Source organism: Pagrus pagrus (genome assembly GCF_965226575.1).
Source record: "Pagrus pagrus genome assembly, chromosome: 17".
Lineage (NCBI taxonomy): Eukaryota > Metazoa > Chordata > Actinopteri > Spariformes > Sparidae > Pagrus > Pagrus pagrus.
In genome coordinates, this window is record NC_140201.1 from 22,321,007 (window position 1) to 22,393,095 (window position 72,089).

The following is a 72,089-nucleotide window of genomic DNA, read 5'->3' on the forward strand; positions in this document are numbered from 1 at the left end:
TTTATGGACTAAAGTCAGGGATCAACCACAACACTACCATCCCCAGGAAGCACAGTTGTGTCTAAAAAAAGCAGGAGCTCCCTGAAGACTCTTATAATTTCAGCTGACATCATGCCAAGTTTGCAATTAATCATATTAACACATACTAATTGCCATCAGGGCAACCTGGGGACTTTGGAGCCCCTGAGGGTCTGGGCCATCAGGGGCAGTTACTTTCTCTGCCTGATTGATAATCTAGCTTGGTCAGCAATAAATAGCTGCAGAGAAGGAATCTATCCTCACAAGCAGGTGAACAGATCTCTGCGGATTTTTATCTGCAGATTTATAGCTGAGACATCTGAAAATACACTGACAAAATCTGTGTTTAGGCAAGTCTCATGCTGCCCTGTCAGTGACAGATATGATCTCAGTTAGGTCTGAGAGTGTGGATGATAGTTGAAAAGAAAAAATAAAGAATAAGGACAGTAAACACAGTGTGCAGATGTCCATCATGAAAGTGTTCTTGTGTGGTGTTGGCATAAAATACGCCTCAGTGTTTAATGAATATGATTAGCCTTACATGCAACTCTCAGTCAAAAGAGATTAAGTTGGGCAAGTGTTCAGTCAGAACGATGAAATCAGCCCTGCGAACGCTCACTGCTGTGATGCTTGAATTAAACAGACACCTCCACACATCGCAAGTTCCCTTGATTGTTCGCTTGATTGTTTCTTAATAAAACAGGCAGGAGGAGGAACGAGCGGCCTGTCTAATAATTTTCATGTCTTTTTTTCCCTCTCTGCTTGTCATCACCTTGACTACAAGAGAAAAAAAAAAATTAAACATTAGTGTGATGACTTCCTGACTGCTATTTAATTAAACACAACCGCGGTTTATCCGCAGACTTGCATTTTAAATGGCAATAGTAAAAGTTCCAGTGCTTTGTAATTCTCAGACAAGACTATCAGCTCTGCCTCACACTGCTTTAATTAGAAATTTAACTCCTTGCATGCCACAGATAGGCCACCTGTATACAGGCATTGAGCTTCCTCTAACTAAATGAACACCCCGTGCCTAGAATAGCTGACAACAGAGCAGCAGAAGACAATATTGTCACATTCATCAGTTAAGTTTATCATGTATTGTGTGAGACGTGCTCATTGTGAAAACATTTTTTTTAATGTAACAATGATGATGTTTACAAATGATTAAAAAAATGAGGGCGAGAGAGGTGATGAGAGGAACAGCTGAACATATGAATTATGAATGTCATGCTGATAAATGTTCACAAAACAAGTTGAAGCCTCCTTATCTTTGTAAATTCCCCTAAAAGACTCATGAAGGCTTTTATTTTGTTTTTTCTTACCCTGTTCTAACAGTGAGCATCAAGTACCTCACATCATTTGATTCAGGAGAACCTTCATTTTCAGTCTGGCTCCTTTGGAGTCCCAATTGCTCAGCTGAGAATGGATTAACTTTTAGTTGTTTTTTTTGGTTGTTGTTTTTGTTACTGAACTCAGACAGAACTTCAAGAAGAGGCACTTTGATGTTCTAGACTTCATATGAATTTTTGACAACATCATCATCTTTCCTAAGCAAGCTACCACCATATTTTATAATATTATACCCTGTGTTTTTCAAAAACAGGCTCAATCCTATAATGAATTTTCTATGAAGGCCCATTCCTGTCAGTCAAAGAAAGAAAAAATGATTTAAAATATTCCCATGGTAAATCCAAATTATGAGATAAACATTCAAAATTGAGAAAAAAGCTAATTATATAAAATATAAAAAATCTACATTTTGAGTTAATTTCTTAAATCGTATAATTTACAGTGAACTTACAATATTTTTTTCATCAAGTTTAGTTGTCATCTTATTTCTTCTTTAACTGGCAGAAGTGGGCTTCCGTATTTTACTATAGACGTGTCCTAAGAATTTCAGAAAAAGAACAACACACTGAAGAACACACGGAAGCAAAAGTGACTGTTTTCAGAGAAATATATCATCCATTGAACATGGACAAGTTGCTTGGCTGTGACCCCAGAGCCCCTGGATTATCCAAACAAGACGTGTGTGATACTGAAAAGGTGAGAAACACCGCTTTACCTATGTTTTTAGAGCATAATGATAGGATTAGCAGTTAAAAAGTTATTAAATTAAATCTTAGATCAATATCTGTTTTAGCTGCCAGCGGCTAACAAACAGTATTAATCAGGTTTTTCCCTTCTGTGGTCGATGCTCATGTAACCATGGCAGCTCCTGCGTAAGCAGCAGAGTGAGAGAATCACCTGAAGTCTCCTCTGGCAAATGAATCTCAAGTTCAGGCATCCACTCCTCAGAGTAAACTGCATGATTGGTTGACATTAGACATTTGAATACCCCGTAAAATGCCATAAATCTTACATGTGCACCCATGCTCATCAGTGCAAAGCCACAGATGATTAAAGATTCAGGTATTCACAAAAAATGAAAATGCCAGCCATGGAATCATTTAATGATTAACTGTCTTTTTAAAAATCCCTGCAGTAGAGGTGGGAGTGATCGGAGGCTGCAGTGCAGTCATAAAACTCTAGGTGCTGCTTAAACTGGGCCTATTTAGCCATGACAGAGTGTGCTGTGAGCCTGTAACACAGCTTTAATGATGTGTGTTGATGCGGGAGGCATTTCATTAAAATGGGCCCATGTTGTTGTGTGCACCAAGGACCACTAGAGGGCACTGAAAGCAATGGCTGCCATCAATTCAACACATGTTTTACATCTATCTATCTATCTATCTATCTATCTAAAGAAGCAGCTCATCTTGGTAAATTTAAAGGTCATTTTGTCATATAATATAAAGTATAGCCTGTTATAACACTAAATGAGCTTGTGATGTTATATACTTATTCACAATATGGAAAGAAGAGAAAGAATTGGCTGGGATTAACAAAAATTGCACCCCAGACTTACAAATTCCAACAGACAAAGCCACCAGAGAGGCAAAATCTTACAAATCACTCAGTCACAGTTGTTGTGCATATGAGAAAAGACAATTTGAAAGTTGAAACACTGGGTGTCATCAGCTGTCATCGGGGATGAGCCTGTCATCCGCCGCTGCAATCGTCTCCTTGTGCTGACTGACACTTATTTGCAAAGCCATTCACTCAAGGAGAGGGAAGAAGGAGAAAGCCACAGTTGTAACGTAAAACGTATTTATGGATGGAAATTAGAGGTGGCACATTTTCATAAATTACTCTTATAAAGATTTGAATGTGAAAAGGTCAAATATAAAGAATAACAATCCCTGATATATGTCCAATGAGCCTTCATTTTGTGGTAGTTGCAGTATTATAGGGGCAATATGTAAGATTTTTTGTTGAAAACATTCAAAAAACAACTAAAAGTATCAATAGAACATAAATAAATAACATTTTTGGCATTATGATGTCTATGTATGGTGTTTCAGGGATATATGTAGAAGTTAGCATGCTAACCAGCTAGCCCCGACCCATCCTGGTCCAAAGCTCCTGTGTAAACACTAAGAGTCTCACTGGTCTCTGAGCTCCCATTCCCAACCTCTAACTGAGCTAACTAGCAGCTTTCAAAATTTGCTTTTTAAGACACGGAATGATTATTGAAATATTATCATGATATTATAGGAACACTACAGTCAGTCAGCAGTGTGTCTCTATGATCCTCTTGGTCTTCCACAACTATGTGTTGCTTCTTGTCACTTCTGGTCATGAAGGTGACACTATAGAGTCTATAGAGGATGTGTGTATGCTACAATAGAGTTTATAACGTATTATTTATATGATAAAGTTTAGAGAAGGTTATAGATCCGAGATGAAACTGACAGGAGCTTGGGACAGTCCAGCTGCTTCTTTCACAGTAGTTAGGCTACTTATATTTCTGAGCCATGATTCTAACTTGTACAGATCTCAGTCAGACAAAGATCAATAGGTCTGGCAGTCAGACCACACCAACATATTCAACTAAGCAACCCCTCTGCCCCCACGCTCCCTCTGATACTAAGGATGGAGAGGAGGGGGAAAACAAAGGGAATGCATTTTGATTATTTGCTAACAAGGGGGATGTCACCTCGCAAACATAAATGCAATCATTCCATTTCTGCTCCCATTTTTTCACGAGTTGAAGTAAAATAAATGAATAAATGAATAATACACTCTCAGCTGTTGGACACACATTTGTTAAAATCTGTGTGAGTGAGCTTCTCTTTTTTGAAGATAATCCATCCACCTGACAGGTGTGACATATCAACATGCTGATTATACAGCAGGATCAGTGTGCAGGTGTGCTTATAAAAGGCCACTCTTAAGTGTGCAGCTCTATCTTGAAACCACATTTCGAGGGCACTGAACAATGGACATCACATGACTTACAGCATATGCATTTTGTGTTCACAGAACAAGGGAAAGGCGGGCATGATTAAGAAAACCAGCATTTGGTTTGTGGAGTGTTCGTCCACTCCTCCTCAGCGGCTGATATTTCTGGATATTGGCAGGAAGTGAAACATGCTGTTGCACACGTCGATCCAGAGCATCCCAACATGCTCAGTGGCTGAATTGTGTGGTGAGTATGCAGGCAGGGGGATGTTTTCAGATTCTCGTAACACGGGGCTGTGTATTGTCATGCTGCACGATGAGGTGGCGCTGGTGGATGACTGGTGTGACAATAGGCCTCAGGATCTCATCACGATATCTGTGTGCATTCAGATTGCCATATGAATAATGAGAGGCACCTGTGCTTGTTGTCCATTATGCCTGCCCATACCATACACTCTCTGACAGTCTCTGTGCAGAGATCCTCTGGTTTTACAAATCAACGGTTGCATCAGCTGTCTAGGCGGCCGCGATCAGACATTCATGCAGGCGAAGAAGCCGAGTGCAGAGGTCCTGTGCTGACGTGGTTACATGCGCATTGTATGAGGCCTGGACCTGGAGGTCTGGATGTACTGTTATGGGAGACAGCTTATGGTTGTGAAAAGAACATCAGATAAATGGGCAACAGCTCTGGAGGACATTCCTGCTGTCAGCACGACAGCTGCCCCCCTCTCAAAACATGCGACATCTGTGGCATTGTGTTGTGAGATAAAGCTGCACATTTTAGAGTGAGCGGTCCAAAGCACACCTGTGCACTAATGGTGCTGTTTAGTCAGCATCTTGATACGCCACACCTGTCAGGTGGATGGATTATCTTGGCCAAGGAGAGGGGCTCAACAGCTTGAGAAAAATGAGTCTTCTACGTGTATAAAAAAAGTATTAAAACTTTTATTTCAACTTGAGAAAATGGGAGCAAAAACAAAAGGGTATATTTTTGTTCAGTATTAACCATGAAATCCATTCAGTTTCTATTTCTGTCAGTTAGCAAGTCAGTTAGCAAGTCATCAGAAAAAAGATATCCCAAAATGCATAAATAAAAACAAAACCGACAAACTTAAGCTCATAGTTTACTGACAAAACTTATCTTGAATTTGAATTAAAAGTTTTTTTGTCACACTGGTTTCGCAACGATGCACCAGTTGTATCATCAAAATTCAGGCAAACAAAAGGTCCCTCTCTCATTCTGTATCAGACATGTTGCATCTATCAGTGCAGAGTTTCAAAGATAAAGCCTTTTAATTGAGACATGGTGTATTACAGTCTGTCTGTAGGAAAAAAACATGTCCCTGATCATTCACATGGGTCATTCACACATTAGCGGTCAAAAGTTCAGTATATTACTGCCAATATTTCAGACCCACCTGTAATCTGAGGTCAGAGAGGAGGTGTTTCAGTGGAAATGGAAAACCAAATATCTAAAAAAAACGTCTACGAGAGCCTTGAGGCATTAATGCATATAAGGAAGCCTTGTACCAATAATGACAGTGGAACGATGTACTTTTATTTCTGCTTATAGCTTTTTCTTTTCAATTTGTATGCCAATTTGAAAGTGAGTTTTCATGACCCCATGATGAGAAATTCACATTTTTGATTTGAGCTTCTCAGTTTGCATAATGTAGAAAATGGCATTTTTTCTTCTAAACGACAAAAGTAGCAGGAATTAGCTGTTCAGAGTGACACCAGCTTAATGAAGTTGTAGTTTTAGCACTACAACTGTTGTGTCATTACTATGAATGAACAGTTTAATCTGTAGCTGTAGTATTGTTGTATCCAGGCTGCGATGTTCATGTGTATGTTTCTACATGGGCAGCAATAAGAGAGAGTCAACCCTGCCTCTTAGAAGTCTGTCTACAGACATGCTAGCAGCTCTATAGGGCTGCGGTGATTTTTGCTAATGCTAACATGCTCACAATAACAATGTCAGCGTGCTGATATTCAACAGGTACGTTTCCCATGTTTATCATTTTAGTTAAGCATGCTAAACTTTCGTTAATTAGCATGAGACAGTAAGTATGGTTGTGGCTGATATATTTGGTCATAAATATTACAAAGAACATTCAGAGGTGCAGTGTTCAAACTATGGGTGGCTCGATACGATACTCAGGATCGGTATCGGTCCGATGTTGGTCTAAATTTCAGGATCGACCATCGAAAAAAACAACTATAGCCCGTCCGATCCGATACCTAAGCCCAAATGCTCAACTTCACTTTCCGTGACATGCCGCAAGACACTATCGCCTCAGCAACAGCAGTTGCGCGACGTGCGGCGTGCTGTTGCGCGGCGTGCCGTAAACAGAGATGCAGCCGCTGCAGCATGTGTACACAGAACATCAGAGCACCGGACTTCTGTGAGCCGAGGTGCTTTCACCAGATGTGAAAATGACCCAGTGTTTCATTTTTCAGCTCGTACAGTTCACGTTTACACACGTTTGCTTACTCTGGTCCAAACAGTAGATTACAGAGTATCTTTGGTAGATCCGTGATTGTCATGTTTCCATGACAACTGACCGGAAAAAGATGCGTGGTCAGGTTTACGTGACTCCAGATTGTAAAAATCTCTGAGGAAAAAATCAATGGTCAGGGTCAGGCCCCTGACACAAAAAAACAAGCTTGGGCACCGGTGGGCCGCTGGTGGGCCACCCTACCACCGGGCTTAACAAGTATTCTGGGGGAAACCCTGGATTTTATTTCTTCCTTTAGGGGAGCAGAATATTTGTTGCACAGTTTGAACATGGTGTTTGTAGATGTCCATATTAAGCCAAGTACGTTGATACAAATTATATGTATTATTAACATGAACAGGAGAAAAGACGGTATCGGATTGATATCGGTATCGGCAGACACTCCAAGTTGCAATATCGGTATCGGTATCGGACATGAAAAAGTTGTATCGAGCCATCCCTAGTTCAAACTGACCACCTGTCAAATTCGCACTCAAAACAAATAGGGGTTAGGCATTATTACCAGAGTAACTGCATACTGCTGCTGTTAGCTAGTTAGCTCAGTTAGCCCTGCAGCTAGAGGTTTGGACTTGGAGCTCGGGGTTTGTGTTTAAATTGCTACCACAGGAGCTTTAAAATGGGCGGGGCAAGCTGGTTAGCATGCTGACTTTAGTATATACTGTGTCTCAGCAACACAATGTAGCCACCACAAAGTCAAACTGCTTTTTCTACACATTGTTATTGAATTTTTTAAGGTTTTGAACATATACCATGCCATTCTTACATATTGCCCCTTTTTAAAAAAACGCCACAGACAACCAGTGTTCATAATGTCTATCAAAACTACTTGTAACCAATCCAAAGTTATGAACCATTTACCAATGTATAAGAACAGCTTTGTTGCATTTCTATTTTGTAGCATTGTGCTGGTGTGACATCAGATAACATCCCCTCAACCACTTTGGTTCAGAAAATGTTAGAAATTGCTCAGGAACTCTTGCCACAATTTATCAGTTTATGACAGCAGACCAGGAGAACCTGAAGCCATCACTTTATCAGTTTATCTGAAAACCAGAGGCGTTGCTACACAGAATGATAAAGACGGACTCAGCAGGCAAACACACCACTCAGCGGGGATGATGGAGACTTTGTTTGGAGCCAAACTCTGAAGGATACATGTGATGAAAGGTGAAAAATTAGTTCACAGATCATCAGTTAAGTAACGTTTAATTAACAGTTACTTAATACAGTAACTGATATGTGATTAAGTACGATGGATTACAGTTACATTAAGGTTTATTTATCTTTATCTAACCGTGCATGTATTTCTGTTTATCTGCTATCAGAGAGGCTGAGCAAATCTAAAGTACAGTTTATATGACTTTAATGTTGTGACAACAGAAATTCATGCTCCATCCTGAGTTATCTTCCTGCATTAAATCATCACGAGTCCAGCAAAAGTTAAGCAGTAGATGCATGAAGTGTGATTTGTGCCCTCAATATAAAGCGTCACCCCAGAAAACCTGCAGCAGTGTTGTGCAACACAGTCTGTGAGAAATTCTAATAGAAATCGTGAGCAGCTTTGTGAGATGAGAGGGTACAAAGGCAATCACAGGGCAATTATTGCCACAAATGGACTTCACTGGGATTTGAGAGTAATTAGCAAGGACTTCCCTTCACCAGACCCATGCTGTCTAATTCCTCCATCCACAGAGAGCAAAACTGGCGGAGCAACCTCATTTTAAAAGCAATCTCCCAGTCCCATCATAAGACTGGGATTTTCATTAGCATCTTGTTACTGCTCAACAGCAGTGCAATTACCTCTTAATTGGAGCTCATTTTGCACTTATTTATGGAATAATAATCAAGACTGCATCCTGCTGAGCTGAGAATTAGGTGGAAATGGCTACATGTTTGAATCCATAGAGATGACTGAGCCTGTAAGAGAAATCCTTTCAGACGTATGCTGTCGCGACTTTTGAATAAAGAACACTTACAATTAAATCACAACAGGAAAAACAAGACTAGGGCTCGATCCTGTTTACAGTTTTTACCCCTACATCTTGTTTTTGAGTGCCCCCTTGCCCCTCAGAACAGTTACAATTGGTTAAAATCTCCCTCAAGACCCTCATATGTCATCAGTAGTTGTCGATGGTCGTTTATGTAAATAAATTTGACCGGCCATTTCCAATATACCGTCTTCAACTGTGGTGATTTCTCTTGCGTCTCTGTGGCAATCGTGGCACTATCACAACGCCATTTTCAATTGTTTCTGGTGGAGAGAGAAAAGCATGGACGCTCGAAATTCGTTCTCAACTTCACGCTCATCAGATAAAACAGCTACGCTAGCAGCTCTGTAAGGCAGTTAGCAGTTCTTTGAGTTAATGCTAACATCAGTATGGTAACATGCTCTCAATTGATTAGTGTATTTGGCATTGCCACCATTTTGTGTCATTTGATGGCATGCTACAATCAGCTTATTAGCACTAAACAAAATACAGGCTGATGAAAACATCAAAAGTTATTAGAATCCATCCTATGAGAGGCATTTTCACATGGTAGGTGAAAAGAGAGGCTGGCGGCACTAGATAAAAAGGTCAGATGATCAACAAAGTTGGTCAGCTTCATCCTCTGGGGACTATGAATGTCTGTGCAAAATGTCATGACAGTCAAGCTTGTGGTTCTTGAGGTATTTCAGTCTGAAGGACCAAGTGAAGACAGAGGTGGCCTGAAAAACACTTACAGTACATTCAATGAACAGAATCTGTCATGAATCTCATTTGAATCGTACTACACACCATAAAGACACTGTTAGCCCTGTATGCTGAAGGACTGAGACACATGATGTCACCAGCTCAACCAATCCAATCCCTCTACATCTCTTCTCTTCTCTCATTGTGTGTGATATCATATTTCTACATGGAAAGATTAATCATACCCGATTGTCAGAGTAAAGTGCCTTAGTGAGGGATTTCCCGACCTTCCATACATGAAACAAAACTATAAAAATAATAAGGCAGTCATAGCGGTGCACTCGGCAAGCCAGAAAAAATGACCAGGCCTTCGTTGGGCTCTGTTCTAATTGCGTCCCATAGATCAGGTGGACAGAGCCGGAGCCAGAACTAATTGAGCGCGGCTCCTTCTCCTGCTGGACTTGGGCGATTCCCCCTCCATGACTGATGGATGTGTCTCAGAGGAAGAGCCTGGCCCCTCTGCTCCTATCAAACTGATGACTAACATCTGTTGGATCACACTCTCAACTCGATGAAAAATATGAACGTGTATTAATATATATATTAATATATATATTTTTAAAAATGTTCTGCTGGGGGGCAGAGCGGTAATGACTTCATCTAATCATTTCAGTGAAGAAATCTCAGCCTTACGTGCCTGGGATGAATGTTTACCTGCAGCAGTCAAGCCAAAAGAAAAAAAACAGATAGCTCTGCAGTTTCATCCACTAAGTCTTAATTAACTCAGCTACAATCCCAAATGCTTTGCCCAAAGATTGCTAATTCATATGTATCTGCTGTAACAGAATGATCTAAATAGCGCCATCTGGAGAAGTAAGTGAAGATGTCACTGTTTTACAGCAGGATTAAGAGTCTAAAGCCATGCTAGCAGCTCTGTGAGGCTGCCCTAATTATTGATCCTGCCACTGCAGCTTTAAAGGAGACATACTATTCTCAGATTCATAATTTTATTTTGGGTTACTACTACACTAGCTTTACATGCTTCAATGCCAAAAAAACACATCAGTCCTCTCATGCTGTCCAGTCCTGCAGCTCTGTATTACCCCTCTGTCTGAGATGCTCTTTTTTAGCTCTGGTCCCCTTTAGGACTCCCATTCTAATACCCCGTCTGCTCTGATTGGTCAGCTCGCACACGCCTGAACGAGCACTGCTCACTGCTTTAATTTTTCGTTCAGATTGAATTAGATAATTGAATGGATGAACGGATGATACACAGACCAAAACTATGGAATGATGTATTACATACATACAGACTGAACGTCTTTTTTCCTTTCTTTCTTTCTTTCTTTCTTTCTTTCTTTCTTTCTTTCTAAGGCCAGTTGGATACTCATTTTAGGTGACAACAATTCAACTACTCTAGATATGGAGGTAGATGAGTTGGACTGGAAAGTCTTGGCTTTGTATTCAGTATATATGCTTCACCAGCATCATCACATCACATCAGTGTTGTACACAATGGATCATTTTCTACTGGCCAAAGTTTTTTATGTATCACAAATTCGTTTTTACTTTGAGGCCAGCATATCAACATTCCTCATCTCCCTCTCTTTTCTTTTTCTCTATCCTTTGTTTTCTGTGCATTAGATCAGCAGATGGTCAAGATGAATAACTGTCAGGTTCATCATTAGATCAACCTGAGCAAAACACCAGCAACAACATAAAATTATTCATATTTTACAACTGTGTATTTCTATATTGCACAAATATGTGGCCAGTACATTCCTCTCTGATCTGAACTCAAATTTTTGGAGATGGTGAAAGTCGGATCATCATAACTTCTGTGCGTAATTATGCTGATGTCATATTTTCATTCATTTGTACCATATCAGTGAAGTTACAACACCCCTTTGTCGCATAGTAACCCTTGTTTCCACCGTTATGTTGATAAATGTGAAGTTGAATTCAAAGACAAAATAAAACACAGGTGTTTCCTGTCTGCTACTATCACAACTAAGCAAATAATTACAGCCATGCTTCTGCTCTATCACACAGAGTGAATCATCTGATGCACAGTGTACAGTACATACAGTACATAACTGTGCATAGATTAGATTAGATTAGATTAGGTTCAACTCTATTGTCATTGTGCACAGTACAGGTACAGAGACAGCGAAATGCAGAAAAGCATCTAACCAGAAGTGCAAAAAGCAGTAAAGTGCAAAGTATGTACCGTACAAATAGTGCAGCAGACAAATATGATTTACTTTTATTTGTGACATTTATTGTCAGAAAATAACTTTTGATACTTAAGTAAATCTAATATCAGATACTTTAAGACTACAACTTAAGTACTATTTGTGTGGATGAATTTCCCTTTTACCAAACAGTTTAACACAATATCTTTATTTTTTACTCAAGTACAGCTTTTGGGTACTTTTTACAACACTGACTTCAAAATTAAAGAAGTCTGTGTACTTCTAAAAGAGCTGGTGGCACGTGAACACACTGTCATACAGGCAGCTGTGGTAAGCCCTTAATCTAACCCAGTACAGATTCAAATTCCGATATCATTTTTAAGATTTTTCGATGGGATCCATTTTGTTGTTGATACTAGTGAATCTTTTCCTAATTATATTAGTTGTAAATCATATCTTGTCCAGTATGAGACCAAAAGGGCCAATCTGTGCATGTACCTGTAAGGTAAATGTAATGTACACATCACACAGTGATTGTTGGTCACCGGATCAGCAGAGACTCCACTGACAGCGATGCAGACTGAGAGACAGAGAAGCGCAGCTGTTTTGCCAGGATCTTGATCAGATGCAGAGTGAGTTTAATGAACTACTGGATACATATTTAAAGATCCTATTTGTAAGAAAAGTTGATTTTTGAGTCTCATTCCCAACTCGTCATATACCAACGCATTGCGATGGTGGCCGACCCGTCCTACATTCCCAAAGAGATAGATGGATAAACCATCCATCCGCCCCCACCACCTCTGCAAACACACCAGACCACACCCTTCCAAACCTGTTCCACATACGTGCTCATCCTACTCGCAGAAGACTTGAAGCCTATCACTGCACATTGTGGATTGACGCTGATCAGGTGAGACGAAATATAATCATAATTAATACGTTTTAACTGATGATACTTTTGATTCATTTGACAAGTGACAGTATCATTTTTGTGAATTTTACGTATATTTGGCTCATAAATGAATGGAATTAATTAATTAATTAATTGTTCATGTTTTCTTATGAACACTATCTTAACAGCTTCTTTATAACAATAATGACAATAGAATACAATAATAGAAAAGAATAGAAACAATACATTATTATTATTATTATTATTATTATTATTATTATTATTATTACTATATCAGAAGACAAATATGTTTTTCCTCATGAAAGTAATACTGCCTGCTGTGATGTTCATTCACAGACTAGCAGCTGTATTTGCATGGTATAAAGATGACTTTATGTAGTGAACTCTCCAGCACCAGACTACCTCACAGCAGCACTGGCAGGAAAATGCCTGACAGCTAGTCCCAAACCATCCCAAATCTCACAAATACTTCAGTGATAATAAAAAAATGCAACTTCAGAGATAATGAAAAAATGTCTCTTCAGGGGTAATGCAAAAATGCACATTCAAGGCTAATTAGATATTGCCTATTCAAGGGTAATGTAAAAATGTCTCTTCAGGGATAATTAGATAGTGCTGCTTCAGAATCTCTCTCATCCTGCACAACAGGTGATCTGACTCTATCAAAAATCTGATTCATGACTTAAGACTTGCATGTTTATTTAGACAGACACTCTTCACAGATTGGAACTGATTCCCAGTGTGGAGCATCACAGAGCCGAGATGAAATTACGAGTGAAGGTGCTCATTGCACTGCTTTGTGTCACTGGCATTGGTGTGATTCTGAACGTACATGTTTTAAGAGAGCTTGCAGAATACACACCGCCTGAGGACACCAGCCCCTGCACTAAACGTTTATCAGAAGATGATCGGAGGTTGATGCACTGCTTCAACAACTCTGTTGAACTTTTTTTGTCAGCAAATTACAGTCTCCCAGAGGATGCTTTCAACTGGTGGAAGGTGAGCTGTCACCTTACAAGGAAACAGTCTCAGCCTTTCATAAGGCCATCGAACTTTTTTCTGTTTCACAATTTGATGTCATTATACAACTCATAACTGGTTTAACAGCAATGTACTTTTGGTTTGTGTGTCAGCGTTTACAGGTTGAGCAGCGCAGCTTCCGTGCCTACAATGAAATAGTGGACAGGCTGTTTGAGATCATCCCACCCAGTCCAGTTCTGACCGAGCCCAGTCCTGACTGCTGCAGGACCTGTGCTGTGGTGGGGAATTCTGTTAACTTGAACGGATCGCATTATGGACCTGACATAGATTCTCATGACATTGTCATCAGGTAAATAAGCTGGCTAAGGAAAGCTGTTTTAAAGGAACAGTTCACCCAAAACTGAAAATGTAGTCATCATCTCCTCACCCCCATGCTGATGGAAAGTTGAGTGTAGTTTTGCAGTCCACGAACACTTCTGGAGCTTCACAACAAAACAGTGGTGCAGCATTCTCCTTAAGAACTGAGGTAGACAGGGACTTGTTTTAAAATGTAGTGGAAACTGACTGGATTCATTTTTGGGTGAACTTCCTTTAATCCTTTAATTGCTGGTTTGAAACAGTGGAACCAACATACAAAATGTTTCCTCAATGTAAGAAAAAAATAAATAAAAATCAAGCAATCCTATGAACAGTATCCCTCTGTACTGTTCAGAATTAACCATGGTCATACCAAAGGCTACGAAGCAGATGTTGGGACCAGAACAACTCATCATGTCATGTATCCAGAAAGTGCTGTGGACTTGGATATCACCACCCACCTCGTGCTGGTACCTTTTAAGATACTGGATCTTGAGTGGCTCATGAAGGCCTTGACCACGGAATTCCATGGAAAGTGAGTCATATTTTTTATGGACTACATAGAGTAAATGTGATCATAAAGTGTTGGATACAGACAGACAGAGACAGAGAGAATATTTGGTAAGAACGAAATTGAGAAAGAATCCAAAACTGGTCAATAATATGAAGTGTTTTTGTGAGTCATTTATTTTATTCCTGCATTCCTAAAATTAAATACAAAGAACAGCTAAGACAGATGAGGATCACAGTAGTTTTGCAGGTATTTCATTACAAACCAATGTAAAGGGAAAAAATAATCATTTTGACCTGATTATGGTGTTAAGGGATCAACAAAATTGTAACATTTTCTTCCTGAAGGGGGACAGTGGCTCATGAGGCAGAGCAGATCAACTCAGCAATGATAACATGTCAAAGTTAGCTAAAACTAAATATGTAGTTTTGTTAGTTAAACCTTACCAAGTAGTTTTGTTCGCTTAACGGAAATATGTACTTTTATAAACTTAACCAAATATTTTTGTCAGCTAAACCTAAATAGCTTTGTTAGCTAAAAATAACTTGAATTTTGTTGGTTAAACCTCATTATGTAGTTTTGTTAGTTAAGCCTTACCAAGTAGTTTTGTCATCTGAACCAGAAAGTTTTGTTAGCTAAACGGAAATATGTAGTTTTTTCTTTTTTTTTCTTTTTTTTTTTTTTTAGCTAAATCTAACCAAGTTGCTTTGTTAGCTAAACCAAAATATGTAGTTTTGTTAGCTAAACTGAAATATGTACTTTTATAAACTTAACCAAATATTTTTGTTAGCTAGACCTAAATAGTTTTGTTAGCTAAAACTGAGCAATTTTGTTGGTTAAACCTTATTGTGTAGTTTTGTTAGTTAAGTCTAACCAAGTAGTGTTGTTATCTGAACCAGAAAGTTGTGTCAGCTAAACTGGAATATGTAGTTTGTTTTTTTTGTTTTTTTAGCTAAATCTAACCAAGTTGCTTTGTTGGCTAAACCTAATCTGGTAGTTTTGTAAGTTAAACTGAAATATGTAGTTTTTTTGGCTAAACAGCGTAAACCTAACTTTACTGCGATAACCTAGGAATATTATGCAAGCATCCTGGGAAGGGCATTCAAATCAAGAATCACAGTTTTCTTTTGGGGTGCCTGTTATATCATTTTACTGACAAAAGTATTTCATTGCATGTTAAGTTTGACATTTCATTGTATTTTCAATAGGTCATATGCGCCAATAAAATCAAATATCACAGCTAACAAGGAGTTGGTGAGTTTTTTTGAATGCATTCAACAATGAACTGTATTGGCTAAAAATGTGACACTTAACAAAAATAAGTTTAAAGGCCAATCCTGATTTATAACAGGTGATGGTGGTGAATCCAGCTTTTATGAGGTGTGTTCATGACAGTTGGCTGATAAAGAAGGGCCAGTATCCCTCTACCGGCTTCATGGTTTTGATTCTTGCCCTACGTATTTGTGATGAGGTAAGTTCATTTTAAAATTGGGAATTTTCCTCATGAAAGCCACCATTGTTACTGTGACAGATTAATGACTGACAAGTAGATGCAAATATCAGATGGCTTATGGAAATAGCAAGCAAATGTATGTGATTCAGGGAGACGTTAAGCAGGCTTTCACTAGGTTTTCAGTTCCTAAAAAGTCCTCCAATGTCACTGATGAAATATGTTTGTCAGCCTTTCAAAATGATCACTGCAGGACAGCATTAAGTCACCTTTATAGTGGAAGCATGAAAACTGCAGCAGTGCCTCTCTGAACAAACATGGCAACTCCCTGGGAACAAACAGAGAGTTTGAACATTTTTTCTTTGTTTAGGAAGTTGTCACGTTTGGTGTAGATTCATAGTCTGTAACAGTAATGTCATAGCCTAGCATCTCGAGGGGAAAAGGGGCTAGAAAAAATGTTGTCAATTTCCCTTGATTTAAGTTACAATGATGGCTCTGGAACAACATTCATACTGATATAGGAACAACACCAACACTGCAACCAATGCACCCACGGGAACCACTGGATAAGGTCAAGTTAGCAGAGTTGGTATGAGTTGTTGGAGCTTTCTTAAGTTAATGTTCAGGAGTTACTCTTTGTTATCAATAAACATAAACACCAAAGTTGACCCTACAGGGGTGTATTAGCCTGTGTGGCAGAAATGTACTGAGCCCTCTGACAGGTGACGCCATTCTCTTACCCTGCCCTAACTTTAAAACTGCCTTTGAATCAGACTCTAACCCCAGCAAAGAGCAGTGTGAGGCTTGATATACCTGCTAACCTAAAGTTGATTGAATGGTATAACTGGCTTGATAGTTCAATCTGAACATTATGGCCCAGTCAGTGCTCATTTCTTGTGATCGTTTCCAAAATTAACATCCTGACATTAGTAATGAACATCTTTCTGTCTGAAGTGATGCAGTTGATTATCATATGTTTGTATTTGTTTTCCCAGGTCCATGTGTTCGGTTATGGAGCAGACAATGATGGAAACTGGAGTCATTACTGGGAAAAAATCAAAAACAAAAAGTATAAAACTGGAATACACCCTGGAACTCATGAGTATGGTATCATCCGGAAGCTAGCAGAGCAACAAAAACTCAAGTTTTATGAAGGGTGCTGATGTTTCTCTCAATATATAAATTATAAAACATCCTGATAGGAGATGCAAAGTAAGATTCAATAGCCCCTTTAAAAAAGCTTCAGTTTAAAAGAAAAAACATTTGTTTCAGGTGCAGGCAGATCTGTTTTTGCATAGTATAGTTTAGGAAAATCCAATAGGCTTGGAAAACAGGCAGCCACCTTTGCAAGAGCTGTAAATTATTTGAATATATCACTGGCTGGTAGTCTATTTTGACTATTAACTTTATAGATTCAGGATAAAAATTTGTTTTGGTCTTCTTTTATCGAGCACATACATTGCTCACATGCAGTAAAAAAGGTCTGACAAATTTGTTTATGCTTTATTGATGAGATAATATGTTTTGTATGACAACACAGGATGTGACATAAACCTCAATTTCATAATATGAGCCAGTATATATTCATGATAATAAACAGTATATATTCAGAATATCAGTAAGTTTGTGTGTGTGTGTGTGTGTGTGTGTGTGTGTGTGTGTGTGTGTGTGTGTGTGTGTGTATGTGTACTATAAGTGTGCTATAGTTGAGTTTTTCTACAACTTCATCCACAAATTGGTCCCATGAAAACTGCCTAGGAGGATAAGTTAAAAATGAAAATTCTGTCCGATCCAATCACCCCCATGATCCAAAACAACTGAAGTGTGTATATGGGGAGTTGTTTTAAAACGGCTCCATACATCTTGTCCCGTGTAATCCAAATTGATGTGTAAAGAACTTATTTACACCCTTTTTAAAGCAGAAATCTTCACTGTAGCTGCTGAGCTAAAAGTGCTAAAGCATCTGAGGGGAGTGCACGAGCTCAGCCATTTTTTCCAACGCAGTTTGGGATCTCAGAGCTTCTGGAGATAAGGTCGGTCCAGCTGTATGGAGCCATTTCACATTTTTTTCATTGCCATTTACATACTTCAGAATGCTGCAACGTTGTTTTGCTGTGAAGCTCCAGAAATGTTTGTAGACTATGAAACTTCACCCCACTTCCCATCACTGCATGGGGCTGAATAGATAATGACTGAATTTTCAGCTTTGGGTGAACTTATCCTTTAAAGCCCCAATCCTTCATTTTTGACGATATAAACGTATCATATTTAGTTTAATAGCTTGGCTGCGATGTCACATTCAGTAGTCATCTCTTCATTGGTCTGTTTTAAGGAAGTTTTTCTGCACCTGTCATCAGACTAATATGAGCAACAAGCCGGAGGACCACAGACCACCTTTACTACATATTTCGTTCAGCTGTGGTTTGGCATCATGAGTTTTAGGTCATACATACCTCGATACATTTTAAAATATAGGGGTGCAGAAAGAAACTTCCACAAAGGATACACTTGTGCATCCTGGCTCAAAGTTCCTCTGTAAGGCCTCCTTTGTCCTCCCTCCTCTCCCCTCAAAGAGCATTTCAGGAATTGAGACATCCTTCAGTATGGTGTGCTGACATCGATTTCCAGGTCACAGGCAGGAGGCCGGAGGAGCGAGGAGATAAGGAGGCACAAAACAGAGAAATGAGAGGAGCCGCTTGACTAAACACACTCTGACATTGACTGAACAGCTCTCTCTGGTGGACGATATGTAGCCTCCAGTATGTGAATGTAAGTGGGTTACAGATTTTGCTTCAGAAAAGAGTCATTTAGTTCCCACCACTAAATGAAAATGCCAAAAGACAATACTTATGAATACATTTTTGTTAAATCCTTACTACAAGATGAAAACATATTTTTAAAACTTTTGCAAAGCATTTGTCTCTAGCGTTCAATATTAACATCCTGAGGTGTTGAGCTAAACACAAAAACCTGTGTGGGTGTGACTTGATTAGATGTGATGTGACCTGTCCCACAACACCAACACAACTGTCAGCATCTTGAATTGTTGGCTCCTGATTGTGCATGGAAGTGGCGACCTGCCCTGTTCAAAACAAAATGTGATGAAGGTGCCCTGTGGAGGGGAACACAGACGTTCAGAAAAGAGAAAAATCTGAGCCGCAATCCTTTTTTTTTAAAGGATTTTAGGCTTTAAATCCTTTATTTAGATGGTTATTTCATGCTGAAATTCTTAAAAACATTTACCATGCATGTGAAAAATGAGCCAGCCATGGTTAGCAGCACAAACCTGGTATTTTTTAACCATTTTGCCAGAAGAGTGACTTGTCATACACAGATGTGGCTGATAAATGTAAATATGACTTTTTGTATTGTGTATACTGGCAGCCTAACTCTCAGAGGAATGCAGTTATTGTTGCTATTGATGCTTTAATGCCTTTTGTGCAATAACAAGTCTGTAGTGAGAATACTTTGTAATTAAAGTAATGCTGGAATATGTAACACTGCCTGCTTCACCAAGCTGTTAAATTGATGCTATTTGTCATTTGGACGCAGCCTGACCTCAGACACTGCTTACAGCTTTATTCTGACAGGAAATGATATTGCAGAGTAGTTGGCACCTGATGCAAGGTGTGTTATTTTGCTGTTGAGTCCTTAATTATCTCTGGCCCTTCTCTAATAATTCCCTGTTAACTTTTTTGATTATTTGATGATTCATTAGAAAATGATAGCAGCTACCTACAGTGGACAATCCAAGAGGTTATGGTGGAAATGTTTGATTATTTCAACCATGTTTTTTGTGAGCGTGCATGCAAGAGGTGCTGCTTGATCCAAGCAAATTGTGTTTATTGGATTTCTGTGACAATGTTTGGATGAACAGATTTAGACTGGATGGGTTTTTATCCACCTGTTATATATTAAAAAAAGTTATCACAAACACTTTGGACGCTTCATTGATTTCTATTTGCTGTATTTAAAGCATTCTTTAAAAATATATTTGTTCATTTATGTAAGCTGCCAGGGTTAAAAGCTGAAAGTATAAGGACGGAGTGCTGGTCCGATAATGACAATCGCAGCAGGAAGTGAAAAGATGATTACTTTTCTTAATTCTCCTTCTCGAGATGTGCTGTAAGACTCCTTACAGCTTCTAAATCAATAGGAAAATGGACATAAAACTCAGGATTATGTGGATCATTGTTCTGTTCGTCTTTGTGACCTTGTCTATGAACAAATGAAAAAATGCTGTGCGGTAGAAAATGTTTTGAACAAGCCACACAGAACCACTCAACATACTGGAATAAATGAAATGAATGAGATTTGACTTAACTTGCACTCAGCAGAGAAAATGTTCAGTGAAAGGACCGGAGCGAGAGAAGGAATCTAAAAAATGGGAAAACATTTTTGCTGAAGAATTCGGTTTTAGTAAAATGTTTCAGGAGGAGGCAAACGTCTCCGGTTAGAAAAATTACAAATCAGTAATCCCTAGTGAAAAAGGGAAAAATAAGGGAAATACATAAACTGGGTTGAAAAAGCTGATTCCAGTAAAGATGAATAGGAAATAATGAATCTTCATGTGAGCCCGACCAGTTTATGTCATGACGGTAAATAACAGGTGAAATACTAAACGTAGCTTATTCAGGTTAAAGCAGCTACACTGTTATAAATAAAGGTGAAAAACTAAATGAGATATACAACATGCACCCAGAATCCCCCTCTGTGCTGACATGCCAAATAACACACTATGCCGGCCTCCCTCTTCGTGCTGAAGTAGTTTATCCAGCTAGCCCAAACAATCGAGTATGCCTAGAAAAGACTCACAGACCGGACAGGTGGCGTTGTCTCTGACCTTTACTGAGGAACATATCTCGACTGTGAAACTGCAATACAAGATATCCACAAATACAGGTTTTTAAAATGCAGCCATACACACAGAATAATAATCACAATGACTGAGGGAAGTACAAACAACATTGATCAATATGCACAAACAGAGAAAAAGTGTAGTAGAACACTTCAAAATGAATGTAACAACATGAACCAGAACAACATCAGAGCTACATGGTTAACAAGTTAACAGCTGAGCAAATCTGCCTCTTATACATACATGGAAGAATTATTACAATGTACAACATAAACCCGATTGTAATACACAACCAATCCTCACCAAACTTATAAAGCATAAAAACTAATGGATATGGCCTTCTGTGGCTTCAATGACAAAAATAATATCTTCCAACAGCACAAAGAACGATGAGAATCGTCTGCACCAGCCATGTGCGCTCCTTATCCCAAACCGAAAGTGAAACTTAACTAAACGGGAGTGAAGTCTGCATTCAGCCTTTGCGTCCACAGGGGGGCAGCATTGCACTGTATTAAAACATCAGATAGCTTAAAGGAATAGTTCACTCTAAAACAAAATTCAGTCATTATCGACTCACATGCTGATGAGGAGTCCGGTGTAGTTTCTTATTCCTCAAAGTGCAGCTGGAGACCCGTGGTGCTTCCCTCCAGCATGAGTATGCCATATAACGAGCGTCAATTGTGACCGAGAGAAAAAGGTCCATAAAACCACACAAAAACTTTGTAATATTCCTCCATACTGCTCGTCCGCTGCAATCCAAGTGTCCTGAAGTGGCGACATCCAGAGTTTACTCGAAACAACGTCATTTAGTACATTTTTACAGCCTAAACAGTCACTATGCTATGTTTACACGGAGGCACGCTCCGCATTCACGCGAGCCTCCCTCGCAGCCGATTGCACTACGGAAGCCGCGCCCGACAAGATGAACGAGACTCGCGATAGATACACACCGGCATTTACTTCCTGTTTAGAGCGACCGCGCGACACACAAACACAAGAGGGATCTGCTGCACTGGTAATTTGAAACTTTGACACTCACAGCAGCATGTAAATACCGGTATCTCTTTTCCTCATCTAGGTACATCCTGTACCTTGACCTAGCTGATGCAAATGAGGACAGCAGCTCCTTGGTGATGGGGATCTTGAGGACACCCCCACAAACGGTGACATAGTCACAGATCAGTCGCTGGGTGACCATTGTTTCTTCTTGCATGTTGCAAGTTTCAACCTCTTTGTTTATTGAGAAGCCTCTCTCAACTGTTGCCTGGCCATGTGAGAGGAGAAGAAGCTTCTTACAAAAATCCCATAGCTCAGAATAGCATTTGCTCTGGAAAGCTTGATGGAGGAAGACATCCACCCTTGTCTCAGTGGGTCGGAAGGAGTGGAAGGTGTCATTTCCAGCCTCAACGGATAAGAAATCACAGAACTGCTGTGTAATCACGTCACCTGCAAGAAACAATACAGAGGCACAGGCAAAATTCAATGAAAAAATGCAAACACTTTATTTTACAGTCACACTAGGTACTAGATAAGAACAAGGCAAATTCATAGTAATAATATACACGTTCTGGATACCTAACACTTCTTTAGATGCTATTTACATCACTCTTAGTTTCTTTTATATTTAGAGACGGACATCACAATTAATGCAGAAAGAAAACTTGAACTGCTCTATTCTCTCATACTGGCTGAGACACCTCCTGACAACTGCTTATCGTGCCGAAACCTCTGGAAGAGGATCCTTAGCTTTCCCTGGCACCATTCTGGATCAAAGAACATCTTTCTAGGGTCCAAACAGGCCAGCTGCCTCACAGTTGGATATTTTAAGGGGCTCTTGTCTTGCACTTTCTGCAGGATAGTTGACATCACCTTGATGCAGTCCCTCTTAAACTCTAGGACTGTGAGTTCTCCTATCTTTTTCTGTCTTTGGAGTTCCTGATGGGGATAATGAGAGTTACCTATGTAACAACTAGTAAATCCATTTTCTGGATCCTGGTAATATTTTAAACAATAACCTGATACACTACCTTCAGGGTTGATTCTGCTCCCAAGCCGATGTTCACTTCTTTAGGACGGACCAAATTCTTTTTGTCACCAACATCCAGTCTGGCTAACTGGAGTGGACTGATGTCCTGAAGGACCTCCCTCTTGATGAAACGTCTCAAAATACACTGTGAACAGAAAAGCTAAAAATATAACCCATATAATTACAACCATATTGAGTGGACAATATATCAACACTGCTTTGCTTCTTTGTTTTCTTCTTTCAGATTTTGTCAACAAGATATAATATAATTGTCATATAATATATATGTATAAAATCAGAAATAAACACAAAGTTTAGTCGTAGAATATAAATACCTTCATCAATTCTGCCAAATCGTTCACAAGGAATGGCATCATTGGCACATCTGTCTGATATGTGCTCAGGAAGGGGCTGGAGGTCCTGATGACAGACATGTAGAAGTAAAGTTTTGCCATGATAAGAGGATCTTTCTTTGTCGTTTCAAGGGTGTCAAAAGATGAGGTTCCTGGATTTGGTAGCCTCTTGGTCCTGACTGCATCCACGTACATGGTCACTGAAGGCCATACCTCTAAAGCCCTCTCCACAGCTGGTAAGTTCTCAAGCCACCGGTGGCCACAGAATGGCAGTGGAAATTGTGTGGTTTTGGTAAGAACTGTGAAGTCCTCCCTCCTTGCAGGTGTATTATGGAAGAGTGTGTGCATGGCCTTCAGAACTTTGTCCAGTTGCCACATGATGAAGCCGCCTTTGCAAGCATTATGTAAGGTGTGGAGGCCACAGCTTCCTACCACAATCAGTTGAGCGCCGCCATACTGCTCTAACTGTTCTTGCTGCAGTAGCTCCAGGAACTTCCAATTAACGTTTGGTCCGTCCATGGAGACGGACAACAGCTTACGCCTATCCAGGTCCTTGGCACCTTGCTGAGAATAAACAATGATGAAGCATGCTGGATTAATCTAGTAAAGATTTAGCAAACTGTCATGCAGCATATTATCTTTGTAATGGATAGAAGGCTGACACAGAAAAGGAATCAATAATAATATAAACTGACAACAAGTCAAAGCTGAAGACCGTACAATTTGCAGTGGTGTTGACTGGACTGCATTTTATTGAAAGTTTTGGTCGCCACATTTACATAAATGAGATGGGCAGAATGATCTTTCTAATTTTCTGCTCCCTTAATGATCTATGTGTGCCGCCTACTTACTTTGAAATGGCGTAGTAAATCCTGGGCTGTTCCATGTCCCATGAACTGCGATCCTGCATATCTGGACTGGACGTGATCTTCGCACCAATAGCGGACATGCAGATCCAGTTGTTTTGTTTTTATGGTCTGGTTGAGGCTCTCATCAAACATTAAAACAAACACGTCCTTGTTAGCATCTGCCACAAGCTGCTCTGAAATGTACGGGGCTATTCCAAACTTGCTGATGTAGCCCGTCTTGTGAACCGCGTGCAAATGAGTGGGCAATATCAGAGTCTGGGAACATTGCACGGAATAAGTCTCCAATTCCCTCATTTGATTTGTATGATTGGTGTTTTGTCACGGTGTTCAGACCACAGTACCTCTGCTTTCAGTGTAGGCGTGCACCCGAACATTGTCCGGAGATTTGGTGCAGCTGTCCCGGTCGTTGATATCGGAGAAGGGGATGGATGCACGGTAGAGACGAGAGTAGAACAGAACTGGGAAATACCTGCCGTTTGTTGACAGCTTGATTTTGAGGCTTTGTGTTTGGCGCTGTGCATGTGGGACTCCACTGCCTTGATTCCCATCGTGCCGAGTTTGAAACATTTCCTGCACAAAATACACCGTGCCTCGTATAAATTGCCTGGTACCGGTTTCAGCCATCCAGAAAAATCTTTGTTGACGTGCATCTGCTCTGAGAGTCATGGCCGCAAACACATCACTGTTTTGTTGGTTCCGCTCTCGTGATTGCGTGATGTTACTGCTATTCGGCAAATTATTTAAAAAAAATAAATGTTACCTATTATTTTTAGATTTGAGACTAATTACGATCACAAAATCCTACTTATCATGTGTTAACATTTTTAAGACTTTTGAAAGATTGATTTAAGACATTTTAATGCCAATGAAGGCCTTATTTTTAGATTAATGAATTCAATGCTTTTTAAGACTCTTTAAGGATCCGCGGGAACCCTGGAGAACATGGAGTCCAGTATGCATCATGCCACACCAATGAGGCGATCCCATGCACCACCCATGTGGGACAAGCGAGGTGGGTTGAATATCCAGCTACATTTCTGTTCTTGAAGAGACGAATCCCACGTTGGACTTGTCATCGTGGTTGGTGATCCTCAAGTAAACAACAGCTGAGATTGCCTTGACTGAAGCATCGGCGAAGATGGGAATAACATCGGGGAATCTGCAGCTATTGCAGATGCTGGAGCGAAGCTTTCCATTTCTCCCGTTCTGCTCTCTTATCATCAGGGAGAGGAGAGTCCCATTCTCCTACTTGTGTTGACAGCTGCCTGAGAAGAAACCTGCTTTGTACCGTGACGGGTGCGATGAATCCGAGAGGATCAAAAATCCTGTTCACTACAGAGAGCACACCTCTACGTGTGAATGACTTGTCATCAACCTGAACTCTGCATGTGAACATGTCTGTGATGAGGTTCCAACAAACCCCTAAGCTGTGCTGCAAGGGCAGCACATCCTTCTACAGATCCAGATTTTGAACATCCTTAGCAAGATCGTCGGTGGGGATGGCATCCATCACAGCGGTCCTGTTAGAGGCTATTTTGTGTAGCCGAAGGTTGGAGAGTGCCAGGGCTGCTAGAGCACGTTGGAGAACAGAGGTAGCCTCTTCCTCTGTGGCGAAAGACTTCAATGCATCGTCCACATAGAAATCCTCTTCTACAAATTTCCTGACATCACTCCCATAGCTGTCTTCTTCCTCTCTGGCAGCCCTCTTCAGGCCATAAATGGCAACCGCTGGAGACGGAGTGTTGTCAAAGACGTGGACCTTCATACGATAGTCCACGATGTCGCTGTTCATGTCGTTGTTTTGGAACCACAAAAAACATAAATAATTTCTGTGTTCCTCTTTGACCACGAAACAGTGTTACATGTGTTCAGTGTCCTCTGTTACAGCAACCTGTTCCTTCTGGAATCTCAGTAGCACCCCCAGAAGGCTGTTGTTAAGATCTGGTCCGGTGAGAAGGACATCATTTAGAGACCCCGAAATAACGAGCACTCGAATCAAAAATAATGCGGATCTTGCCGGGCTTTCTGGGGTGGTACACACCGAATGATGGAAGATACCAGCGTTCTTGGTGATCTTGCAGCAGGGGGGGCAATTCTGAATGGTCATTATCCAACATCTTCTGAATGAAGTCCAAGTAGTGTGCTTTCATTTCAGGGTTTTTCTCAAGAAAGTTGCAGAGTGTTGTCAGTCGTTTGTAAGCATATCCCCTGTTATTAGGGAGCTGTCTCCTGGGCGCCCTGAAGGGCAGAGGAGCCACCCAGCTGTTTGCACTGTCCTTAAATACCTCTCTGTCCATTATCTGTATAAACCTCTGCTCATCAATAGATGGAGTGAGCTTGCTGTCGTTCTTGGTGCATAAAAAGACTGACTCACCCATGTCTTCTCCTGTGGGAATCTTTGTGTTGAGTAGGAATGGATGCACTTGATGAAGTGTTTGATGAGCCGACCGTTTGAAGATTTCTCTTACCTGAAGGTGACTTTCACAGGGAGACAGATAGCTTGGACGGCCACTCTCAAGAATACACATCCTCAAGCTGCTCACTGTAGATGGCTTGTGGGCTTTACCAAGACATACATCCCCTATGACCACCCAACCCAGGTCCAATTTCTGGGCAAATAGGGCATTATGCGGACCATTAATCTGCTTGCGCACCTTATGGACATGGAGAATGTCTCTACCCAACAGCAGCAGGATGTTTGCAGTAGAGTCTAGAGGAGGGATCTCACTTGCAATGGCTTTGAGGTGCTTATGATGGGAAGCTGCGTTAGGGGTAGGTATTTTCGATCTGTTGTCTGGGATCTCCTCACATTCGACCAAGGTAGGGAGTTGCAGGTTGATTTTCTGGTCTATTGGCTCGACTGTATACATGCTCTTCTTCCGGCGGTTACCTTGCTCATCGAGGATAGTGTACATCTTCCTTGCTGCTTCGCGACTACCGTTGGGGTACACATTTACCAAACATATCTTCGAGCAGGCACAAGAGCTCATCCCTTTCCCACATACCTCTGTGCACCTCGGTGACACTTCCTCCTTTGTCTCATCCTCCTTCCCGCCATAGTCTGTATTTGCTTGAGGTGGCTTCAGTTTCGAGGGAGCAGGGCCAGAATGCAGAGCCGCAATATGCCTTGTCACTCCCACACTCAGTTCATACGATCTCTGCTTTGCAGTTTCTGGCTATATGGGCCATGGATGCACAACAATGGAAACAGATTGCTTTCTCCTTAATGTACTGTCTCCGTTCCTCAAGAAGTTTTTCCCCTTAAACCTCTACACTGAAGGAATTGAAGGGATGCAGCTTCTTATGGATGGGACAGTTCTTAAGTAGGTCAGCAGTTGGTTTTGTTGTAGACTGGTTGCTTTCCTGGTCTGGAGAAGATATCTGAGTCCTGTGGACTGACACCCGCTGTTTCATTTGACTGTAGCCATCGTTGGGACGCTCTCTCCTGAAAGGAGGACTAGATGAGCGAAGGATGAAGCTCGGGTCGTTTTGGGCTTTAGCTTCATCGTAGATGAACTTGGAAAACACAACGAATGGGGGGAATGATACCTGGTACTGTTCCTTATATTTGGAGCCATAGGCTGTCCATTTGTCCTGTAGGTGGTATGGAAGGTTTTCGAGGATGGGATGGATTCCTCTAGCTGTGTCCAAATAAGATAATCCAGGTAAGAAGTGATCCTCCTTAGCTGCCTCTATCTCTAATAGCAGGTCTGCCAGGTAATGAAGCTTCTGCACGTCCCTGCTGGATATCTTCGGAAAGTTCTCCAGTCTGGCAAAAAGAGCGCTTACAAGGGCTTCAGGTGTCCCATAACATTGCTCTAAACAGTCCCACGCCATTCTCAGACCAGCAGCAGGGTGCCTGATATGGACGGATTTGATCTGACGTACATGCTCTAAGGACTCTTAGGAGAGTCCTTCGATAGCATTGGAAAATGAAGACTTCCATGCCCAGTAGTTTTCCACCTTATCGTCGAACTTTGTTAGACCTGTGGTGATAAGTTGACTTCTGGCGAGGAACTTGGCGAGGTCAGCTGTGGCAGAAAGGCCGTTGAAACCACCATGATCATTAGTCCGATCTACTGCTGCGTCAGCATTAGTATTTGGGCTATGGCCTTGCCTTGCTCTACTAACTGTCCTCCTTGGACTGCCACTGGGAAAGGAAAGGTTGTGGTGTATTGCTGTGGCCTGGTCTGCTGGCATAGGGCTGATCTCTTCCTCATCTTTGACCAGCTGTTCCCTCAGGCTTACCTTAGTAGTTTGCTGTGTATGACCAGTGGCTTTGTCACTCTGTTTTTGCTGAGGCTGGGGAGCTTTGGGTTCTGGCCGGGGGGGAGGAGCTTTGGGTTCACATAATCTTGGTACTGCTTGGTATTGCACTGTATTAAAACATCAGATAGCTTAACAGTTCAGTATATGGCATTCAGAGGCCATGACACACACCATGTTAAGTTAACCTGATTTGTCCTCATGCATCAGAGGTAGTTGTGTTTCCAGCTGCCAGAGAACACTGTTGGCAGTAGTTTACAGTGATCAGGCTCAATCTCAGGTAAAGACAGAGCAGACAAAACCTCTGCTATATATCTGAGTAATATTGGACTGGATTTCTGTGTAATAGGCTATCAATGGGTATAAGAATGTGGGTAATATGAGCAGGGGTGGACTGGGACAAAAATTCAGCCCTGGCATTTTCTGTCCAGACCAGCCCACTACATTATCAGTGGACACCACGTAGAAGTCCACAAATCTTGCGGCGTCTTCTCTCACACATACTACAAAGGAGAGTCATATTCCTCGATAGCGGTTAACAAATAGAGCACGTAGCTATGAACACAAGGACTATCATATCAATGAAAGTGTGTGTGTCATAAAAAAAAGTCCTGACACCATCATTTATGAACAAGATAGTCAAATGGCTTTGTCGTGTTTTTATTAGGACACTTTACTAGTGTTTTGCAATGCAAAAAAGTCAGATCTTTGTGACCTGAAAATGCTCAAGACAACACTATACACAGCCACTTGAAAACTACAGTAAAAGTAACACATTTACACACAAATTAAAGTTACACACAAATTATACCTATTAAATAGTTATCACCTCAGTAAACAATAAATTAATTGAAAGATTACAATAAATTCAATGGTAAATATTGCAAATTAAACTTATTATTTCCTATAGGTTTGTTTTTATTTTGTGCTAAAATTCTAAGTATCTCAGCTTGATTTTGCATCTCTATTTACAGCTCATCAGTCCACGTTAATGTTTACTGTTGCTATGGCAACAAGAGACCGCTGACGTTAGCATCTGTTAGCTAGCTTAGTTAAATCATCTGAACAATAATAACCCATAATATCACAATTCGGCATATTTGAACAAAATCAACCACAACTACCAACAGTCACAGCCCTTCAACTCCGGGCTAATATGCTGTCACATGTTAGATTGTCAAAGTTAAAAAAATAATGGCTTCAATCCCTGAGGAGCTATGTTAGCATTGGGGCAGCTGCATTCATCAGTATGCAGTTAGTTAGGTCACATCACATTCAATGTAAAAACGTTTTTTACTTTGTTTTGGACATGTCTCAAAAATTTTGCCTAGCCAGCCCCTGGCTAATGTTACTTACCATGTCTGCCTCCACTCGCTCATCATCATTAGGTCCTCCTCCCTTGTCTCCTGGTGCAGCAGCACCTGTGGCTGCTGGCGGGTTGGTGTCACTGGTCCCGGTGTTGTGCCAGAAAACGACTCCTTGCCAGAAAACGACTAACGACTAACTACCTAACGACTAACCCTAACTCTAACCCCATGGGCGTTCCCGTTTTGGCAAGGAGTTGTTTTCTGGCACAACACCGGCACCAAAAAGGTCCGTCAACTTCGCACATTTAGAAGCCTCCACCTCCAGAGACTTCAACTATTTTGATCGCTGTTTCTCAGCACCACCCGGGCGTTTCTTCCTCTTATCCATTTTCAAGTAGCGGACACGACAGTTTCAAAGACGCTCACTACTACTACTCACTAACTTTACTACTGGCTCAGCAGCAGCCCATCCCGCCCACGGCCCGCCCATCAAGGTCCCGCCCCACCCTGGTTCGTGTAGTGATTGACAGCATTGTCAGGGCTTTCTGCGCCTGTCAGCCCATGACTGATTGACAATGACAAACAATAGACCAATTATATTTGTCGATGCTGGTAACACACTGTTAACCCTCTGTAGCCAATTGGCCGGCCCAATTAGAGGGAATTTAGAGAAGAAAAAAAAACAAAAAACATAGCGGACCGGACCGGCCCACATTGGGTCAAAGGCCCACCGGGATGATGCCCGGTATGCCAGATAGCCAGTCCAACCCTGCCTGTAGCAGTAGTAGTAGTAGTAGTAGTAAATGAAGAGTGTTACAAACCAGTAAGACAAAACAAGATCTGGTGTTGTTTAGACTGACAACCATGACGCTTTAACAAAGAATACAGTCACTCAGCTGTCTAAGATTGTATCTTTACCGTCATACTGAACTGAAAGCCACTGTTTGTTTAGACACATCGTCAGCCTGGAATCTGCTGACTGTCAAAACAACTGTGTCCTGAAGGGACTTCTGTTTCTTTTAGTCTCATGTTGAACCTACCTGATCAGTTACTCACCACTGACAGTGAGCTGTATGAAGTACAGTCCTGATCGAACAGTAGGACAAGACTGATATCTAGTGGTGAATGTATGGTATGTGCAGCTACTCAGCCACAGCTATTTAACACTCAGTTAACAATTAAGTGGTGCACTGGAGTAACACAGACACAATTATGGTAAAAATAAACTCCTCATTTACTCACCAACCTACCTACTCATGCTGATTAATGGATGTATCCAGAAATTAGACTGCTTCATAAGGCCCTGGCAGGGTCTCTATTTATAGACTCTATTTAAGAGGTCAACATGAACATAAATAAATAACATTTTTGGCATTATGGTGTCTATGTATGGTGTTTCAGGGATATCTGCAGAAGTTAGCATGCTAACCAGCTAGCCCGACCCATCCTGGTCCAAAGAAAACACCAAGAGTCTCGCTGGTCTCTGAGCTTCCATTCCCAACCTCTAACTGAGCTAACTAGCAGCTAAGGGCAGCTACAGGTAGCAGCAGTTAGGGGTTACCCTGGTGATGTGTGTGTGTGTGTGTGTGTGTGTGTGTGTGTGTGTGTGTGTGTGTTGATCATTTGCTAACAAGGGGGATGTCATTTCTCTTTTTGCTCCCATTTTTTCACGAGTTTAAGTAAAATAAATGAATAAATGAATAATACACTCTCAGCTGTTGGACACAAAATTGTTAAAATCTGTGTGAGTGAGCTTCTCTTTTTTCAAGATAATCCATCCACCTGACAGGTGTGACATATCAACATGCTGATTATACAGCAGGATCAGTGTGCAGGTGTGCTTATAAAAGGCCACTCTTAAGTGTGCAGCTCTATTTCAAAACCACATTTCGAGGGCACTGAACAATGGACATCACATGACTTACAGCATATGCATTTTGTGTTCACAGAACAAGGGAAAGGCGGGCATGATTAAGAAAACCAGCATTTGGTTTGTGGAGTGTTCCTCCACTCCTCCTCAGCGGCTGATATTTCTGGATATTGGCAGGAAGTGAAACATGCTGTTGGACACGTCGATCCAGAGCATCCCAACATGCTCAGTGGCTGAATTGTGTGGTGAGTATGCAGGCAGGGGGATGTTTTCAGATTCTCGTAATACGGGGCTGTGTATTGTCATGCTGCAAGATGAGGTGACACTGGTGGATGACTGGTGCGACAATAGGCCTCAGGACCTCGTCACGATATCTGTGTGCATTCAGATTGCCATATGAATAATGAGAGACACCTGTGCTTGTTGTCCATTATGCCTGCCCATACCATACACTCTGACAGTCTCTGTGAAGAGATCCTCTGATTTTACAAATCAACTGTTGTATCAGCTGTCTAGGCGGCCGTGATCAGACATTTATGCAGGCGAAGAAGCCGAGTGCAGAGGTGCTGACGTGGTTACATGTGCTCTGTATGAGGCTAGTTGGATGTACTGTTATGGGAGACAGCTTATGGTTGTGAAAAGAACATCAGATAAATGGGCAAGAGCTCTGGAGGACATTCCTGCTGTCTTTTCTTGCATGACAGCTGCACACGCCCTCATGTCACGCATGTACGGTGGCCCTGAAGTGCAAATCACAACGGCAAATCAGAACACACAACAACAAAACAGAAAACACAACAACAACTTACTAAACACAACAACAAATCAAAAACCACAACAACAAATCAAAAAACACAACCACAAATCAGAAAACACAACAACAAAACAGGAAACACAACAACAAAACAGAAAACACAACAACAAATTACTAAACACAACAACAAATTACTTAACACAACAACAAATCAAAAAACACAACAACAAAACAGAAAACACAACAACAAAACAGAAAACACAACAACAAATTACTAAACACAACAACAAAACAGAAAACACAACAACAAATCAGAAAACACAACAACAAAAAAGAAAACACAACAACAAATCAGAAAACACAACAACAAAAAAGAAAACACAACAACAAAAAAGAAAACACAACAACAAATCAGAAAACACAACAAAAAAGAAAACACAACAACAAAAAAGAATACACAACAACAAAAAAGAAAACACAACAACAAATCAGAAAACACAACAAAAAAGAAAACACAACAACAAAAAAGAAAACACAACAACAAATCAGAAAACACGACATTAACCAAACCGGAAAAGGTAGGTACTCTCGGGCGACATGAATCGTCGCTGATTGGACTGGTCCGTCCTTTGAACCGGAAGGACAACACCGCCGTTTTCTTTTTCGTTGTTGTGTTTTCTTTTTTGTTGTTGTGTTTTCTGATTTGTTGTTGTGCTTTCTTTTTTGTTGTTGTGTTTTCTTTTTTGTTGTTGTGTTTTCTGATTTGTTGTTGTGTTTTCTTTTTTGTTGTTGTGTTTTTTGATTTGTTGTTGTGTTTTCTTTTTTGTTGTTGTGTTTTCTTTTTTGTTGTGTTTTCTGATTTGTTGTTGTGTTTTCTTTTTTGTTGTTGTGTTTTCTTTTTTGTTGTTGTGTTTTCTGATTTGTTGTTGTGTTTTCTTTTTTGTTGTTGTGTTTTCTGATTTGTTGTTGTGTTTTCTGTTTTGTTGTTGTGTTTTCTTTTTTGTTGTTGTGTTTTCTTTTTTGTTGTTGTGTTTTCTGATTTGTTGTTGTGTTTTTTGATTTGTTGTTGTGGTTTTTGATTTGTTGTTGTGTTTAGTAAGTTGTTGTTGTGTTTTCTGTTTTGTTGTTGTGTGTTCTGATTTGCCGTTGTGATTTGCACTTCAGGGCCACCGTACGCATGTGATGTCTGTGGCATTGTGTTGTAGTAACCATGAAATCCATCCAGTTTCTATTTCTGTCAGTTAGCAAGTTGTAAAACAAAGTCATCAGAAAATGATATCCCAAAATGCATAAATAAAAACAAAACCAAGAAACTTAAAGGAATAGTTCACTCTAAAACAAAATTCAGTCATTATCGACTCACCCACATGCTGATGAGAAGTCCGGTGTAGTTTCTTATTCCTCAAAGTGCAGCTGGAGACCCGCGGGGGTACTCTCCGGACACGATAATCCATATAACGAGCTATAATGGCGCCCGGGAGAAAAGGTCCATAAAACTACACAAAAACTTTGTAATATTCCTCTATACTGCTCGTCCGCTGCAATCCAAGTGTCCTGAAGTGGCGACATCCAGAGTTTACTCGAAACGACATCATTGAGTACATTTTTACAGCCTAAACAGTCACTATGCTATGTTTTTTGCTAATGCTAACTACGGCATGCCAACATGCTCACAATAACAATGTCAGTGTGCTGATGTTCAACAGGTACGTTTCCCATGTTTATCATTTTAGTAAAGCATGCTAAACTTTCGTTAATTAGCATGAGACAGTAAGTATGGTTGTGGCTGATATATTTGGTCATAAATATTACAAACAACATTCAGAGCTGCAGCATGTAAAAACTGACCACTTGTCAAATTCACACTCAAAACAAATAGGGGTTAGGCATTATTACCAGAGTAACTGCATACTGCCGTGCAGCTAGAGGTTCAGACTGGGAGCTCGGGGTTTGTGTTTACACTGATAACACAGGAGCTTTAAAATGGGCTTGGCAAGCTGGTTAGCATGCTGACTTTAGTATATCTCTGCAACACAACAGGCTACGTAGCCAGCACAATGTCAAACTGATTTTTCTTCACATTCTGTTATTGAATTTTTTTAAGGTTTTGAACTAAATTCTTACATATTGCCCCTTTTTTAAAAAACAACAACACCACAGACAACCAGTGTTCATAATGTCTCAATTTTCAAAACTACCTGTAACTCCAATCCAAAGTTATGAACCATTTGCCAAAGTATAAGAACAGCTTTGTTGCATTTCTGTTTTGTAGCATTGTGCTGGTGTGACATCAGATAACATAACATAACATCCCCTCAACCACTTTGGTTCAGAAAATGTTAGAAATTGCTCAGGAACACTTGCACAATTTATCAGTTTATGACAGCAGACCAGGAGAACCTGAAGCCATCACTTTATCAGTTTATCTGAAAACCAGAGGCGGTGCTACACAGAATGATAAAGACGGACTCAGCAGGCAAACACACCACTCAGCGGGGATGATGGAGACTTTGTTGTTTGGAGCCAAACTCTGAAGGATACATGTGATGAAAGGTGACGAATTAGTTCACAGATCATTAGTTAAGTAACGTTTAATTAACAGTTACTTAATACAGTAACTGATATGTGATTAAGTAAGCATGATTACAGTTGCATTAAGGTTTATTTATTTGTATCTAACCGTGCATGTATTTCTGTTTATCTGCTATCAGAGAGGCTGAGCAAATCTAAAGTACAGTTTTATGACTTTAATGTTGTGACAACAGAAATTCATGTTCCATCCTGAGTTAACTTCCTGCATTAAATCATCACGAGTCCAGTAAAAGTTAAGCAGTAGATGCATGAAGTGTGATTTGTGCCCTCAATATAAAGCGTCACCCCAGAAAACCTAAAGAAATTCTAATAGAAATCGGGAGCGGCTTTGTGAGATGAGAGGGTACAAAGGCAATCACAGGGCAATTATTGCCACAAATGGACTTCACTGGGATTTGAGAGTAATTAGCAAGGACTTCCCTTCACCAGACCCATGCTGTCTAATTCCTCCATCCACAGAGAGCAAAACTGGCGGAGCAGCCTAATTTTAAAAGCAATCTCCCAGTCCCATCATAAGACTGGGATTTTCATTAGCATCTTGTTACTGCTCAACAGCAGTGCAATTACCTCTTAATTGGAGCTCATTTTGCACTTATTTATGGAATAATAATCAAGACTGCATCCTGCTGAGCTGAGAATTAGGTGGAAATGGCTACATGTTTGAATCCATAGAGATGACTGAGCCTGTAAGAGAAATCCTTTCAGATGTATGCTGTCGCGACTTTTGAATAAAGAACACTTACAGTTAAATCCCAACAGGAAAAACAAGACTAGGACTCGATCCTGTTTACAGTTTTTACCCCTACCTCTTGTTTTTGAGTGCCCCCTTGCCCCTCAGGACAGTTACAATGGGTTGCAATCTCCCTCAAGACCCTCATATGTCATCAGTAGTTTTCGATGGTCGTTTACATAAATAAATTTGACCGGCCATTTCCAATATACCGTCTTCAACTGTGGCAATTTCTCTTGCGTCTCTGTGGCAATCGTGGCACTATCACAACGCCATTTTCAATTGATTCTGGTGGAGAAAGAAAAGCATGGACGCTCGAAATTCGTTCTCAACTTCACTTTATTAATGAAGTTATCAGACAAAAAAAGAAGACTGCTTTATTTCTTGGCCAGTAGTGTTAGCTTCACAGGCTAACATTAGCAACCAGTGCTCCTCCCCCGCCAGTCTGCACTGATATTTGAGGAGTGGTACCAAGTGAAGCGACTTCACCGCTGGGCTTTAGTTACATTTGGGGCGTCATATCCCATCAAGGGTGGTAACCCTAACACTTCACCCTCTATCCCGACATGAACTGGGACATGCTACCGCTAGGCGTGAGCGCACAAACGGAGGGGTAGGGATACGTGGTAGGGGCAAGGGGTGTATTTGGATTGGGGCTCACCCGCAGATTCCACTGGATACGGTACAACTACGGTACGGCTCTGGTACGATTTTGCTCTGTCGTTCTCGTCAGGCAACCCCCACCAGCTGCGTTTTGAGTCCGCCACGGCGCAGCTCCGCCGATCAGCTGGAGTTACAAAACCGAGAAATTCCTGCGATAATTACATAATCATACACGACCGCAGTTATATGCATGTGTTATAAACACAACAACACGAAGTGTTCCCGAGTGACGGATTAGAAGAAGAGCTGGTATGCGTCTCTTTTTTGAGGTTTTTGTGTTTGTATCAACACGGAGTGTTTAATTTTGAAAATCAACCGGATGTCTTGTTGCTGTTTCGTGTCTGACTTCCTGTCTGCTCTGTGCTAAATTCGGCTGAATTGCTGCGTTGTGTTGCGGCGTCCGCCAGAATAGAAGTCCTGCGTATCTGATCCGCAGGGCTGCGGACTGCCGGAGCTGGGACGCAGCAGATACGCAGCGCAGCGGACCTGGTGGAAGTTAACACATAGACTAGAGTGCTACGGATCAGCTCCGCCGCCGTGGCGGAGCCGTAATGCAGCCGTACCGTATCCAGTGGAATCTGCGGGTCAGAGTTGACAGCTACGCTTGCAGCTTTGTAAGGCAGTTAGCAGTTCTTTGAGTTAATGCTAACATCAGTATGGTAACATGCTCTCAATTGATTATTGTATTTGGCATTGCCACCATTTTGTGTCATTTGATGGCATGCTACAATCAGCTTATTAGCACTAAACAAAATACAGGCTGATGAAAATATCAAAAGTTATTAGAATCCATCCTATGAGAGGCATTTTCATTTGGTAGGTGAAAAGAGAGGCTGGCGGGACTAGATAAAAAGGTCAGAGGATCAACAAAGTTGGTCAGCTTCATCCTCTGGGGACTATGAATGTCTGTGCAAAATGTCATGACAGTCAAGCTTGTGGTTGTTGAGGTATTTCAGTCGCAAGGACCAAGTGAAGACAGAGGTGGCCTGAAAAACACTTACAGTACATCCAATGAACAGAATCTGTCATGAATCTCATTTGAATCGTACTACACACCATAAAGACACTGTTAGCCCTGTATGCTGAAGGACTGAGACACATGATGTCACCAGCTCAACCAATCCAATCCCTCTACATCTCTTCTCTTCTCTCATTGTGTGTGATATCATATTTCTACATGGAAAGATTAATCACACCCGATTGTCAGAGTAAAGTGCCTTAGTGAGGGATTTCCCGACCTTCCATACATGAAACAAAACTATAAAAATAATAAGGCAGTCATAGCGGTGCACTCGGCAAGCCAGCAAAAATGACCAGGCCTTCGTTGGGCTCTGTTCTAATTGCGTCCCATAGATCAGGTGGACAGAGCCGGAGCCAGAACTAATTGAGCGCGGCTCCTTCTCCTGCTGGACTTGGGCGATTCCCCCTCCATGACTGATGGATGTGTCTCAGAGGAAGAGCCTGGCCCCTCTGCTCCTATCAAACTGATGACTAACATCTGTTGGATCACACTCTCAACTCGATGAAAAATATGAACGTGTATTAATACATATATATATTTTTAAAAATGTTCTGCTGGGGGGCAGAGCGGTAATGACTTCATCTAATCATTTCAGTGAAGAAATCTCAGCCTTACGTGCCTGGGATGAATGTTAACCTGCAGCAGTCAAGCCAAAAGAAAAAAAACAGATAGCTCTGCAGTTTCATCCACTAAGTCTTAATTAACTCAGCTACAATCCCAAATGCTTTGCCCAAAGATTGCTAATTCATATGTATCTGCTGTAACAGAATGATCTAAATAGCGCCATCTGGAGAAGTAAGTGAAGATGTCACTGTTTTACCGCAGGATTAAGAGTCTAAAGCCATGCTAGCAGCTCTGTGAGGCTGCCCCAATTATTGATCCTGCCACTGCAGCTTTAAAGGAGACATACTATTCTCAGATTCATAATTTTACTTTGGGTTACTACTACACTAGCTTTACATGCTTCAATGCCAAAAAAACATCAGTCCTCTCATACTGTCCAGTCCTGCAGCTCTGTATTACCCCTCTGTCTGAGATGCTCTGTTTTAGCTCTGGTCTCTTTGAGGACTCCCATTCTGGCATAGAAGGCATCCCAAATGAAGCCCTGAAATCTCCATATCTCCTTGAAGTCCTCTTTTGTCTGTTTCAGACATGTTTTGAGTATGGTATAATTCCATCATCATGGTATAAATCTATCATAAAACCTATCCCAAAGTCAGTAAAGAATGATCCCAGAATACCTCTTTATTACAGAGGCATCAGTCTCCTTAGTACAGTTTATAAGGTATATTCTAATATACTGAATTATAGGCTTACCCAATATTTGGAAATGAAACAGTGTCTTGTTGATGAGCAGAATGGGTTTAGAAAGTACCGTGCCTGCGTTGACCATATTCATTCAGTGTCAACTATTATTAGAGCCAGAATCGCCACAGGTAAACCCACTTTTTCATGCTTTGTTGATTTCCAAAAGGCATTTGATTGGATTAATAGAGATTTACTTGCCTTTAAACTGATGGAAGTAGGGGTGGATGGTAGATTCTACAAAGCTATCCAGAGTTTGTATGGTAGCCCAGTTGCTTGTGTAGAGATCAATGATATGTATACTGATTGGTTTGAAACCCCTTTTGGCGTGAAACAAGGTGATATTCTTTCCCCAACACTTTTTGCTTTGTTTGTGAATGATTTAGCTCTACAGATTAGGAAAAATAATTTGGGTATATGTTTGGATGACATTTATTTAGGTATTTTATTATACGCGGATGATATGATTTTACTGGCAGAATCTGAGTCTGATCTACAAAATATGCTAAATTTGGTTAGTTCTTGGTGTCATAAATGGAGATTGGTGATAAATCAGAGCAAAACACAGATAATGCATTTTAGAAACAAAGGCATGGAAAGAAGTAAACAAAAATTCTATTTTGATTCAGTCGCCTTAGAATATGTTAGCTCATATAAATATTTAGGTTTCTTTCTTGATGAATTTATGACATTTGAAACTGGTTTTAGGTGCCTTGCAGATTCAGCTGGGAGAGCTTTGGGATCAGTCATTAATAAAATGAAAGTTTGTAATGATTTGGGTTACTTTACATATACTCAATTGTATGATGCATGCGTCTCTCCCATACTGAATGATGCTGCAGGAGTGTGGGGATTTAAAGAGTCCAAAGCTATGGATACTATACAGAATAGAGCTATAAGATGTTTTTTGGGTGTTCATAGATTTGCGCCAATTCCAGCAAAAGAGGGAGATATGGGCTGGATTCCAGGATGTGTACAACGAAAATGTGAAATGATTCGACTGTGGAATCGACTAAACAAAATGGCAGAGGATAGAATAAATAAAAAAGTATTTATATGGAGTAAATTACATAGTTCTCCCTGGTCAAAAGAAATTTACTCCATTTTTGAGGAGGTGGATATGGTGTATATTTACAGGAATAACTTGTGTTGTAATGTTAACTGTAATGAAATTTGAAGAGAAATGGTTTGACAATGTTCTATTAAAACCAAAATTAAGGACATACATGCAGATTAAATCTAATTTTGGACCTGAATTATATGTTACATCACGTTTACAGAGAAGTCAAAGATCTTTAGTTGCACAGTTGAGATCTGGTATTCTTCCTCTGGCCATTGAGGTTGGTCGATTTAAAAATATTCCCGAGGAGAATAGAATATGTGAAATGTGTGAGCTAGATGAAGTAGAAAGTGAGTCTCATTTCCTTTTATACTGTACAAAGTATGACGATTTGAGAGAGGTATTATTTCATGAAATCTGTGGACAAAACCCTGAAATATTTTGGTGCTCTGATGAACAGAAGCTGGAGTGGTTATTTAATTTCAGTGTGTTTAAAACTGCTAGCTTTATTTCTCAAGCCTGGAAAAGAAGACAGATACATTTGTTTAATTAATTGCTGATGATTTCTCTTGAACCTTGGCATTGTCTTCCCATTTCTTTTTGTTTTCTTAGATAATGGTTTTGAACCTCTGTTTGTTTTCTTATTTCTTTGATGTGTTGATGATGTGCTCTGGATCCGGTTTGTTTTCTTGGTGTCTTATAAGCCCATGCGGGCTGGGCATACAAGTATGCATGACACAATAATAAAAGTCATTCATTCATTCATTCATTCTAATACCCCGTCTGCTCTGATTGGTCAGCTCGTACACGCCTGAATCAGCACTGCTTACTGCTTTAATTTTTTGTTTGCCGGATCGAATTAGATAATTGTGTAGGAGATACAGTACTAATAAATGTAGTTTATTAATCACTTGCAATTAATAAAGCACTCGTAAATGGGGCACCAGCTCCGTTATTTTATCTATTCGAATAATCCGGAGGGAATTAATCAAATTCCACTGGACAAGGTTAACTTGGAACAATTCTAATCAATTTTAGACCAATTTATCCAATCTCATAACTGAAGCAGTGACTTCTACACAGTTTCCAATCGATTCTCTACATTAAAACAAACCTGCACAGACAACGACGTACGGTTAAATATGTTTATTGACTAAATAATTCAGAGTAAATAAATGAAATGGCAATTTAAACGAATGATAACAGGCAACAGAAAGATGAGGAGTCTGTAATAACTAAAGTAATGGGATTGTTAGTGAAATATGTGCGGATGGTGAAATCAGGGGTTGGGTGAAAGCCTGACCGGATTTCTCTTAAACTCAAAAGACCTGAGCCACAGCGAAAGACACCAACTCGTATTTCATGTGTGAATCCAACAAGATGAATGATGGTTATCTTACTTTATTTGAAGAGTTGTGAAGTCAGCGGGCTGCGGCTTTGGTTTTCAGCAGGTGTTTGTAGCTCAACTGCAGGCTGGCAGTCTTGGCCCAATAGCCGGAATGACGTTGCGGCTCGTCCGGTTTCACAGTGGCTGTCGACCGCTAATCATCTAATCAAAAATATTTTTCTCGCCAGATAGAGGTAGGGTAGACTGCAAGGCGCCTTTAGTTGAAAACACAATCAGCTTGCATCTTTAAGGAATGTTTACCTTCCAGAGAACAAGGCCTCAATAATAGAAGAGACATTGAGAGAGGCAGGTGTCCCTACAATTGAATGGATGAACGGATAATACACGGACCGAAACTATGGAATGATGTAATATGATGGCATCAAAAAAATATAACGTACAGACTGGACGGCTTTCTTTCTTTCTTTCTTTCTTTCTTTCTTTCTTTCTTTCTAAGGCCAGTTGGATACTAATTTTAGGTGACAACAATTCAACTACTCTAGATATAGATACTGAGTTGTACTGGAAAGTCTTGGCTTAGTATTCAGGATACATGCTTTACCAGCATCATCACATCACATCAGTTTTGTAAACATTGGAACATTTTCTACTGGCCAAAATGTTTTATGCATCACAGATTCCTTTTTACTTTGAGGCCAATATGTCAACATTCCTCATCTCCCTCTTTCTCTGTCCTTTGTTTTCTTTGGATGAGATCAGCAGATAATCAAGATGAATCACTGTCAACATTGCCAATAGACCATCCATCCACCCCTATCACCTCTGCACGCACACCACACCACACCACACCAGACCACACCCTTCCAAACCTGTTCCTCATACGTGCTCATCCTACTCACAGAGGACTTGAAGCCTATCACTGCACATTGTGGATTGACGCTGGTCAGGTGAGACGAAATATAATCATAATTAATACATTTTAACTGATGATACTTTTGATTCATTTGACAAGTGACAGTATGATTTTTGTGGATTTTACGTATATTTGGCTCATAAATGAATGGAACTATTGTTCATACTTTCTTATGAACACTATCTTTACAGCTTCTTTATGACAATAATGACAATAGAAATAATAATAACAATATATTATCATTATTATTATTGTTAAGAAGAATATGTTTTTCCTCATGAAAGTAATACTGCCTGTTGTGATGTTCATTCACAGACTAGCAGCTGTATTTGCATGGTATAAAGATGAGTTTATGTAGTGAACTCTCCAGCACCAAACTACGTCGCAGCAGCACTGGCATGAAAATGCCTGACAGCTAGTCCCGAACCATCCCAAATCTCACAAATACTTCAGTGATAATAAAAAAATGCATCTTCAGAGATAAAGAAAAAAAATCACATTCAGGTATAATAAGATAATGCCTCTTTAGGGCTAATTAGATATTGCCTATTCAAGGCTAATGTAAAAATGTCTCTTCAGGGATAATTAGATAGTGCTGCTTCAGAATCTCTCTCATCCTGCACAACAGGTGATCTGACTCTATCAAAAATCTGATTCATGACTTAAGACTTGCATGTTTATTTAGACAGACACTCTTCACAGATTGGAACTGATTCCCAGTGTGGAGCATCACAGAGCCGAGATGAAATTACGAGTGAAGGTGCTCATTGCACTGCTTTGTGTCACTGGCATTGGTGTGATTCTGAACGTACATGTTTTAAGAGAGCTTGCAGAATACGCACTGCCTGAGGACACCAGCCCCTGCACTAAACGTTTATCAGAAGATGATCGGAGGTTGATGCACTGCTTCAACAACTCTGTTGAACTTTTTTTGTCAGCAAATTACAGTCTCCCAGAGGATGCTTTCAACTGGTGGAAGGTGAGCTGTCACCTTACAAGGAAACAGTCTCAGCCTTTCATAAGGCCATCAAACTTTTTTTTGTTTCACAATTTGATGTCATTATACAACTCATAACTGGTTTAACAGCAATGTACTTTGGGTTTGTGTGTCAGCGTTTACAGGTTGAGCAGCGCAGCTTCCGTGCCTACAATGAAATAGTGGACAGGCTGTTTGAGATCATCCCACCCAGTCCAGGTCTGACCGAGCCCAGTCCTGACTGCTGCAGGACCTGTGCTGTGGTGGGGAATTCTGTTAACTTGAACGGATCGCATTATGGACCTGACATAGATTCTCATGACATTGTCATCAGGTAAATAAGCTGGCTAAGGAAAGCTGTTTTAAAGGAACAGTTCACCCAAAACTGAAAATGTAGTCATCGTCTCCTCACCCCCATGCTGATGGAAAGTTGAGTGTAGTTTTGCAGTCCACGAACACTTCTGGAGCTTCACAACAAAACAGTGGTGCAGCATTCTCCTTAAGAACTGAGGTAGACAGGGACTTGTTTTAAAATGTAGTGGAAACTGACTGGATTCATTTTTGGGTGAACTTCCTTTAATCCTTTAATCACTGATTTGAAACAGTGGGACAAACGTTGCCTCAATGTCAGAAAACAAAAAAATCCAAGCAATCCTATGAACAGTATATCCCTCTGTACTGTTTAGAATTAACCATGGTCATACCAAAGGCTATGAAGCAGATGTTGGGACCAGAACAACTCATCATGTCATGTATCCAGAAAGTGCTGTGGACTTGGATATCACCACCCACCTCGTGCTGGTACCTTTTAAGATACTGGATCTTGAGTGGCTCATGAAGGCCTTGACCACAGAATTCCATGGAAAGTGAGTCATATTTTTTATGGACTACATACAGTAAATGTGATCATAAAGTGTTGGATACAGAGAGACAGAAGTTTTTCAGTTAAACCAAAATATGTTTTTTTTTTTTTTTGTGTGGTGGTTTTTTTTTTTTAGCTAAATCTAACCAAGCTGCTTTGTTAGCTTAACCAAAATATGTAGTTTTGTTAGCTAAACTGAAATATGTACTTTTATAAACTTAACCAAATATTTTTGTCAGCTAAACCTAAATAGTTTTGTTAGCTAAAAATGACCAATTTTGTTGGTTAAACCTCATTATGTAGTTTTGTTAGGTAAGCCTAACCAAGTAGTTTTGTTATCTGAACCAGAAAGTTTTGTCAGCTAAACCGAAATATGTAGTTTATTTTTATTTTTTTTAGCTAAATCTAACAAAGTTGCTTTGTTGGCTAAACCTAATCCGGTAGTTTTGTAGGTTAAACTGAAATATGTAGGTTTTTTTGCTAAACAGCGTAAACTAGGAATATTATGCAAGCATCCTGGGAAGGGCATTCAAATCAAGAATCACAGTTTTCTTTTGGGGTGCCTGTTATATCATTTTACTGACAAAAGTATTTAAGTTTGACATTTCATTGTATTTTCAATAGGTCATATGCGCCAATAAAATCAAATATTGCAGCTAGCAAGATGTTGGTGAGTTTTTTTGAATTCTCATATTCGAATTCTACAATGAACTGTATTGGCTAAAAATGTGTAATAAGTTTAAAGGCCAATCCTGATTTATAACAGGTGATGGTGGTGAATCCAGCTTTTATGAGGTGTGTTCATGACAGCTGGCTGAATAAGAAGGGCCAGTATCCCTCTACTGGCTTCATGGTTTTGATTCTTGCCCTACGTATTTGTGATGAGGTAAGTTTATTTTTAAATAAGGAGTTTTCCTTGTGAAAGCCACCACTGTTACTGTGACAGACAAGTAGATGCAAATATCAGATGGAAATAGCAAGCAAATGTATACGATACAGGGAGACGTTAAGCAGGCTTTCACTAGGTTTTCAGTTCCTACAAAGTCCTCCAATGTCACTGATGAAATATGTTTGTCAAAAGCCTTTCAAAATGATCACTGCAGGACAGCATTAAGTCACCTTTATAGTGGAAGCATGAAAACTGCAGCAGTGCCTCTCTGAAGAAACATGGCAACTCCCTGGGAACAAACAGAGAGTTTGAACATTTTTTCTTTGTTTAGGAAGTTGTCACGTTTGGTGTAGATTCATAGTCTGTAACAGTAATGTCATAGCCTAGCACCTCGAGGGGAAAAGAGGCTAAAAAATACGCACATGGGATAAGTTATCCTTTCAAACACGTTAAACATTGTGAAAGGGTCTATATCAACCCAAACCATGTTTCCTTTACCTAAACGAGAAGGCCTGTTTAAAAAGGTGGGTTTTCAGATGGGATTTGAAGGTGGAGAATGAAGTAATAATAAAAAAAAATACACTCAATAATACGTGTTTCTGGCCTCAATCTTCTCTTCAGAATATTTGATTTTCACTTTGGTCCATGGTCCACACATTCATGCAGGTATAATAAAAGAAAAACCTTACCAAGTCATTTAGTTCCCTAAACTGAAACCAAACAACGACAGAAAAACTGTAAAGACATTGAAAGTATAAAAATATATACCAAGCAGGATTCGATCCAATGTCTCCTAAGTCCCATACCAGGGGCGGAGCTTCGGGAGGGGCTGGGAGGGCGGCCTGGGTCAGAGCGGGGACCTCGGGGAGTCGGGGGGGCTGGGGAGGGCAGGCCTCTCCCACGGCTTGGGCCCGGAGGAGCTCAGATCATGCAACCAGTTTTTTTCTAATCGCCACTATCAAGAGAGGTGGATGTATGTGGGCTTATATAGGTTGCCCCAGTCAGGATGACAGTTTGAAGCCACCAGGGCCAGAAAAGTTAAGCATCACTTGGATTAACATTTTTGAAGACAGTCGCCTCACTGACGCAGAGAGCAACTTTCGGGTGAACGTTTTCAATGCTTGTCTTGATATTATCATCCAGCAACTGTCCCAAGGATTCACCATCTTAAATGGAACTGTGAATATGTTTGAGGCAATTCACCCCAACACACTGCTGCCAGCAGGAGATGAGGAGTTACACCAAGCTGCCCGGCGGCTTAGTGAGCACTACAGTCGGGACATGGGCCCCAGCTTCCCTGGCCAGCTGCTTTGTTTTAGAATCTCTTTCAGGGACCAGATACCAAAGCAAAAGTCTGTTGCGGATCTGGCAAAAATGCTCCTTGTCAACCACCCAGCAGTAACTTCTACATTCAGTGAGGTTTGCACCGCCATCCTTTTATTTTTGACTCTCCCCGTCACCGTTGCAACCTCTGAGCGCTCATTCTCCAAGTTAAAACTCATTAAAAACCACTTGAGGAGCACAGTGGGACAGGAGAGACTGAGTGGACTTGCCATGTTGTCCATAGAGAATGAGAGAGCAAAGAAAATGGACATACAGAGCATTGTGGACAAGTTCGCGGAGCGCAAGGCTCGTCGTATGCCCTTCAAATAGTGGTGAGTAGGCCTATAGTACTTCGTATTAAAGTTGTGTTTGTACGTGAACATGTGGGCCGCTGTGCCAGTTTTACTAAACTTTATAGCTATTGATATAGGCTAGTAGCCTACTGTGCTCTCATTAGTTGAAATAGTTAAAGTGGGTGTCAAGTGGGTGATGTGGTCGCTATCCGTGGTGGTGAACTGCTTTGAATTTGTGTTGTTTTATTATTAGGGGCCATGTAGCCTAATGTTTTTGTTGTTCTCTTGGTTTGTTATACTTCATCTCCGTTTGATGGACTTCAGAATGACATAGTTGCTCTCCGTGGTGCTGAAGCTTGTAAGCCCCGCTGTTGCGGGCATGTGTATGTTGTAAAATGATGTTATGATGAGCTTTATTATTTGGGTTTAAAGGGCCCGGTCATGTGCCCCGCCCCCGGCCCGGCTCTAATTTGTTCCGCTAGTGTCCCATACGTAGTGTAGTTTTTGTCAATTTCCCTTGATTTAAGTTACAATGATGGCTCTGGAACAACACTCATACTGATATAGGAACAACACCAACACTGCAACCAATGCACCCATGGGAACCACTGGATAAGGTCAAGTTAGCAGAGTTGGTATGAGTTGTTGGAGCTTTCTTCAGTTAATGTTCAGGAGTTACTCTTTGTTATCAATAAACATAAACACCAAAGTTGACCCTACAGGGGTGTATTAGCCTGTGTGGCAGAAATGTACTGAGCCCTCTGACAGGTAACGCCATTCTCTTACCCTGCCCTAACTTTAAAACTGCCTTTGAATCAGACTCTAACCCCAGCAAAGAGCAGTGTGAGGCTTGATATACCTGCTAACCTAAAGTTGATTGAATGGTATAACTGGCTTGATAGTTCAATCTGAACATTATGGCCCAGTCAGTGCTCACTTCTTGTGTTTGTTTCCAAAATTAACATCCTGACATTAGTAATGAACATCTTTCTGTCTGAAGTGATGCAGTTGATTATCATATGTTTGTATTTGTTTTCCCAGGTCCATGTGTTCGGTTACGGAGCGGACAATGATGGAAACTGGAGTCATTACTGGGAAAAAATCAAAAACAAAAAGTATAAAACTGGAATACACCCTGGAACTCATGAGTATGATGTCATCAGGAAGCTAGCAGAGCAACAAAAACTCAAGTTTTATGAAGGGCGCTGATGTCAGGTGCAGGCAGATCTGATCTTATCAGATCTGTTTTTGCATAGTATAGTTTAGGAAAATCCAATAGGCTTGGAAAGCAGGCAGCCACCTTTGCAAGAGCTGTAAATTATTTGAATATATCACTGGCTGGTAGTCTATTTTGACTATTAGACTACTTCATAGATTCAGGATAAAAATTTGGTCTGGTATTCATGATGATAAACAGTATGTATTCAGAATATCAGTAAGTTTGTGTGTGTGTGTGTGTATGTGTGTGTGTGCGTGTACTGTAAGTGTGCTATAGTTGAATTTTCGTCAACATCATCCACAAATTGGTCCCATGAAAACTGCCTAGGAGGATAAGTTAACCTAAAAATGAAAATTCTGTCAGTATCCAATCACCCCCATGATCCAAAACAACTGAAGTGTGTATAGATATTGCTTTAAAACATAAAACGACAACGCAAAAACAATAATATATAACAATAAATATACTATGGCTCCATACATCTTGTCCGGTGTAATCCAAATTGACGTGTAAAGAACTTATTTACACCCTTCTTAAAGCAGAAATCTTCACTGTAGCTGCTGAGCTAAAAGTGCTAAAGCATCTGAGGGGAGTGCACAAGCTCAGCCATGTTTTCCAAGGCAGTTTGGGATCCCAGAGCTTCTGGAGATAAGGTCGGTCCAGCTGTATGGAGCCATTTTACATTTTTTTCATTCCCATTTACATACTTCAGAATGCTGCAACGTTGTTTTGCTGTGAAGCTCCAGAAATGTTTGTAGACTATGAAACTTCACCCCACTTCCCATCACTGCATGGGGCTGAATAGATCATGACTGAATTTTCGGTTTTGGGTGAACTTATCCCTTAAAGCCCCAATCTACGGAGCCCTGTAAGGGACATGGGGGGAAAAAGATTGATGGGTGAAAAAAAAAAAAAAGATGTCCTCTTTGCGAGAGATCTCGAGATCCCGCAAAAGCTGTAACACTTTGCTGTCGCTTGGCCATTTGGGAATCAGCAAAAAGTATGAGTCATGGAGGAGGATTTGGAGCATTTCCTGCGTTCAAGAGAGGTCCCAAAAGAGGACATTATGCATATGCAAAGAGACAAGGTGGGCATAAAATTCATTGAATAAATTGACGTAACAACACAGAGCCTGGGATAGTGACTAATACAAGGTCAGAGTATGCTTTGCGACGAAAGAGTCCCCTTGCGTTAAGTAGACTTTTCAGATGTCACTTATGAGAAAACCGTGTCTACTCCAAGCACTGATTTAATGTCTTTATATTTGAGGCCAATCTCAAAATAAACTCTATAAACCTCTCCTATGGTGTGCGCGCTCCATTTCTGTATTTGTTTGGTTTATTTTCAGTTTACCTGACCTGGAAATACATTGACCTAAATTAAAACATTTTTGCAGGATCTCGCAAAAAGTACATCATTTTTTCTTCGCCCATCAATTTTTTTTCCCCCCTATATCAGATTCAAATCAAGTCAAATTTTATTTGTATAGCCCAAATTCACAAATCACAGTTTGCCTCAGAGGGCTTTACAATCTGTACAGAGACGACACCCTCTGTCCTTCGACCCTCAATTCGAGTGAGGAAAAACTTGCCCCCCAAAAAAAGCCCTTTTAACAAGGAAAAAAAATGCGGAAGAAACCTCAGGGAGAGCCACAGAGGAGGGATCCCTCTCCCAGGATGGACAGACGTGCAATAGATGTCGCATGTACAGAGCAGATCAACGAGATCACAATGTATACAATTATAATGGATGGTTGACAGGAATGAAAGTACATAAAGAGGTATTACAGCAATAATAATGAAATGCACATGGAAATGTGATTACTAGTGATAACAGTAGTAGTGATTAATGGTAAGGATAGTATGTACTAATGCATTACAATAATAGTAGTGGAACGTATGTAACAGAGATATGACTAATATTAGCGACAGTAGTGGTGGGTGTCAGGCAGGGTCATGGCAGTAGGCACATCCACGATCAGGCAGGGCCATAGCAGTAGGCGCATCCACGATCCACGACCCGGGCGCGGCCAGGATCCATGGGAGCCTGTAGGACTAGAAAGCACAAGGACTCCGGGGAAGAAGTGAAGTCAGTGACATGCAGAGATGGGGCATGTATACAGGCATAATGTATACAGATGGAGAGGAGAGGAGGAGAGAGAAGCTCAGTGTGTCATTTGTCCCCTGGACTAGGCCTATAGCAGCATAACTAAGAGCTGGTCAAAGACAGGCCTGGGCCAGCCCTAACTATAAGCTCTATCGAAAAAGGAAGGTCTTAAGTCTACTCTTAAAGGTAGAGAGGGTTTCCGCCTCCCGGACCAAAACAGGAAGATGGTTCCACAGAAGAGGAGCTTGATAACTGAAGGCTCTGGCTCCCATTCTGCTTTTGGAGACTTTAGGAACTACAAGTAATCCTGCGTTCTGGGAGCGTAATGCTCTAGTTGGGTGATAGGGTAGTATGAGCTCCTGGAGATATGATGGTGCCTGACCATTAACAGCTTTGTAAGTGAGGAGAAGGATTTTAAACTCTATTCTTGATTTTACAGGGAGCCAGTGTAGAGAGGCCAATACAGGAGTAATATGATCTCTTTTCTTAGTTCCTGTCAGTACACGTGCTGCAGCATTCTGGACCAGCTGGAGACTCTTTAGAGACTTGTTAGGGCAGCCTGATAATAGAGAATTACAATAGTCCAGCCTGGAAGTAACAAATGCATGGACTAGCTTTTCTGCGTCTTTTTGAGACAGGATGGGCCTGATTTTTGCAATGTTACGTAGATGAAAAAATGCAGACCTTGAAATTTGTTTTATGTGGGAGTTGAAGGACATATCTTGAACAAAGATAACTCCCAGATTCCTGACGGTGGTGCTGGAGGCCAAGTTAATGCCATCCAAACTAGCTATATCATTAGCTAATGCATCTCTAAGGTGTTTAGGACCAAGTACTATAACTTCGGTTTTATCTGAATTTAACAGCAGAAAATTGCAGGTCTTCCAGGTTTTAATGTCCTTGAGACATGCATTGAGTTTAGTAAGCTGATTAGTTTCATCTGGCTTTATTGATAGGTATAACTGGGTATCATCTGCGTAACTGTGACGACGAGCCGCCGTCACTACGCACAGAGTGACGTGTACGAGGATGGTCATGTAAGAGACTCAGAAGCATGCACGCATTGGATAAAACTCAGACGCACCAGGTGATGGTTTAAAGGACTTGATTGGGGTGATACATCACAATAACGGAGACGATCGTTGCACGGGGAGGGACACGGAGCGGACGCGTTCTGGTGTTCACCGGTGAATGAGACAGGTCGATTTACCTTGGTCAATAAATGAATGACAAGCGAACTGAAGGAACGTCAAATGTAAGAACTGAAAGTTGGCATGAACTTACCTCCGCGGATCTTCCGGTCTCCCAAGGTGTGCGGGCAAAAGAGTTCCCCAGGAACATGCGCACCTTATAGTTCCGGGAGGGAGTGAAACAAGTGGGAATATAGGCAGAGGGGAGTTTCATGGTGTGTAAATATGTAGTTAATTAATGTAAGATAGATATGGGTATTTATGAGGTTTATGTTGGGGTGTGTTAATAGTTATTAAGATGATATATATTTTCTGGTAATGGGTTGTGTAAATAGTGTGGTTATTAAATATGTGTATGTTTCTGATTTTACCTGTATGAATGGTATAGTCCAGCTCAATTACCAGAGGAAACAATGTATATAAGGAGTCAGTCTGAAAGTGTTGGGTGTTGGTGTAGGTGTTGGAATGGTGATTGTGAGTATTGAGAAAAATAAAAGTGTCTTTGGATCTTCAATTGTGGAAAAATCTCCTTATTGCCTCCTTTGGCCGCTCGGGCATTCTAACAGTAACAATGAAAGTTTATGGAGTGTTTCCGAATTATATTTCCTAAAGGGAGCATATATAAGGTGAATAGTATGGGTCCAAGCACGGAGCCTTGAGGAACACCATGACTAACCTTGGTATACAGGGATGACTCATCATTAACATGTACAAACTGAAATCGATCCGATAAATAGGACTTAAACCAGTTTAATGCGGGTCCTTTAATGCCAATTAAGTTTTCCAGTCTCTGTAGTAGAATGTGATGATCAATGGTATCAAATGCAGCACTAAGATCTAGTAAGACCAGGACAGAGACAAGTCCTTTGTCAGAAGCGATTAGGAGGTCATTTGTAACTTTCACCAATGCCGTCTCTGTGCTATGATGTGTTCTAAAACCTGATTGAAAATCCTCATATAAACTATTGTTATAAAGAAAGTCACATAGCTGGTTGGCGACTGCTTTCTCAAGGATCTTGGAGAGGAAAGGGAGGTTGGATATAGGTCTATAGTTGGCCAAAGCTTCTGGATCAAGATTAAGCTTTATAAGGAGCGGTCTAATTACAGCTAGTTTAAAGGACTGTGGTACGTATCCTGTTAATAGAGACAGGTTGATCATTTCTAGTAGAGATGTGCTAATTAAAGGTAAAGTTTCTTTCAGCAACCTACTTGGGATGGGGTCTAGGAGACAAGTTGTTGGTCTAGATGAAGAAACCATCGAAGTTAGTTGGTGGAGGTCAATGGGAGAGAAGCAGTCTAAATATAAGTCAGAATTTACAACTGCTTCTGAGGTTCCTGTGTTTAAAGATACAATAGTGCCAGTTGAGGGCAAGCAATGATGGATTTTGTCTCTAATAGTTAAAATTTTATCATTAAAGAAGCTCATGAAGTCATTACTACTGAGCGTTGTAGGAATACGTGGTTCAGTAGAGCTGTGACTTTCTGTCAGCCTGGCTACAGTGCTGAAAAGAAACCTGGTGTTGTTTTTGTTTTCCTCTATTAAAGGATAACTACCGTTTTTTACAACCTGGACCTTTTTTCTAGCAAAATATATGGTCATGTACTCACCCAGATAACTTTGGTGTCATTTGGCGTCATTCGGACAAAATTAGATCCAGTGTAGCGCCGATATATCCATATAATGCGAGTAACGGGGCATCGACACACAGCCTCTATATAACACATTATCTGCCACGAAACTAGTTCATTTCACCAATATTTTGTTACGATATGCTAGTGAGTTGCTGTTAATTTTTATTAGATTTTCATACACAACTCCGCTTCTGTGGACTTTTGATTTGATTAATTTAATTAATTTAGGTGGTCGGGGGGCAGACACAGTCTCAATGAAGTTTTGGGTGTGCAACTGATCTAATGGAAGCTCAGAGAAGCGTGTAAGACTGCAGCTCTGCCTCCTGGTCTCAACTCTGGGTTGTCAGGCTGGTTGTTGGCTAATATATTCTTTACGGGGCTCTGTAACATACATACCTCGATACATTTTAAAATAAAGGGGTGCAGAAAGAAACTTCCACAAAGGATACACTTGTGCATCCTGGCTCATAGTTCCTCTGTAAGGCTTCCTCTCCCCTCAAAGAGCATTTCAGGAATTGAGACATCCTTCAGTATGGTGTGCTGACATCGATTTCCAGGTCACAGGCAGGAGGCCGGAGGAGCGAGGAGATAAGGAGGCACAAAACAGAGAAATGAGAGGAGCCGCTTGACTAAACACACTCTGACATTGACTGAACAGCTCTCTCTGGTGGACGATATGTAGCCTCCAGTATGTGAATGTGAGTGGGTTACAGATCTTGTTTCATAAAAGACTAATTTAGTTCCCACCACTAAATGAAAATGCCAAAAGACAATACTTATGAATACATTTTTGTTAAGTCCTTACTACAAGATGAAAACATATTTTTAAAACTTAAGCATTTGTCTCTAGCGTTCAATATTAACATCCTGAGGTGTTGAGCTAAACACAAAAACCTGTGTGGGTGTGACTTGATTAGATGTGATGTGACCTGTCCCACAACACCACCACAACTGTCAGCATCTTGAATTGTTGGCTCCTGATTGTGCATGGAAGTGGCGACCTGCCCTGTTCAAAACAAAATGTGACGTTCAGAAAAGAGAAAAATCTGAGCCGCAATCCTTTTTTTTTTTAAGGATTTTAGGCTTTAAATCCTTTATTTAGATGGTTATTTCATGCTGAAATTCTTAAAAACATTTACCATACATGTGAAAAATGAGCCAGCCATGGTTAGCAGCACAAACCTGGTATTTTTTAACCATTTTGCCAGAAGAGTGACTTGTCATACACAGATGTGGCTGATAAATGTAAATATGACTTTTTGTATTGTGTATACTGGCAGCCTAACTCTCAGAGGAATGCAGTTATTGTTGCTATTGATGCTTTAGTGCCTTTTGTGCAATAACAAGCCTGTAGTGAAAATACTTTGTAATTAAAGTAATGCTGGAATATGTAACACTGCCTGCTTCACCAAGCTGTTAAATTGATGCTATTTGTCATTTGGACGCAGCCTGACCTCAGACACTGCTTACAGCTTTATTCTGACAGGAAATGATATTGCAGAGTAGTTGGCACCTGATGCAAGGTGTATTATTTTGCTGTTGAGTCCTTAATTATCTCTGGCCATTTTCTAATAATTCCCTGATAACTTTTTTCATTAATTCAATGATTTATTAGAGAATGATAGCAGCAACCTACAGTGGACAATCCAAGAGGTTATGGTGGAAATGTTTGATTATTTCGACCATGTTTTTTGTGAGCGTGCATGCAAGAGGTGCTGCTTGATCCAAGCAAATTGTGTTTATTGGATTTCTGTGACAATGTTTGGATGAACAGATTTAGACTGGATGGGTTTTTATCCGACTGTTATATATTAAAAAAGGTTATCACAAACACTTTGGACGCTTCATTGATTTCTATTTGCTGTATTTAAAGCATTCTTTAAAAATATATTTGTTCATTTATGTAAGCTGCCAGGGTTAAAAGCTGAAAGTATAAGGACGGAGTGCCGGTCCGATAATGACAATCACAGCAGGACGTAAAAAGATGATTACTTTTCTTAATTCTCCTTCTCGAGATGTGCTGTAAGACTCCTTACAGCTTCTAAATCAATAGGAAAATGGACATAAAACTCAGGATTATGTGGATCATTGTTCTGTTCGTCTTTGTGACCTTGTCTATGAACAAATGAAAAAATGCTGTGCAGTAAAAAAAGGTTTTGAAGAAGCCACGCAGAACCACTCAACATACTGGAATAAACTAAATGAATGAGATTTGAGAGAAGGAATCTAAAACATGAGAAAACATTTTGCTGAAGAATTTGGTTTTTGTAAAATGTTTCAGGAGGAGGCAAACGTCTCCAGTTAGAAAAATTACAAATCAGTAATCCCTAGTGAAAAAGGGAAAAATAAGGGAAATACATAAACTGGGTTGAAAAAGCAGAAAGCTGATTCCAGTAAAGATGAATAGAAAATCTTCATGTGAGCCCGACCAGTTTATGTCATGACGGTAAATAACAGGTGAAATACTAAACGTAGCTTATTCAGGTTAAAACAGCTACACTGTTATAAATAAAGCTGAAAAACTAAATGAGATATACAACATGCACCCAGAATCCCCCTCTGTGCTGACATGCCAAATAACACACCATGGTCAGTTAACCTGATTTGTCCCCATGCATCAGAGGTAGTTGTGTTTCCAGCTGCCAGAGAACACTGTTGGCAGTAGTTTACAGCGATCAGGCTCAATCTCAGGTAAAGACAGAGCAGACAAGACCTCTGCTATATATCTGAGTAATATTGGACTGGATTTCTGTGTAATAGGTTATCAATGGGTATAAGAATATGGGTAATATGAGGCAACACATTTAAAGATAGCAAGGAGGCAAAATATATGAATCCTTCGGGAACAATACTGTAACCTGCCAAAAATGGAAGATAAATAAAATAAAAATAAAATGGTTAGAGCAGTACAATACCTGGATTCAAATAAAATTATTATAAATAATAAACTGCAGTAATAGTAGACAGTGATATACTGCTAAAATGACCATATATATATACATATATAACATTCCCTTTTGTTCCAAGGTAATGTTTTACAAATATGTTTAAAGCTGTGACTTGCTACCTCGAAACACTTGTGGTAGTTTCTGTGTAATGACCATAACATCTGTGTTGCAAAATGCCAAACCTGTTTTTTATTTCCCTTTTCTCATTATATCAGATTAAACCAAACATCAAGAGGTAGAAGTGATTACCTGGAAACACAAGACAGCACTAAGCTGATTTACGGCAACTCAATAAGGACAAATTCACATGCTGAAAATGGATGTGCGACTGGAGAGCAACAATTTTATAACTGTGAACTCCAGTCCAGTAACAAGATCTTGTAGGCTTCAATATGCATTAGCATCTCACACTGCCTTTTAGAAATGACAAGTTAAGGTGGACATATCAAGAAGCGGAAACAGAATGGATAGCCCTTTGAAAAAGAGGTGATTTTAACTTTGCCACCTGTAGCAGTAGCAGTAGCAGTAGTAGTAGTAAATGAAGAGCGTAACAAACCAGTAAGACAAAACAAGATCTGGTGTTGTTTAGACTGACAACCGTGACGCTTTAACAAAGAATACAGTCACTCAGTTGTCTAAGATTGTATCTTTACCGTCATACTGAACTGAAAGCCACTGTTTGGTTAGACACATCGTCAGCCTGGAATCTGCTGACTGTCAAAACAACTGTGTCCTGAAGGGACTTCTGTTTCTTTTAGTCTCATGTTGAACCTACCTGATCAGTTACGTTACTCACCACTGACAGTGAGCTGTATGAAGTACAGGACAAGACTGACATCTAGTGGTGAATATTTAGTATGTGCAGCATTAGACTGAGCATGGCAAAAATCTAATCTGCTGTGCACTGCACTATTTGACCTAAAAGTTTATATTTTATCATGCAAAAAGAGATTAACTGATTTAAATACATACATTTATGTTATGAGTAAATACATTGATTTGTTTGAATCAAACAAACTTTTCACTATATTTGACACTCTTTTATGATCATCGATGATTACTTGTTTGTACTCATTCATAAAAATCTTAATTTTACCACTCGCAAACATGTTTATGAAGATGTCTATTTCATCAGTTCTCTTGTGGTGATGCTATATACACAGCTATATAATATTAGTTGTTTGGTTGTACTATAAAAGTCTGACAGATCTTGTAAAAAAAACAGGATACATTCAGATTTTTCATGTCATTTTTATTGATTTCAACATTCAGGTTACTAACAGAATCTCCATTCTGCTTGAACAAAACTCCAGAACAAGAAATCATACATTTACCCATCAATCAACACCACATTGATACAAAAGATATTGACGTTTACAAGGCTTTAGGTATTGCTACTCAGCCACAGCTATTTAACACTCAGTTAACAATTAAGTGGTGCACTGGAGTAACACAGACACAATTATGGTAAAAATAAACTCCTCATTTACTCACCAACCTACCTACTCATGCTGATTAATGGATGTATCCAGAAATTAGACTGCTCCGTAAGGCCCTGGCAGGGTCTCTATTTATAGACTCTATTTAAGAGGTCAACATGAAGCAGGAACAGGAAATCTGTTGGAGCTGAAGTGCAGCTCATCCACCGATACAAACCTCAGATGATCTTTTAGCTTTTACTCCTGTGTTTTGGCCTGTGATGTTTTACAAAACCATGTTTTTATATCGTCCAAATATTCCCTTGTAATTTAATTTGATTTTTTTTATGTCCAACCCCTTGTATTTCACTGACAGGAGTACCTGACAAAGGTTCCTTGTTTCAAGGAAAGAAGAAATGATTATCATCATGATAACATCATATATTTAAGCTGTCTTGCATACTTTTAATGCCAGCAGTCAACACTGTTACACAACAGGCAAGCTCTGACTTTAAGAGGGCTCACAGTATCATATTTCTTTTGTTTAGTCTGAGCGGAATGAAAACATAAAAGCACCACACACAGTCACCAAGGAAAGAAGGTAATGAGCATAACCTACACTTGTTGTACCATCCAATTTGTATATTACGGCTGCAACCGATGATTATTTTAATTATTAATTACATTATTATAATCAATAGCATATGAAATGTCAAACAAGATCTCAAAGCTCAAGATGACATCTTCAATAGCCGTCTGCATAACATTCCAAAAGGCCAAAAGGTTTTTATTTACAGTGGTATGAAATAAAAATTAAAGTACACAAATATATAAGTATCCTGCGACTACAAATGTTGGTATTTTTACTGAATCAGTCTCAAAATTCTTGTGTTTTTAAATGGAGTAATTGACTTGATAAACCTGTGACGTATGACCTTGATGTGGATGCCCTTCGGTCAGCTCGCTTTATGCCAAAGTGTCACTTTCAGCCAGTTCAAGTAAACAACCTTCTCTCAGCCTCTGCTGCAACCGATTACAGCTGAGTGTAGGATGTTTACATGAACTGAGTCTGAACAACCGATATTGAAGATGCAAGTTAGGTACCAACACGACCTACAAGGCCTGATTAACAGACTGAGTATTAATACAACCTTCCCAGACAAATAAGTTTGGACTTGAAAATGGACACAGCACATTTACCTCACTCTTCCATTGCTGTGGAGCTGGAGGCAGTCGGCGGCGGTAAACATCAGACTGAAAGCTCTGTGGATAGACAGCTTCCAGTCGGGGATGTTTACAGCCCCAAACTACCGTGTGCATATGTAACCTCAGTTGCAGACGACACAATGTTGGACAAGTAATGGAAGACACACACATTAGGCACAGGACTCCAAAGTTGATGACATTGTCTTTTCTAAATGTTGATATTTCTATCAAGCATGCTGAAAGCTGTGCGGGCTCCTTCCTGCAGGTGTAACCTGGTAAGGGCAGGAAACTATGGAAAATGGCCATCTGGCCAGTATAACGCAGCGTCACTGTAGATGATGTCTGTAGAGAATCCAGACTCCAGTGTCAAAGACATTATGGTCTGTGGTCTTGTATTGTCCTAAAAACATGCAGAAGAAGAGAAGTCAGCCTGACCTCATTACCATCACCCTGCACAAGACTGACTGATGCTGAGGACGACTTTCAATGACAACGCACAGGGTTATTCAACCTCAAGCTCACTGCCAAGCATCTATTAACACTAATGATGTACGAGCAACTGCTCTGTGTCACTATGAATTATGAGTCAATTAAACAAACTTTGTTTATCTGAACTCACTGCACTGCCTTGCAAAGATTAACAAGCTAGCTTAATGTCATACAAACCTGCAGCAATGACATTAGCTGTAACACTAAGGTTATACACACAGTTATCGGACAGTGTTGTAGTATAACGGCTCTGTAATGTCAGAGAAGTTACACAGCTGGGGAACATTCACTAATGCAAGGCCAGCTACTGTGTCCTCTCCTGACTGACTGCAACACTGGAAAAGCTAACTTAAATAGCGAGATAGCCTTCAGTAACAAGCTCCAGTTGCTATAAGTGAATTTCTACCGCTTGCGAAGCAGTTAAAGTAACTTTGCCTCGTCGGGCAGCCTGCCAGAGCAAACAATGTTAATGTGGTAGGTGTTAGCACTAGCTCCTAGTTAGCCAACGACCTAGGCTGGCTAGCTAGCTCGCTGACACGGCTAGCTTCTGTTAGCTCGTCTGTGACCCTAACCTTCTGCTGTCTGACGTTTCCTTACCGGCGAATAAAAACGATGATTCCCGCGCAGCATACGGTTCGACAACCGCTGCGATGTGTCAGATTGAAGTTTGAGTCGATTCGGTCATGTTCTGTCCTATTCCTGGCAGCCTGTTAAGTTTCCTTCCGTTTTCATTCACTTGTCTTTATTTTGACCTTTGGTTACTCGACACCAACATTGACGTCATTGTCATGGCAACAAAGCCCCGCCTACCGCGAGCGGAATAATTGCATTTACATTTTACACCTGACATCCAGCCGCATGTGACGCTCAGTGCGAGAAATGCAAGAGGTGAAGAAATACTCAGTTTGAGGCGCAAGTTTTGTGTCAAAGTTTGGTTGAAAGTTGAAGTTAAAAGTATTTTGAAAGAAGAAGTGAGTCGCCTATAACACACTGGATTATTATCATCACTGACGGATTAACATTCTGCATGTTAATCCATCCAGTCGAGTTGTGGCTAATTTTTAAACTTCATTTAATCTTTATCAGTGTGTCATATATCATATTCAACCTATGCATAAAGACCTAGCTGTTTTTTTAATTACACCTCACCATTGTTTTTACCATTGTCTGTTTGGTAGCCCGCTTTTATTTTGTATATCATCATCAGAAATCATTCTTCAAATAACTGTAGTCATTGGTGAGCAATCTATCTGTTTAAAGCAAATACTGGCTCTACAATCTGTTTAATACAATTAGATTTAGATTTAGATGAGTCTCAGCCGTTTTGAGAGACAGCAAAAAGATTTATGTAGCTGCCATCAATAGCTTCTGTTCTTTCTTTTCAATATCTCATAGTCAGTGACTGCACAAATGTGCCTAAATGTCTATTCATAGGCTCCAGTGGGGCTTTTTATTCTATTACATTATATTAAAATGTTACTAGCTGTTTTCAGAATATACTTTTTTTTGGTCTGTTTAGTAGCCCACTTTTATTTTGAGTATCATCATCAAAAATCAAGTAATTGATGAGCAGTCTCTCCGTTTAAAGGATATATGGGGTGGACAGTTTGTTTAATACAAGTGTGTTTAGAGCCTTTTCAAGTGTCATCAAAAAGATGTACAGGTATGTAATAGCAAAAGGTTGCCATTAATAGCTGTTCTTACCTTTCAATATCCCATAGCGACTGCACAAATGTGCCTAAACATGTCTTCATAATCTCCATTGAGGTTATTTATTCTTTAACATTACATTATAACTTTTCTTTTTAAATAATTTTTCCTTTTTTCTCATATTTTAATGTCCTGATTGTGAACCTTTGTCACTTTTAGGTGTATTTTGTTTTTCACATATCCTCAATATTCATGTTTATTTCTTTTATATAATTGTTTAAAGTTGAAGTTTGGTTCACTGTCCTAAACTACCTGCTGATGAATCAGTTATAAGAAAGAAAATTGATCAATACAAATCTTGATAATAAATTGCATAAATACATTATTGATTATAATGTTAAATATAAAAAATATGCTAGTAACACTTCCTAAAACTGAAATGTTTGCTAACCAAACTGCTTTCGGGCTTTTGGACTTTCTGACACACTAAGGTAGCAACCATATGCTACCTGGATAATAAATGATCTGATCTTACCTTTGCGTTTACACCTGGTATTTTTAAAGCTTCTTGTTGTCCTCACTGAGATCAGATCTCTGTCCTCCAGAGCAAAACCTGTGTATGAATTTTAGGTGATGGCAAATCAACCTTCTAAACTTTGTGTAACACTGTTCTTAAAGGAGCAACAAACAATTCTGGAGGCAGATGATTTTGTCTCAATCCCAGGTAGTCAAATACCACAGCTGGTGGCCAGTCCAACCCACCGACACACAGCATTTGTGTTTGAACAACCATCTTACACATTGCACCTTTAATTATTGAAGTTATTCATTTCTTTGCATACAAAATTATTGTGTCAGTTTGTCCTGGTGTGTTGCAGCACCGGCCTGTAGGCTGCTCTGTGAATATTGTTGACATTATACATTTCTGCAGTACATCAGTCATTTCCCACTTGTATTGCTTTTATTTTTCACAGAGTTCTGTTGGATAACACATCTTTTGGCACGGTCATAACACAAAATACATCAAATCAATAACAATATTAATAAATCAGTTAGGTTCGTCCCATTAGCCTTCTCGCTTGCTCTCTGATTTGTGTGCTCTCACACAAATCAATGTTAAAGCACATGGATTGTGTTTAACCTAAGATCCCAACAAGCCAAGCTGTGTCCAGATGTGGCGATGCAGATGTGATCGTGGTACATTTACAGCTTGCATTAACATGCATTTCCCCTTATCTAGATAACGTGTCCAGATACAGATTACTTTAATACCAGGTGGGGGCCTTGAAGGCATCACTTTGTTTTCTGAGCGATTGGCTTTTGTCAATATCCCATGTAAATAATTGAAACACACTAAACAGATCATTCACTTCTGCATTAACTTGTAATTCCACAATGTTTCTCCAGATTGCTGGCCTCTGCTTGAGTGGACAAACCAGTTTACTAATCAGTGCTTGAGGGAAATGCCCGGTCCAAATCAGTTATCTGGTCTGTCAGTGACTAGCTGGAAATCACTAACCATTAACATCGCTGACGTGTCACCTGGGTGAAAAACACCTTGTGGCTTTGAGCACTGACCAGCTGATGTGCCTCTGCTCACGTTAGCTGATGACAACTATGTTAACATGTCTTGATAAGCAGTGCATTTATTAGCCTAATTAATAACTTCAACTACTCAGAGCGATCCGTTTGGACAGTTTGACTCTCCTCTTTACCTGTACACGTTTCTTTGTGACCATCGACCGCACATTGCTTCAGAATAGGGAGCAATTTTCTGAGTTTTCCAGGCAGGTAGAGATGGAGGGCTTACCTTTTTCTGACATTACCAGTAGAATAAGCAAAGCGTCAGCCCTTACAGAGACTATGTTGTAGTTTTTGTATACTGCCTTGTGCAGTTTCCTCCACATGAGGTCAGGCTGGATCCATCTAACGCTCCATCTCTTCATTATTCAATGGAGCCAAGTTAACCGGGAGCTTCTGTGATGGATCGCAGGACATTTATCCACTATTTAATATTCAGTGCACATGAATGTGCTGTTAGATTACTTTAAGTGCCCAATTTTTAGTCCAAAATGTAAAGCAAGATCAGCAAATGCAAATGTCTGAAATTCTCTCTACATGTACAGTACACTAATAACAATATTCATTAGGTTTAAGGAGAGTGGTGTGTAGCCCACTATATGTAACACCACTGAGGATTTCTTAATAATTTATATAACATATCTCAGTTATTTCTTATGAAAAGAGCGGGTGAAGAAAATCCATCTATAACCTAACCAGGAAAATTGATTCCCTTGTCATTCTGTGTGGTCTGAAATTGCCCAGAGCTATTATGAGAGAGACTGATTTTCTCTGTGCAGTGGACTGGAACATTTTCTCCTTGTAGAGCTTTTTGTGAGATGTGAACAGATTCATAAGCAACAGCACTGTTAAAGAGGTGTGTTGTCATGTGCTCTCAGACAGAAATCCTTAACATGTTAATGCTATTGAGTCATTTAACCAGGTGTTGTCTCCGGTAAGAGGTGCAACTTATATATCATTTGATTTTATTGTATTGTTTTTATCTCAGTCTTTTGTATGAATATCTCACATTCAGATTTCTTTTTAAAATCATACAAATAACTAAAATGTTTAGGATATGTGGTAATCTAATGGTAGTTATAGCAAAATATCTGTAGCTGTAATAAGTATTTTCCACTGAATTGTCAAATGAAAGATATATTTAAAGGGAATAAAAGGTCTATTGAGTCTACACTGTAAAATCTGATGAAGTGATCTTACTTGAAAAATTCTAGGAAACCAATTACCTCAAAATTACCAGGTAAACTAGAATAATAAGTTTAAGTTGTTAAATAATTTTAGCTCGCACAACTTAATAGTTAATAGTTAGAAGCAATTGGCTAATCACACAACAAAATGAGAGAACAATGCTGAGGAAATGCAGAATTGAATACACACAAAAATCATGCATTTTATTGATATGAAATTCATACATTTGAACAGATTACAGAAAGGGCCTTGATATTAGCACAAATGATTTACTAACCAAACTACACTGTCAAATCTGACAGAGTGACTTTACTTAAAATATTTAAGGAGACTGATTACCTCAGAATTAAAAACTGAATGTACAGTAATAGTCTACTTTACTTGGTAATTCTAAGGTTAAAGGTTTCCTGGCTTTTTAAACTAAAGTCAGCTCTTTAAAATCTACAGTGTAGAATGATATTCAGCGGAGCACACACTTCCACCTAGGCCCAACGGTCCACTTTTGAAATCACTCATGGATACCAGCAACCTTAATAAACCTGACTTTTTTTCAATAAAATCCATATGATATTCCCTCAGAAATAAACAAAAATGTTTTTTAAAAAGTTGGTGGGGTCTATTCTGTGCTGATACCCATCCTCCATCCAAGTTTGGTGGAAATCAGTTTGTTAATTTTCTTGTAATCGTGCTTACAAACCAACCAAGGAGTGAAAACATAACCTGCTGAGCGGAGGTAACTAAGCATGTGGGGCAATTACATCATAAAATGTTCTTTTATGAATTTAAAAGTCGTCCTTTGTGAATTGATGTATACAAAAGTCAATACAGGCTCTGAGTCAGTAAATGCATGTCTTGATGGTTTTACTGTGGAGGCTGTCAAGGGCTTAAAAAATGTATGTTAGGGGTCAAGTGTGCATGATTGACAGCTCACTCATGCTTGAACACTTAGCGGTGGTGGTGCTGCTCGCTCTTTTTAACTGAAGTTCACCACGCTCCATCTAGTTGCTGAAACAAACATGTTTTTGGTTCTGGGTATTATTTTACTTTGACGTTACAATCAAACAGTGTACCCATATACTAATAAATGAAAAATTAATAGGGTCTACAACGTTTGGTTTTAGAACAAGCACAGAGAGGTTGTGAAGTTTGTTAGCTGCTTTTTTTGCTCATATAATATAACTCACTTCTGTGATTTTTAACCTTATATACAGGTCACAATATTCACTATTAAATATTTACTGTAAGATTTTTTTTCTATGCATGTGCTTTATGTATGTAACACTGAGTTGACCTGACACCTGACTTAAGTGGATGCACATACACAATAGAGACATTTTATTTTCCAACACCTCAGAAAGTACACCTATGCATAATACAACACACTATGCAGGCATTGTTGTTCTAAACAAAGTGCGTGATAGATGCCAGAACAGCGCAGGCCACAACGACGAGGCCGGGTCACACCAGCGTTTGAAACAGTGTAAACAGCATTTAAAAATTTTTTATGAATTGAAATCCATTCGACCAGTCAGAGAGTTTATTTACCCTCCTCTGTTGGAGAAAAGACTGTTCTGCAAAAGAGCAATGGTTCGCTTGGTCCAAACCCCAGCAACACTTTCTTCAACGAGTTGGCTTTTAACTCAGAGGCACTTCACTTACTAGTTCTGAAAGTCTAGTCATTACATCACCAAGCCTCTGGACATATTTTTACAAAGCTGCATTGATTAAAACTTTTCCTGGTGTGAGCAGAGGTCAAAACTCTAGCAACACTTGTATTGTACAGAACAACTCGTGTTGTATTGTAAAACAGCAGTCGGAGTGTGAGGAAGGAAAAGAATGGATTTCTTTTTACAGGAAAATGGTTTTTAGACCATGACCACTGTGACTTTGACCTTTACCGTCAAACGCGTTTCAGCTTGTTGCCTTTGACCTGATGTTTTGACCTCTTCAGACTTTTTCCCTTCTCCCCACGCACGTTGGAAGTTGGTGAAATTGTGCCAGGAACTTCTAACTTTGCTTTTCAGGCCTTTAGGCAGTTAGCACATTTACAGCTGCTCATTAGAGCCCTCTTACACTGTGAGGCCTGGCTTGGCTCAGTTTAGAGATTGGGGCACCACTGAGACCTGGCTGGCTTTGAGAATGTTGTCGTAGCGTGGTGTCTTCAAAAAACTGTCATGACATGTATACAACAATTAGTTGCCTGAGGTTTGGTAGCTTAATCATTAAAGGGTAACTCCACCATTTTTACACATTAAAGTATGTTTACACGTCTTGGGGAGTACTAAAAAAGTAGCATAATGCCTTTCGTGGCTCCAGAGGAAGCTGCATGAAATATTAAGTTAAATTTAAGTTATTAAGTTATTAAGAAATTATAAGTTGCCTCCGCTGAGGTCACTCAGTGCTAATTTGCTTGCATTGTGGGTAATGTAGACACCAGGTTTTGAAAAGGAAGAGGAATAAAAAAGGTGTTGTATCAATTATGACAATTTGTTTTTAAATGCTCCATAACCAGTCCACCAGGTGTATAGGAGTGTAACACTAGACTAGTGTACTGCTTTTCAAAACCTGGCATCACATTACACACGAACATGAAACTTAGCCACTGAGTGAAATCACTGGAGGTAATTTATCAGATAACATGCAGCTTCCCCTGTTGCCACAAAAGGCTTTATACTACTTTTTTCATATATGCATTAGTACTCCCCACGACCTGTAAACACACTTAAATGTGTAAAAATGGTGGCATTACCCCTTAAATAACTATTTTAAGAACTTCTGGTTCTGAAAGTAAAAGTCCCCTCACTTTCTCTCATAGATAGTGTTGTCTGACTAACAGTTAGAACACTTCTACCAGTGCCCACCCCAATGCATTATGGTCTGAGTGTCCCCACATGCAGACAACACTGTCAAAAGGCCCTTCCACTAGTAAACACAGAGGGGGTTTCTGCACAGTGTTTTCTGTTTGGAAACCGATCGCAGCATTTTCAGATCCTGATTTACAAAACAAATGGTTCTGCATTTCCATCAGGCATATTGTGACACGGCCAGAGACCGCTGAGAGGTTTGGGAGGAATCTGTTGTAATAATTCAGGCCCAAGAATAATTAAAGCCAGCTCACGATTCCTGGCTTTCATAAGTCCCAGGCTGTAATGTTTGTTTCCTCAGTAAGATTGCACATTTGCTCTTCTTGGCTTCCAGTTGATGTCCAGTCAGATACCTGTAGGTTTAAATGATCAAGTAGAATACAACACTAAGGATACATTTTGCTTTGTTGAGCTGCAGTAGGAAGCCTGATGATGCTGAAAATATCTTAGAGCTTGGCAACACTATGTTTTGATTGTAACATGCTTCTCTTCTGTTCTCTTCTCTTGTCTTGTTCTCTGAAAAAGGCAGTAAAAAAATAATGTTCAAGAGATTCTTATTTGTGCGTTACTTCAATTCCTCCAGTGTTTCCCATGTTTTTACAGTTAGACTATTCAACCACCTCTCCATGCTGTTCAGTGTGGTGGGGGGGCGGTAGCTTATTCCAGCATGCACTGGGCAAAAGGTAGATGACATCATGGACAATCCACCAGTCTGTCACACACTTGGACAATGGATGGTCAATTCAAAGTGTCCAATTTCGCTGATGTGTATGTTTTTAGAGTTTCGGAGGAAACTAGAGCGCCAACGCAGACACGTGACAAGCCAAAACATTCCTGCTGTGAGAGGACGCTGTCGACTGCGGCACTGTGCTGCCTGGAAATCAGCAGTCACACAACAGTGTTTAATGTAGCTGTGAAACCACTTCACATATATTGGAAATGTCTCTATGTTAACACTAAAGTCAAAGTTGGCGACAACACAACATTTACATTTTGTAGTACTGCACAATGGTCTGTTGCCATCCTGCAGTGCTGACCATTACGACATTTTTCAGGCCATGGTGTGAACACGGCATGAACGCAACGTTTTTAGGGACTCTATGGGGTTCTATAATCACACTCTAAGGACTATGGGAGCTTTTTATACAATGGCTGGTTCCAGCCATTAAATTTGATTGGTTAACATACATACCAGCCTTGATGTTCATTCCCTTAGCTTCGGGTCCCCTTCACTCTCCTTCAAAGAAAGTGGGTTACTCGGGGGCTGGGTGGGGAGGGATGGATGGGGTGGGTGTTATTCAGGGAACGTGGAGCTACAGTATGTATTCACTCCCAATATAACCAGAGAAAATCGCTCACAGACCCTGTGACCCAGCAGACGTAATAGTGCACAGAGGCTTCATGTAGGTGTTCATTGAAGCGCAGAGGGTTGCTGGTGGTGCTGGGAAAAAGTGAATCTCTCTCTGCTGTGTCTTTTTCAAGTTGGCTGTGCACAGCTTCCTGGAAATAGCACAGGCATGCACTCTGAGTCTGAGAGACGCTGACAGAGCTCAGCCTATTTAAGTTTTGTGTAAGATAAATGCCAGTGATGGAGATGGAAGCATTTGAACCCCCCAGCTTCTCTTCAACAACTCCTGAGGGAAATATCTTAGGCTGCTAAATGCTCCACTGTCTTCAGGAGGTAGCTGCTAATTTTGTCTGTCTGCTGTGTGTTGATGGGTGGGTATGTACAGTGAGTTTATCACAGCTTTTTCACTGAAAACAGCTGCCTGCTATGTCTGGAAACAAAGCAGATGAGAGTGAGAAAATAGGATAGGGCCATGAAACCAAAACAGTTCGTCGGGGGAAGAGAAACAAAAACAACAAGAAAAGCTAAAATGCTCTGCAGAGCTGAGGGGCGATAATTGCAGGAGGATGATAATTCCAGCTACAAGCCCTGATGCATCATTCAGTACTGTAGCCTATGTTCGACTTGACCAAGCGTCAGTCTTGGGGGCAGGAGAATAAAGTCAATGCTCAGGTGTCAAAAGCTACAGTTTCTCAAATGGCCGCTTGAGGCTGACTACAAAAGCAGGTAAATCTCTCACGTGTTTAAATTATGTCAAGGCGAGCTGTGAGCTGGTGAGCCATCGGCAGACCCTGCAGCTTCTGGAGGAATAAACACCCATAGTCATCGGATTCTGCCCTGAGTCAGAGCCATTTACAGTTCAGAGGAGAGCACAGAGTTTAATTACTGAACCTCAGGGATTGAAAAGTTGATATATCTTCACTCTCGCTTTTCAACCTTTTGCAGAATTCAGCCACGGACGTGCAGAAATCCATGTTAAAAAGAAATGTACTCTACTTCATGAATGTAAAGTGAGGGAAGGGTCAAAAGAGAAGACACTGAAGGATAACAAAAAGAACTGGAGTGCCTGGTGAGTGCTGACTTAGAGAGGATAGTCAGAGGGTATATTGAACACAAACTCACAGACACACACACCCTTAGTGCTTTCATCACTTGCTAGCTTACAGTCAATGTACAATAAGTTATTCTGGCTGTTTTGGAGGAACAAACCCGCCATCAGACAAGAAACTCGAGACTTTTTCTCTGACCCCAGAATTAGTTTAGCTTGGTAGCCCTGGCTACCTTGGTAGCTTCAAGCTAGTTGGGGATTTTTAAGTAACTTGGCTTCATTCCCCCCAGGTTTACCCATGCACCAACTTTTTACTCATTTTTTTGGATCAGCCAGGAGTTCAAGTCAGGCGACATCTTGACTCACCGCACTGAGCGTCATCAGAAAGCTATAGATGATGTCAGAGACATGTCCATGTTTTATACGGTCTATGGACTTGACTCGCATGCGTGTTATTCCAGCTCCTGTAGTGCATGCTTGCTGCCGTGGACTGTTCCTTTACATGTTCAACTGCGACCTGTGTGACGAAATATCGAAGACAGGGTAAAAAGCACGAGGTATGCCTCATCATGGGAACGCAGGCAGCTGTGGAGCAAATTTGTGATGGACCGACCAGGAGGTCTCATTTTCCTTCATCTGAAAGAAAGTTTAAAGTAGATCCGTCTTAAATGTCATGTAGCAGCACACCAAAGCCGGTCAAATCCAAAAGTTCAAAGTGGGCTTAGAGAATGTATATGTAGCACTGTGACAGCTCTTATGAAGGATCAAGTGGATTATGCCCCACGTTTTAGGTAAAGTGCACCTTTCAGGAACAGGATGACGAGGTGATATTTTTACCAGCAATATGAAAATGTGTCAGGTGTAGACGGATCATCACCTTTCCTGGTGTGGACAATGCATGAAGCAGTCAGTCATACAGTGAAGGTTTTATCTTCAAGGAAACTTTATCCATTCAGTAAAAAGAAGACTGTCGTGAATTCGAGTAGAGAATTACGAGGTCTAGTGGGTTATTATCTCAGCTCTCTGTGCTTCCTGCCCTCCACACTCCTCTTCACCAGTGTTTGCCACTTTGCCGTTCAATTGTCAAGAGAGCAAATCACGTCTTCTAAAATAGGAATGTATTTATTTAACACTTGACATTAGTTTTATGATGGAAATCATATAGAGATCAATGAGCTAAACTTGTTCTGACACTGCATGCGGTATTATACACAAAAAATAAATTCATGTGTCAGTGGTGTGCTTCGCTAAAAGCTCAGAATAACTCACTGCCCATACTGCTCTTCCTCAATGGCCTTGGAGGATTTATGTTTTGTGTTAAGTAAGGCTGAAGCTACTCATGTTATCTCACTCCATCAATAGCAAATACATTAACAATATCTAGTCGCTGCAAGCACACTATTAATTTACCACGACCTGTCCCTACAGGGGCAGAATGATTGTTGGAGGCAACGAGGTGTATCTGCTTACCCCTCCCTGGGACACAGTGTCGCTGCCGGGGATCAATGTCCATTGAGCTTGGAGGAAGAGGGGCAGGCAGGCAGCCAAGCAGCCGGCTGGAGGAAGCCCTCAACCTCAGCTCGAGTGACGCTGTCACCTAAGAGGTCCCGGCAGGCCCTGCAGAGACAGAGAGGGATGTGCCGCCTGATGCTGGAGCCATGTCCTTTCACACAGAAACATGGGCCATCATTTCTCAAAGGTTGAAGAGGACAGAGGTAATAGATATTGCGACCTCCGGTTCACAATCAGGACAGGATAAACCCAGACTGCCAATGACAGTTAACTGTCAGTCAGACGTAATAAAATGTATCACTTGGTTAAGTGCAGTAGCTCTCAATCAAAGCACGACAAAGTAACATTTGAAAGAAGGAAGATAAATTAAACACTTAAAGGTTTTGTTGCCAGATATTTAAATGTACTTGGTCTGGTATGACCAATGCATTGTAGTGGCTGTTAGCTCATATTAACAAACTTAAGGTAGTTATTGCTGTTTTACTGACATTATTCAGTGTCATTATGACCAGGGTGCATTATAATTATCTGATTTAACTTTTACAGCGTGCCATCATCACCAAAACAACCATATAGGTTATCTATGGAAGCTGCTTATCACACACATACAGTATTTATGTTTCTTGTTAGGAGGTGACATCCAGTGGCCACAGCTGCAAAGGAGGAAGAGAAGAGAAGTAGTGTAAAGAGAAAAAAAAGTCTGTATAGGGGGTGGATGGGTGGACGGTTAGGTTACAGAAGCACAGGACTTTCGTTCAGAAGACCACTGTTCATGTCCAGTGTGAAACTAGAAGTCAATGGTGAGTTCTTTAAACTTACTGTCAAGTCATAACACGGATGTACGTCACATAATGTACGCTTGGCACAAAAAGTTATAGACCCATTCAGTGGTTCTGATATTAGACATGCTGAACTTTTACGTTAACCACTAATGACAGGGATTGCAATCTGATATTTAGCTATGCTAAGATATTACAGTTACAAATGACTTTGACTCTTCTCAGCAGAATTCTGATGAAGAGTTAATATCAGTTCAGGGTCTCTTGCAGTCAGTCAAGAGACATGGTCTGCGATGCGTTAGCTTGGTGCAGGGGTTTAGAAATGCGACATAAACCCAGGTAGTCATAATAAAGCTGCTGTAAGCAATGTATTATTATTAAAATAAGTGTTAGATAGCTCTGTATTCCAATAGTAATCACTGTTCTAGTGTTTGGTCAGTAACCCATGTCTCTCCTGCCCACTCATGCAGTAAAAGAGACAAGATGCTATGCTATCCCTGCCCCCTTTATCCAATCAGGAGAGAGAACTGTTTAAAGAGGTGATCCTGTCTGCTTGGGGAACATGCAGACAACAATACTTACAGCAGCTTTAACATAATGCCTTAGCTGACTTGCTAACATTAGCCACTGGTAATCCTACATTCAGTAATCACCAGGTTTTTGTGCACAGTTGGACGGTGAACTCAACAGCTGCTTTGTGAGGATGGGAGCACTGCATGCAGTCACCGGACCTAGCATTAAGCTAGCTGTTGATTGTAAGTAAAAACCTTGAAAATGTTAGCTAGCTGCTTGTTAAACTACAATATTTATTTTTATTTTTCTACACAGGTTAAAGTGAAAACTAACAACTAACTGGTTGAACATGCAGTTTTCATTTATTCTATGATGGCGACTAAAAAGCAGATAGAAATGGTGACAATTAACCTTCATTTTCCTGGAAGATGCCGTGCCCAGTGGGAAGCAAAATTGCAAATTGAAAGCTATGGAGAATCGAAGTGAAAGACTGATGTGTCATTATTCTACAGCAATTACATTGCAACTACATTTACTTCATAATGGTACATTTAAGCAAAAAACATGTGTCTTGCCAGTTTATGAGGTATTTGGATGTGGAGGATTTCAAGTTGTTGTAAGAAACCTTTGGCAGAGCTGTGCTGAGAAACTAAAGTGATGGAAAGGGTAATGTACATTATCATTTTTGCAGTTTAATTTAGTTATTTTGATCGTGTAGTTTGCCCAACACTGTTGATGACTCTGCTTGTGCAATTGTAATGCTACATTTTAACATTCACTATAATTCTGTAATTTAGAATTTTTTTTACATAGGCTTTCATTAATTCTGAGCTCAATGCCCTCACGCTGGCAGAAGCTAGTTCTTGGCTCACTTTTGAAAATGTAAAAGGAAAAACAATCTTCCACTGATAGAGCCTTAACATATGAAATAAAAGATCATCCAGGTCATGGTAATTCTAAGTGCTGTATCGTAGGCAACTGGACTTGTTTCAGTTTCTTGAAGATGTTTCACCTCTCATTCAAGAGGGCAGAGTAGCCCTAACAACTCACACATGTCCATGACTCCATAAGGACACTCCCACACAGAGTTTAAAAGCCTGCAATTCCCCTCTAGTTAGTTAGAACCGAAGAAGCCTCTTGGATGAGAGGTGAAACGTCTTCGAGGAACTGAAACAAGTCCAGCTGCCTATGATACAGCACTTAGAATATGAAAT

At 40.3% G+C, this 72,089-nt stretch overlaps 2 protein-coding genes across 2 annotated transcripts; one reads left to right on the forward strand and one right to left on the reverse strand.

Moving 5' to 3' along the window:
- Positions 1-13,369: 13,369 nt before the first annotated feature.
- LOC311272309 (CMP-N-acetylneuraminate-beta-galactosamide-alpha-2,3-sialyltransferase 2-like) lies at positions 13,370-21,936 on the forward strand (the record flags this gene model as incomplete). Its single annotated transcript, XM_084378655.1, has 7 exons — positions 13,370-13,606; positions 13,750-13,937; positions 14,301-14,480; positions 15,665-15,710; positions 15,808-15,927; positions 16,902-17,062; positions 21,843-21,936. 7 exons carry the CDS (start codon positions 13,370-13,372, stop codon positions 21,934-21,936), a joined length of 1,026 nt encoding a protein of 341 aa, XP_084234781.1.
- Positions 21,937-22,250: 314 nt separating this feature from the next.
- LOC311272616 (uncharacterized protein) lies at positions 22,251-29,681 on the reverse strand. Its single transcript, XM_084379148.1, has 4 exons — positions 29,635-29,681; positions 23,126-23,707; positions 22,792-22,935; positions 22,251-22,699 (listed from the first exon to the last, which is right to left on the reverse strand). The coding sequence occupies exons 1-4, from the start codon at positions 29,635-29,637 to the stop codon at positions 22,436-22,438; spliced, it is 993 nt and encodes a 330-aa protein (XP_084235274.1). The 5' UTR covers positions 29,638-29,681; the 3' UTR covers positions 22,251-22,435.
- Between the last annotated feature and the right edge of the window lie 42,408 nt (positions 29,682-72,089).

Excerpts from the sequence above, each read along its gene's own strand:
- LOC311272616 (XM_084379148.1), bottom strand. Across the intron at positions 22,936-23,125 it reads ATTTGGCAGAATTGATGAAG|TGTATTTTGAGACGTTTCAT; the intron begins GTATTTATATTC and ends TTCTGTTCACAG. Across the intron at positions 22,700-22,791 it reads GAGCAGAATCAACCCTGAAG|GAACTCCAAAGACAGAAAAA; the intron begins GTAGTGTATCAG and ends TATCCCCATCAG.